The 61,305-nt window shown below is 33.2% G+C and overlaps 4 protein-coding genes, 1 long non-coding RNA gene and 1 other non-coding gene across 8 annotated transcripts in view; 3 read left to right on the forward strand and 3 right to left on the reverse strand.

The window, feature by feature from the left end:
* Positions 1–1,321, forward strand: part of LOC142623932 (uncharacterized) — a 4,601-nt gene extending 3,280 nt beyond the window's left edge. Inside the window, exons 1-3 of the mRNA XM_075797417.1 lie at positions 1–97; positions 309–701; positions 1,092–1,321. The exon at positions 1–97 is cut by the window's left edge and continues 3,280 nt beyond it. Of these exons, the coding sequence (XP_075653532.1) occupies positions 1–97; positions 309–685 (474 nt within the window). The 3' untranslated portion in view covers positions 686–701; positions 1,092–1,321. The remainder of the gene's footprint in view (positions 98–308; positions 702–1,091) is intronic.
* A 4,204-nt stretch (positions 1,322–5,525) lies between these two features.
* On the forward strand, positions 5,526–7,879 carry LOC142626130 (uncharacterized). The gene is made up of 3 exons (XR_012842458.1): positions 5,526–5,698; positions 6,623–6,690; positions 7,548–7,879. It is a non-coding gene; the product is annotated as an uncharacterized LOC142626130 (long non-coding RNA).
* A 12,284-nt stretch (positions 7,880–20,163) lies between these two features.
* Positions 20,164–21,042, forward strand: LOC142625489 (MDIS1-interacting receptor like kinase 2-like). The gene is made up of 2 exons (XM_075799134.1): positions 20,164–20,446; positions 20,666–21,042. Exons 1-2 carry the CDS (start codon positions 20,164–20,166, stop codon positions 21,040–21,042), a joined length of 660 nt encoding a protein of 219 aa, XP_075655249.1.
* An 18,049-nt stretch (positions 21,043–39,091) lies between these two features.
* LOC142626203 (uncharacterized) lies at positions 39,092–40,994 on the reverse strand. Its single transcript, XM_075799998.1, has one exon. It carries the CDS (start codon positions 40,817–40,819, stop codon positions 39,485–39,487), a length of 1,335 nt encoding a protein of 444 aa, XP_075656113.1. The 5' UTR covers positions 40,820–40,994; the 3' UTR covers positions 39,092–39,484.
* A 6,968-nt stretch (positions 40,995–47,962) lies between these two features.
* Positions 47,963–48,047, reverse strand: TRNAM-CAU (transfer RNA methionine (anticodon CAU)). Its single transcript is given in 2 exon segments — positions 47,963–47,998; positions 48,010–48,047. It is a non-coding gene; the product is annotated as a tRNA-Met (tRNA).
* A 5,302-nt stretch (positions 48,048–53,349) lies between these two features.
* On the reverse strand, positions 53,350–58,478 carry LOC142626493 (uncharacterized). Of its 3 annotated transcripts, none has more exons than XM_075800326.1 (3): positions 57,990–58,478; positions 55,675–56,423; positions 53,350–54,216 (listed from the first exon to the last, which is right to left on the reverse strand). In XM_075800326.1, the coding sequence occupies exons 1-3, from the start codon at positions 58,275–58,277 to the stop codon at positions 54,204–54,206; spliced, it is 1,050 nt and encodes a 349-aa protein (XP_075656441.1). In that variant the 5' UTR covers positions 58,278–58,478; the 3' UTR covers positions 53,350–54,203. The 3 variants fall into 3 exon arrangements, with proteins under 3 accessions (XP_075656441.1, XP_075656439.1, XP_075656440.1); XM_075800324.1 differs by having other exon boundaries at positions 53,413–54,230; XM_075800325.1 differs by having other exon boundaries at positions 53,814–55,599.
* Between the last annotated feature and the right edge of the window lie 2,827 nt (positions 58,479–61,305).

The following is a 61,305-nucleotide window of genomic DNA, read 5'->3' on the forward strand; positions in this document are numbered from 1 at the left end:
GAGGCTATTGTTGCAGATTTTGGCATCGCTAGACCCCTAAATCCTGATTCCTCCAATTTAACCACACTTGCTGGCACCTACGGATATATCGCCCCAGGTAAATATTTAGCTACTACATACACAAACACACTTTTTATGAAACATGAGATTAATGATTGATCATATGTTCACAGATGTATTAGAAAGATTAAATTGATGATATGTGCCAAAGTGGCTACATAATTGTCCTATTATAGGATGATATTTCTAACAGGTCTCTTTCTCTGAGTCTTTTAGTTGTGCTCACACTTTTTTGTGTTATGTTTTAGAACTTGCCTACACCATGGTTGTGAACGAAAAATGTGATGTCTATAGCTTTGGTGTAGTGGTGCTTGAAACTATAATTGGAAGGCATCCGGGAGAGCTTATATCCTCATTAGCATCGTCATCTGCTCGACATATCATGCTGAAAGATGTCTTAGATCCTCGCCTTTCACCTCATATTAACCAAACAATTGCTCAAAATGTGGTTTTAGTTGTGACACTAGCATTGGCCTGCCTACGTTCCAATCCTAAATCTCGCCCTACAATGAAACATGTGTCACAAGAAATCCTTGTTCGGAAGCCGCCACTACTCAAGCTGTTTTATGAAATTTCGATGTGGGAGTTGATGAATCAAGAAATATATTTGGTAGACAAAAATTAGAAAAAGTTTAGATAAGGTAAGTAATCTATTTTCTTTTGGATGCTATCTAAATATATTATAGCAAAATGGATCATGCCATCAATACTAATTACATGATTACATTGTTGTAGACACAAAGGAAGCTGTACCAACCATTAGGACTACTAGTAGGTTTTAAAAAAACTTCAAGACGCAACATGAAAGCATAATAAAGCCTATAAAAAAATTGTTGGTGCCGCTTCATGTGTCCAACCCAAACTTTAGGCATTGCTATTACCCTTCACATCTAAAGTTTAGAAATCATCTCATCAGGAAAAAAAAAAAAACGAACTTTAGAAATCATAATTGATTGCAAAGCTGTTATTGATTTTATAAATAATCTAGGCTCTTATAATAGCTTCCTTCCTGCTCTAATTTCTAATTGCAGGTCTTTGGTGACCCATCTTCAGTAGGTGCAGTAGACAAAGCCATCCATACCGGGAAGACAACACTAGCACTGAATAATTACCTAAAAGGGGTGGACTATTGAATAAAGATTTTGTTCTATATTTCTATATTTATACCTCATACTATTGTTGTCCTTACTACACCATCAGGATGCTGATAAGTTGTATTTTCCCAGGATTGCAAATGTGTGACTTTTTATTCCCACAATAATTCTTTAATAATGTCCTCTACGCCTAACTAAATTAATTAAATTGATATCACTGCTAGCTTCTTTACTTGAGGTACCTAACAGCTTCATCTACTGCAACAACAGTATTCATTTGATTGCCACCAGATACTATTCATTTCAGTGCCTTCAACAAGAAAGTTTCCACAAACATTAATGTCCCTAAGCCTAAGGCCTAATAGTTCCATGTTTCAATGCCAAACTCTCTAATGCAAATTTCAAAGCATTGTTTACAAGCTGCAGGCACATAGTTAATATATATTCCACATAGTTAATATATATTCCAGTAATACGTAAATTACATTTCATGACAAATATTTTCATAAAAAGAAACAGCAAATTACAGTTTAGAAGTAAAATTCACACTACAATTTAGAAAATTTAACAAGGTCCTCAAAATTGTGAACGTAGAGGCCACACCAAGCGTGGCAACAAAAGGCTAAGAAAAATGTACACTGAGCAAGTGAGAGTAGTTATCACTAGAATATTTTTTGACCCGGTCACGGTAACACCTATAGAAGGAAACAAAGCTTTACTGTTTTGCTCCTTCTTTCCCAATTCTATAGATTAAAGCACCAACTTTACGAATTCGTTTCAATTTAAGACTTTTTTTTTTCCTCTCCGTTATTCATTGTCAATATTCACGGCCATAATAGAGTAGACAAAAGTGAGAAGCAATTTATTAAAATTTGTGTTTCACTTGGGGCTTGTTCATAAATCAATTTGGGAGCCATTGAACAAAGAGGGTAAAGAGTAAAAGCAAAGAAAAAACTTGAGTGAGGAAGTGATTGCTAGAAAATCGAAATTGATCCAAGTGATTTTAGCTAAATCTCATAGAGATTTTAGGTCATTCTTGTTGTCCCTATATTTTTCTAGATAAGCTGCTCACGTTCATAGGGACAAGTGTGTGCTAGAACGTGATCGTAACTATTGAGATTTTAAGCACCTGGTTGTTTTTGAAGAAGTTTCTTATATGTTAGGATTTTAACTTTTAATTTAAAAGACTGTTTTGTGAAGAGTTATCTAAGATTTTCGTATATGTTTGAATCTTGTGAAGTTTAGATCATTTGGATATTTTTAAGATTAGATGAATAAATATGTGCTTTATTTTGAGATTGAATTTACTTAGTTCGGATATTTTTTATGTTGGATACGTGTGAGTGGAGTCCCACGTTGAATAATGATGAAAAGAGCGAGTGGTTTAACAAGTCACATTAAAAATAGTGACTTGTTGAGTCAACTTGTCTCTTTTCCTTTTCGTTTAAAGAGTTTCATCGGTAAAGCCATGTTGTCCTTTTAGAGGGGAGACTCGGAATGGAAAGTGGAAACTCTACTCTCTAAGAGCATTAGTATTGGTGGTGCTAAAAAACTAAATTGCTATTTTAGCACCACAATATACAAAAAGTGTGTTACATTGATGGTGGTATAGGTAAAACTTTTACTAAAATCAAATAATATTTTTTATTCTCCCTCTCATTAAAATAATATTTATTTATTTTTTCTCTTTCTTTTTTTCCTCCGTTCCAGTCATTCTCCACTCTCACCTCTCTTTTTTTCCTCCGTTCCGGTCACAATCTCACATCTCTTTATCACATCAGTAATTTATAAAAAAGTTTGTAGCTCTAGCATTTTCCTCATTTTAGTGAACATAAAAAAATTTATAGATCTAAAATCTAAAACAAAATATACAAGCTAAAAAAAAAGAAACTCAACAACAAAAATTACCAACGGTAAAACTAAAAAAAATTAAACTCAATTAACCAATTTTATCCAAAATAAACAATCTTGCCCTTTAAAAAATTCTACACAAAAATAACTTTATTCTTCCCCATACAAAAAAAATAAAAAAAAATCTCTGCAGCTAAGTAGTAGTAGAATTAAAGGTTGAAATTGTCGCACACAGCCAATAGTAAAACTGTCCCCCCTAACTCAAAGTTCTGGCTCCGTCCCTCTCTCTCTCTCTCTCTCTCTCTCTCTCTCTCTCTCTATATATATATATATATATATATATATATCAAAAAATAATGTAGTTAGCATAACTGAATCGTTTAATAATATTATGTACTTAATTGAAATGGTATTCTTCAGTATTGTTCCCAATTGAGAGAGAGGACTGGCCAATATAGATTTTTTTTTTTAGAGATAGTTTTAACTTATGACATTCGCTCCAATGGGTCTATATAGATTAGAATTAAAGTATAGCATGTAGTTCCATAATAGAGCCAATGACCACGTGTTAACCCTACCAACTAACGAGTAAATCTCATTGAGAAGAATAGAACTATAGCATCCAGAAGAAGCAAACATTTGGCATATCCAATTGTACATAAAGGTTTCATTTACATCTCTTTGTGGAATGCATATGTAGTTTGATTGGCAGATAGAGGAGCTGAAGACATATAACTTTAGTGCCAAAAAAATGAAATAGGAAATTTTTTATATTTTCTCAAAGAACCTTGGACTTTTGATCAATTTATATTGCAGATTTTGGGGCTGGAGTAGACTGGGAATTGAACAAAATAGGTAAGATATACCTAATGTATTTTTTCTTGGATAAGTGATTAAAAAAATTTAATAAACAAATTTGGAGTTGGCTGATATTTGTTACTGGGCCAATGGCCAGAGGGCTTTATGGGTTAAATGGAGCGGAATGAGGCTCATAAAGCAGTGAGCATTTAATTAGAGTTTGTTTTGCTAATTTGAGTAGGCGAAAATTCACTTTTGGTTCCTATATTTTGGACCAATTTTCATTATGGTCTCTAAATTAATTTTGCTATTAATGTAGTCCCTAGAAATTTAAAATCGATTCTATTTTGATCCCTACTGTCAACCCATTAACGGAAACCTCCTACGTGGCAAATGAAGTGTCTGCTTGTTGATGTGGCGCTGACGTGGCCATTAAAATATTATTAAAAAAATTATTTGACATTTTTTAAATGCCATGCTAGCATTTAAATTATAAAAATTTTAATTCCTCAATTTTAATTTTAATTTAATTAAAAAAATTTACTTTTTTTCAAACAAAAATTTTACTTTCTTTTAATTAAAATGTTTTTTTTATTCCAATATCTATGATTCATATTCTTAGCAAATTAATCATTATTTTCTTATAATTTTCTTTGTCTTTCTTGTACTTTCTTTATAACCAAACTCATCAAAACAAAAATAAATTAATTAAATGTATTTCTTGTCTTTTATTTTTATTGCTTTCATTATTTTTTCAGAAGAACATGTTCATGTTCTTCGTGTTCTTCCCTAGTGTTCTTCCCCATCATCAATCTCTAGCATAGAACCAAACCCCAAACCCATATCTCCAGCAAAGCAAACCTTAGCCTTCAAACCCATAAATTTTCTTGGCAAACAAACACAGAAAAACCCACAAAAAAAACAAATAAAAACCCCCAAATCATCACCACCAAATCAAAGAACAAGAACATCAAATCCAAGCAAAAGAATAAAAACCCAACAACTAGTAAAGCAACACCATCGAATAAAATCTTCCAAAATTTCCCAATAACCAACAAAGCCTTAACATCAAATCTACAAAAATCCTACACTAAGAACTTTCAAATCAACCTTAAAGAGAGGAAAAGAGAGACGGTGAGGTAGAAAGAGGTGTGAGAACCACTGGGCTTGGCTTCACAACCATTGATCTGGGCTCCAGTACTGAATCGATGACAGGGGTTTCGTACAACAAAGCCATAACTACGCAGAAACAAAAATACTAAATCGGCGACTATGGTGAGTTATTGTCAGATTTGACAATGGCGAAGACCTCATCTTTGAGGCGGACCTTCTCGATGGGTTGATGGGTTTTCTTTCTTTGACACCAGCAGCTGTAACACCCCAACCTAATTGCATAACTAAATTCATGAGTTTATATGTTTGTTATTACCTTAATTATTTTAAGTGCATTAAAACTTTGCTATTGTGATATTATAGAAGACATATGCTCTTTTAATGTTGTAGAAAAGAAATTTTATAAAGATAAGGATATAGATATATATATATATATACACACACACATATATGCAAAGTTATATTGTCATTGGGCCTTTCTTGAAATATAAGTTTATATGGAATGAAAAGTATAAATGCCAAAAGTGGAAAAGAGTGGGAAAAAGTGGTCTTTGATTTTTTCTCCTTTGCTATACACGTGCAAGCCCTCAAAGTCAATTCCTCGTCTTTTCTTTTGCTGTACCAGAAGCTTCTTGCTTCATTTCTTTTGCTTTTTCTTTTCTTTCTCTCTTTGCTTTCACATGGCAAGACCTCTCTCTCTCCCTCTCTCACCAAAACAACAAATCTCACTCTAAAGAAGGAATTAAGAGCCTAAAACTAAAGTTTCAGCTTCAAATTTGTGGGTAAGTAATTAAAACTTTATTTGATTTTAGAGTATTTTGATAGTTTAATTGTTTTCCCTTCTTTGTTCTCAAATCTGATTTTAGGGGCTGAACTTGTGATTCTGTTTTTGTAAGTTGAAAGTTTGATGGTTTTATGGTCTATTGGATGCTTAATAAGTTATTTTAATGTTTATTGTATTGGTATAAAAATACCCAAATGAATTGAAGATCATTTGCATTTAGTTGATGAATTTTGTATCAACTTGCACTGAAGCTGTCACTGGGACAGATTTGATGTTCACTACAAGAAAATTCTGTATTAAATCATTTTCTGTGAATTAGGATGTTAGGAGTAGTTTTTATGAATCCTAAGACACATATGGTTGTTATGGAATGGTCTCACTGCATTTGGATTAATACAAAAATAATGGTTTAATTTCTAATTTGCATAAATTTCTGTCAGGACAGATTTGAGCACGATGCCCTGTATGATTTTTAATAAATTATGATTTTATGCTTTGACTTTGAAATTTATACGGTATATATTAGACATACAGGGGAGTAGCTCTGTAAAATTTCATGACAATTGGATGTGTTTTGACAGCCCATTCGTATTTTAAAAATGGGGAAATTGCTACTGAAATGATCAGTAAACAGTGTAGGATAACTATGACTTTGTAGATTTAATTTTGAAGTTAGGGTAAATGTTTTGAGCTATAATTTAATGTGTTTATCTTTTGGTATGTTTAGATCCCATATGAATTTTTATGGCTTGGTTTCTCTGTATTTTGGTATGTTATGAGTTTGATGATTTTACCTTGTTTTAGGGGAAACTCTATGTGATGGGAATTAAGATTTTACTAAGTTGAGAGTTAGGTTGTGTTTGAGGTATAAGTTTATATTTTAGGAAGAGTTGTTAGTAATAAGTTTTGGTCTTTCATTTAGGTGACAAGAACGAGAACACGGACACTTGAGCTCCTCTGGTACAAATCTCTCGCGTCTTCTGTTTTCAAGTAAGGGATTTGTGACATGTGCGTTTGATAAGTATAAGAACTATTTAGAAAACTATAATGCATTAAAATCTTTTAATTAGAGATATTACATATAAGCATGATTCAAGTAAAGATTTATGTTCGTGACTTATTGAATCCTATATATATATATATGATAATTTTAGCATATTGATGCTATTACTCATATCACGAACATAATGTTTAAAGAAAGAATTGGATATGCTACTGTTATTAAATAGTTATATAAAAGTATAGTATCTGAAAAGTATAGTTTTTAGTTATTCCATTGTCATGATCTGAACTCAGCCAGTAGGGGTTATAGTACTGGTATTTCCATGGAGATTCTGTTTGGCCATTAAAAGTGGGACTGGCTCTGCTGTACCCGCCCTTGTTGGTAACCGCCAACTTGTGGAGGATGTTAACCTACCCCCATGGTTGAAAGTTTGTATTATGATATGATTCCGGAATTACCTAGCATTGTGGGGAATATTGGATGCCTGGTACTAAGTGCTGGAAGCCTCCAAAAGTTGTGACAGACTTACAATTGGACTAACTAATATGTATTATAAAAGAGCTATTAAGCTATTTGGAAGTTATAAGAAAAGTATGATGATAAGAAAAGTATGTTGAATTATGTTAAGTTCCTTATCATGTTCTTTTATTATTATATGAAAGGAAAATGAAGTATGTTCATTTGAAAGTTCATAAGTTAATTTAAGAACAATATGAATAGTATGAAGGCTATTTTATCAAAGCTGGCATATCCATAAAATAGTTGATTTACATGCATTCTTATCAAAGGCCCATGGAGCTTAAAAACCTTACTGGGCTTCGCAACTCGCCCTATTATATTTCAGTGCACAGGTTCTTCCTGGAAGCAGTGAGAGTATTAGAGGTGGCAAGATTCTGTGATTCTCTTTTGTTTAGATTGTATAGTTTTTTTTGTTGTATAGTAGTTTAGCTCTTTTGTTGTATAAGAAGAATCAAGATATACTTGATCCTTTGAGCACAGATGTAATTCTGAACTTTAGTTTGGTTTGAACCCCAATGGTATGTCTTTGGGATTGGGTTTGTAAATAAGAGTTTTTGCTAAATGTTTAGCTATATAATATTTGCACGAACACCTGAAGTTTTAGCCAAGTGGCAATCTTGCAAAGTTCAAATGAAATGAATTTTCAAGGTTTTCACATTTTTGTATATTATGGCTTTTATGCAAGAAAATAAGCAGGTATACAGGAAACAATTCTTGATAAGCATCTTTTGTTTAGGTTGGTTCGTGTTAGTATTGAGGTAAACTTGATATTAACATGCCGGTCATGCTCTAAATTCTGAAGTACAGGTTTGGGTCGTGACAATAGCGACCTCATCACTAAGTCTTGAATGAGTTCAACGGCGGTGGAGATGAGATTTTGAGATTAGAGAGAGTTTGGGTTTGAGAGAGATTCCGTCGAGGGTGAAGAGAGAGAGAGAGAGAGAGAGAGAGAGAGAGAATTAGAGATAAGGAAAGTTTAGAGATGTTTTAAAATCTGATGATTGATGAGATTAAAGAAAAAGAAAAAAGAATTAAAAAGATAATGATTTTTGTTTTTTTAAGAAATAATATTAATTAAATTAGATTTAAGGTTTTTTTTAATATATATTTTTTAATAAATTTTCTGATGTGGCTTTTAAAAAAAATTCAAATGCTAATGTGGAATTTAAAAATACCAAATAATTTTTTTAGTAAAATGTTAATGGCCTCGTAGTGCACTTCGTCTGCCATTTAGGAGGTTTCCGTTAGTGGATTGACGGCAGGAACCAAAATAGAATCAATTTTCCTTTTTTAGGGACTATATTAATAGCAAAATTAATTTAGGAACCAAAACGAGAATTGGCCTAAAATGTAAGGACCAAAAGTGTATTTTTTCCAATTTGAGTAATAGGTTGGGCGGTGGTGCATGGAGCAAGGCTCCCACAGAATGATAATAGATAATATGGAAATTAATAGAATAGATAATATATTTCCAAAAAAAAAAAAAAAAATCAAGTATCAAACTTGTACAAAAGTTAATTTCCATTTCCATATAAACAATCAAATTATTTACCAAAAAAAAAAAAATTGGAGATTCTTATGAAATTTTTTGGGACAAAAGTTAATTTCCATTTCTATATAAACAATTAAATTATTTACCAAAAAAACACTTGGTAATTCTTATGACATTTTTTGGGAATTGAAGTTTTCATAGTAGAATCAATAGGTATTTTTTATTTCTAAATTTCCAATATATTTTGTTTTAAAGAATATGGACGATGCATGAAAAATCCGTGAACCAATTGTTTAAATTGGAGCGTTGAAAAATCTGCAAGAATGAAATAGACTATCAGAAAGTACCAATATGGAGAATAGATATGGCAAAAGGTCAGAGAATACCGTGAGTACCGATGGCAAAAGGTTGACTAGGAAACATATTGGATGAGTTTATTGTGAAAAATGTCGTGCGGTTGGACAAAGGGAAGAAAATCTTATCCTATCAAATGCATCAATAGTTTTTAATTTGAATATGCTTAAACTAAATTAAGGATTCATAGTAAATCATCTCGATCCTTGTTAAAATTACGAACCTTTAAGAGGAAAATAGTTATTCTTTATAATGAAATGCAATCAAAGAATTCCTATTTTGATTCTAAAAATTAAAAAAAAAAAAAAAAAAAAAACTATTTAACGTGAATAAGTGAATAACCATTGCAATATATTATCTATTCGTGCATAGCAAATTTTGAAATATCAAAGTTAAACCAATTCTAAACGGCTGGCCCAGAACCAGAATAAGCTAGAAAATGCAGGCTAGATTAGCATGGCGTACGTTTTTGGGCCATATTTATAGGCCTATGGGTATCTCTAGATGACTGTAAGTCGATAACTTGGACCTGTTGATACGCTCCCCAAAGCACCTGAGTGCAGCCAATTTTCGGCCTGCAAGTCCAATAAGTGAGTTTAGAGCGAACTTGTGATTTAATTTGTATGCAAATCTCATTTTTATACCTAAATCACATGCAATGTATTTTATGGACTACATCTAATTTTTAAAAAGCTCATACATAAATAATGTTAGAAAATAAAACACTTTTATTAATTAAAAAAAATGTCATACCAATTGGATTTTAAGGCACTGTTTCTAACACCAAAAAAAAAAAAAAAGTTTTTAAACAAGCTCAAACTTGTTCGGTAAGAAAAATGAACTATGCTTGAATATGCAATATTGTTTGATAATAAGTTTGAGCTTGATTTGTGTTCTTAAAATTAAATTAACAAACATGAACTTTTAATACTTAACTTTGTTTGACTCATTTAAAGTCTTACCCGGAGTTGTTAATTAATAAAATTTATTTTTGTTAATGCATATTATATGTGGCAACGACAAAGTTGAAAAGTTAGGAAGTATAGACATTTCATTTAGAACATTGTACTCGTGTAATTTGTGTGTAGTACTCGTGTCGTACCATCCATTCTATGTTACAATTTTTTAAAAATGACTCATATCATTTTGTCGTAACTGTTCCTGTACCAATGTCCTTGATTGTGCATCCTAGTTGAAAAGCTAATTACCCGCTCAAAAACCTGAAAATCAGTTTCAAGTTTCAACTGGTAAAAGGTGCTCCTTGTTCCATCTTTCAAAGATCTGATTTGATTCGGACTCGTCTGCTTTTTCTTTTTTTGATAATCCGGATTGGTCAGCTTTTGTGCCCATTAGTTTGACGGTGGCATATGCTATGCATTTAATTCCAATAGAATAAAACTCATAAATGCAGCAAGAATTAAAAGCGAACCTATTTTTGAAAATTTAAACAAACGAATAAAACTACCATACGTCGACTTGGAAATGAGATGAATTCGGACAAAATTGAGAATTTACTTTACTCTCCATGCTGTTGGAGGTCTATGATTTTCTAAAAGGGTACTGACTTTGCCCTTCCAGTGAAACTACTTGCCTTGTGTACTTTAAAAACGCAAGTATAGAGTTTGGGTCCGACTCCTTTCAAGTCTTTCTTATCTTTTGTTTTTTTTTCGTTTTTGTTTAAAAAATAAAATAAAAACCACAAGCTTGTAGGGTAGTGTTCCAAAATGTTGTTTTTGAAATTGGGTCATGTCAACGGATACTTGTAGGGCAATTGTTAATAAACAATAATAGGAAAGTTTTTACAACACTTTCATGGATATATAAAAAGTTATCAACAACATTTATTATTTTATCATTTTCTCAAAAAAATATTTCTAAAAATAGTTTCTAAAAAATATTTATTGGTTAACATTTCCCTTTATTTTTGAAATTAGCAATTTGTCAAAAAACATCATATTAAACTCTCTATATCAATTTCTTTTAAGAAAGTATCTTCCGAGTCAGTCTCTTAAAATCAACGCATTCAAGATTTTTTCATTTCTTTTCCCAAATTAGGAATTAAGAGCATTCAGTATGTTTCAAAGAAAATATTGATGCTCACTACAAATAATGACGAAATTTGTTTTCTAATCAATCAAACTAAACAGAACTATCACACAACTAAATTAGGCCAAAGTTTATATGTACACAAGTGTATAAATCACAAAAAAAACAATGAATTCATTCTAAGTCACGCCTAATATATATATATATATATATATGCACATACACACACATTCATATGAAGGATTTTCTCTTTCTGTCTTTCAGCTAAAAAAGAAAAAAAAATACCGATTTTCACAAAGTCAGTTTGATAAGAAAGATGCCTATTTTTAGAACCCATAAGTCACATTTCTTCAATGACACTAGCTAGGGAAATGATGTTTATATGAATCTTGTGCATGAATCTTGTCTCCAATCATATATGTTTGGCATCCATAGCTAAGAACCACAAGCACAAACGACAACTCACTCGAGCTTGGTCTACAATTGAAGCTTCTGACATCTCTCTGGACTGAAGGCCATAGCATTGCTGACACTGAAGAAGGCTAAAAAGTAAAAAACAATTACTTTCATATTATTTTTGTCTTGTATATTGGCATTTTTTCCCCCATGTCCTTAATTTAGTCTGCTAATTAAGCTTTCTTTTTTGGGTTGTAAAGGATGGAGGTAATTGTTTACATTGCCTCCATTTAACTGTCTATACGTGTTTGTTAGGCTAGAGTTTTTTTTTTTTTTTTGAGAAGGTATGTGTAGCTTTTTAAACCTCAAATATTCTTACTTTTTCTCACACTAATATTATTTCTGTGCCGACTTGATAAAGATTCATATGTAAGTTAATTTTTTTTAAAAAAAATAATTAAAACAAAATTATTAAATAAATAGTAATAATAAATTATAAAATAAGTAAAAAATTTTAATTGAAAATTTTGTTTTAAATTCTAATTGTTTAGAGTTTGGACTTTATTTGAAAATTCTTATTGTGGTTTGTGTTAATTTCTGCAAATGGAGTAATATATGTGAACTGTGAAATAATATGTGTGAATTGTGTAGTAATAAGTTCCACTACCTTAATTATTTGGAAACCAGCTAACCAAATTTTCTCCGAACTAGCTAGTTTTGACGCTAAATTCCTCAAAACCTCTCAAACATGCCTGCAAAATCTAATCAACAATAGTCTTGAACTCAACTTGCCGGTGAGGATTAGAATCCCTAGTGCGAATAGTTGATAGTTGACTTGATTCCAAAATGATGAACTTAATGCACGTTGATGTTTCTCCACTTCTTAAGGTAATTGAAGGAGAATCGAGATAGGATGCGTACTGAATAATAAGGCGGCTACCAGGTAATTAGGAAAATGAGTCGGTGGGAATTGGACAAAGCAAAAGAAAAGGTTGGGTTTAGACTCATTGACTAAAATAGCCCTAGCGCTGCCTAATCAATTTAATTAAGAAATGGGGCTTTGATTATGGCAATTCTCACAACGTACATTGTGGTGGACCCTACCATGAATTTAATAAGCAGACTCCACCATGAATGTGAGAGGAGGGAGCACCATTCTCCGTGCTCCGGGAGTACTTAAGAATTACTCCTTGGAGGGCTAGCAAGAGAAGAAAACCCCAAGAATGGCGAGAGATTTTGGTGTTCTGGTCGGTGCCATGCATGTAGATGAGGTTGTTCTCTCGGGTGGCTTATTTTTGTTGGGCATGATTATCATGTCCCTCTTTATTTTATCAATGGTCATACTTGCTTGCTCTAAAGGACCAATGAAGAGGAGAGACATGAAGGGAATTTTCACGAATTCTTAAACTTGTGAGAAACAAAATATAAAGAAAAATACACGCTAAAGAAAAATAATCACACGCACAAGACAGTATTTACGTGATTCGACAATTTGCCTACGTCCAAGGAGTTGTAGAGATTTCACTATTATCAGGGAAAAAATACAAAGGTGCGGCTATAGTTTTCTTTCACACTCAAAACCGACTACACCAAAACCCTAATAAAAAAAACAACTTTTATACATCCTGCGCACATGATTCACAATGGGCTACAAACACTGTATACACCATTATAAACTGTAATTCATTTGTGAGAATCAAGGGAAATATAATATATATCATCCTCGGCTTACATCCGAGGGGAGATTCTATACATAAATAATTCTTTGCACGTGATTTGTGAATCTAGCCCATTATCTTTGTTCTTCAAACGTCCAAAAACCTAGGTTTGAGGCCCACATACTCTACAAATTTTATTGTCTTAGGCCTTTTGGGCCTTTCCCCTTCACACATTTGGGTCTAGGCGTGAATTGTGACCTTACAATTGGCGCTGTCTATGGGAAATCTTGTGTTTCAGGACGTTTAAAATTATGGTAGGCTCAGGTCCACACCATGCTGAATCCATGGTGTCCCAGCGTGAGGATCACTTCTTGCATCTTGAGCAGGAAAGGGATCGGGAAGAGAGCGTGCATATGGAGCACACCAGTAGGAGCCGTTCACGAGGTGGAAGCAGAGTTCCTCATGAGGAAAATGCTAAGGCCAATCAAAAGGAGATTGACCATCTAAAGAAGAAGCTGCGTTGCGAGAGACGAAGGAGAACTCCCTATTTTTCTGACCCTTCTTCTGGAGACTCCCAAGGTAGCAGCTATAGACCCAGGTTAAGAACCCCTCCTAGCGAGTCTTTCTCTTATGAGGAGGATTTTCTTCATGGTTGTGAGGACAAGAAGACTTCTTCCAAGGGCTTGGGAAGTGATGCCATGAGTAAGGAGCTGCACCAAATCTCCAAATCACCTTTCACATGTAGGGTGGAGAAGGGGAAGCTTCCACGACGGTTTACCCAACCAACGTTCACCATTTATAATGGTCGAACGGACCCTGTGGAACATGTGAGTCATTTCAATCAGAGGATAATGGTTCACTCTAAAAATGAAACTTTAATGTGCAAAGTCTTCCCTTCTAGCTTGGGACTTGTTGCGATGAGATGGTTTGATGGATTGAAGACGAGTTCTATTGATTCCTTCATGGAACTCACTAGGGCATTTGGGTCCCGATTTGTCACCTGCAGTAGAGTTCCTTAGTCTCTGGATTCATTGTTGTCCATGTCCATGAGAGAGGGGGAAACCTTAAGAACGTACTCTGACAGGTACTAGGAGATGTAGATTTGAGATGGCTGTATCAGAGGCACTGTCTCGGAGGCAGTTGAAGAGGGTGGAAGGTCTTCAATCACGCGGATATCTGGGGGAAACTATGTGTTCTCAGCTTTTCTCCATTCAGAAGTAGCAGGGACTCCTGCCACATTTAGGGTTTCTGCCCAAACTTGTTGGCAGTAATCTCTACATACTTCTACTAGCTCTTCAACTAGTCAGACCTCCATTGCCTCAACCCCTTCGTTATAAGAAGCCTTTGTTGCGGCCTCCATGGTCTCTTTGATGGTCCGAGCCGCTTCCTTGGCCTGAGCAAGTTCCTTTTTTAGCTCCAAAATTTCCTGCTGAGTAGTGGACAGATCTTGTTCTTTTTTACGCAGCAGTTTGCGTTGCCCCTCCACTTGAGCCTCAACAATTTTGAGTCCGGCCTCAGCACTCTTTCTCTCATTCTTCTCATCTGCCAATTGGGTGGCCAAATCGTTTTTCTCTTTCTCAGCATGGCCCAAGGCTTTCTCAGTCTCAACTTTGACATCGAATTCAGCCTTAGCTTTATTCTGGGCGTCTTCTACCCATTTCTCAGTTACAAAAACTTCTTGGATGGCCTGTACAACAGTGGTGAACAAGTGTATTATGGCAATAACAATATAAAAGATGAATATGATTAAAAAGGATATAAAGGAAGTTAATTATGATAATAAAATAATAGAAGTGGCAACTGACGTTGTTGGTAGTTGCACATACTAAGGCTAAATCCGTTTTTAGGGAGAGGAAGAGTTGTGGTTGGCTCATCTTTTCTAGGGCATCCATGTCCTTAGGCAAAAGGATGGGATGTTCCAGAGCATCAGTGAGATAGTGGGCATGTCCTCTTTGGAACTCCCTTATGCTGGAGTGGCAAGGGATGGGAACCCTATCCAATTCCAGTGCAGGAGACCAATGGGACTGCGTGTGGTGCACCTTGGCCAAACCGTGGCTTTCCTCACTCTCCACGGAGGAGGCGAGCGTTGCACCCTTTGCTACTTTTTGTTGTTGTTGTTTTTGCTTCTTCTGCTGTGCCTTTTCTACGTCCTCGCCCTCATTTTTCCTTTTCTTTTTGAGGTCGAGAACGGGAATAATAGGGCCGGGAGGAGGAGGAGGGGGTGGTAGCTTGGTGTGAGGTTGAGATCCTGTAGAGCCCTTCTTGGTTGCCTGCTTGCCCCTCCTGGTAAAGAGTTCCTTCAAGCTGGTCCCCGGTTCTTGAGACATTTCTTCTTCTCCCTCGGAGCTGTTATCTACACGTGTGATTATGAGGCCTTTGATACCAGAGCCCTCGGCAGATTTGTTTTCTTCGTCTGAGATGTTGACAACGTGGTCCTCCGAAGGTTTCTCTGCTTCCTCAAGGCGGAAGTGGTCTATTTCTTCCTCAAGAGACAGGTGCGAGGATGTGGATTTTTCTCGGACAGTTGTTGTCTCAAGTTGTGCCGAAGAAGGGACTGCTCTTATTGGGCGTATGTAGAGGATGACAGAAGGGTCGTCTGGTAAATCGAATGGAGCAAGGAAGTCCGGCTTCGAGACGTCTATCCTTCTACGACTCCGGTCCCCCGCTGTGATTGCATTGCCGATGTCTTGGAAGGTAGACGATAGCGGTTCGTATCACAAAATAAGATGGGTTGCCCTCACCTGCAGGTTTTCACTCACGAACACCTCGGATCTTAGAACTCTATTGAGGTCCACGACACTGATTAGAATTAAGCAGGGAGATACGTGCTGTTTATCTGAAAAATGTCCGAGGAACTAAATATGGTTAGATCGACAATAAGGAACCTAAATCCCAGGCTAAGGAACCTAAATCCTATGGAATCACACCTAGTTTTCCCTCTTTGACTGGACAGTAAGGACCGTTGTACCACCTTCTAGAAGCGATTAGATAGTCGTCCTTCGTGCCTTAGTTAGATTTGGGTAAACAAGATATAAGCCTAACAATGTTAGACCTAGACTTGAGATAATACCCTACGCCTTTAAGATTGTGGCATTCATACAAATGGGCAACGTCGTACCATGTGAGGTTCAAACCCATTTGCTCAGTAAGAGCGTCGACACAACCTAAGATTCTAAACATGTTAGGTGTACACTGGTCTGGGCATAACCTATAGTTACGTAGGTATTCACTAGTTACATTTTTCATGGGAAGTGTCATTCCGCCCTCTAAAAATGCGATTATTGGAATGAAAACTTCCCCTTCTTTCCTATTATCAGCTATGGCTTCTGGAGGGCAATATCTCAAACCCACTTCCAGGGGGATGTGGTATTTGGCTCTGAAACCCTCTATACCAGCGCCAATATCTACTAGACATTTGAACCTACCCATTTGGTTGGAGTAAAAATGGAAATTTAGAAGAGGAAAGGGTACAATTGATGGCTGAGGACTGTAGTCGAGGAGAAAAAGAATTTAAGAGAATGAAAACTTACGGGAAATGAGTAGACGATCCTTCGCGAGCTTCTTGAGAGAGGAGAAAAAGAGAGGCTTAGGATTTGATTGATTTTACGAGTAATGAGTTGAGTCGCGATTCCCTAGGCGTTTTGATATGTGGGGGGCGGCAGTTTATGGGAGTTGTCCCGCTCAAATTTTGAGGAAAAACCCGGACCGTTGGATATGCATCTCACCGTTAGACGTGTGCGACAGGGCGTTACTTGGAGCAATTAATGGGGGCGTTATGGATTTCGAGGTGTCAGGAGCAGTTTCAAAGGGAGTGAGATGATTTTCTCACGTGTAACAGTTTGGGAAACATGTGAAGGCTGTGGTGTTGAATCAAAATTTCATTTTTCTCCTTAGAAAAATGAATTTTTGAGGGGCTATTGTGGGGGCAGAAATGTCAGAATATGATTTTGGGCCTTGGGCTTGGTCCGAGGAGAGTTTAGTGGTAATAAGGATACTGAACTTAAAAGCCCACAAGCAAACCTAGTCTATAGCTACGTTTTTCATAGCCGCATTTTCAAACGAGGCCTATCTTGTGCGACAATAGCCCCCTGCGGGACCTAAAGCCACGTTTTTAAAAACGCGGCTTCAACTTACCCTATAGCTGCGTTTTTTAGTCCCTATAGCTGCGTTTTTTCACGTGCATAGATATGGGACCTATAGCTGCGTTTTGAAGAAAACGTGGCTATAGACCAGGGGTAAACTATTTACGGAACCCTTCAATAGGCCCCTAAGTCTGTACACTTTTTTTAACAATTATTCAATCAATAAAATTCAGACTTTTGTCTTTCTATTTTCGGGTGGATTCTAGACCCTTTCTCCTTGTGGATTCAAAGACTCTTGTGGACTCATGGAATCCTTGTGGATTCGAGGTTATTTTCAGAAGCAAACGTGTTTTGTTTCTTGTTTTCTAGAAGTAGACGTGTACTGCTTCTTGAAGCTTCCGCATCCCATATCAAAATATTATCCCTTAATTTGATGAAATATTTCCTAACAAATAATATAAAATTAATTTACTAATTAGTGAAAATAAAAAAAAAATTAAAAAATTAGATAAGAAAACCAAGAACTTTAATGAGTGTCCATTGGTTTGCTTCTTTATAGTAAACTTCTTCTGGCATAATATTTTGCACCCAAATTCAAAAGCAAAGAGCAATAAGTAAGATGAATTTATTAGACTAAAACACAAGCGTAAGTTGCATATTGAGAAAAAAACAAGTGAAAAAAGTACAACAACGTGAGGTGTATTGTGTGGGATTTAATTGATTAAGAGAGATTATATCAAAAAGATGGCTTAATATATATATGGGAAATTACACTTTGTTTGCCTGTGGTTTAAAAAATGGTACTTTACCTACCTAAGATAAGCTTCGTTTGTCTTCCATTACACACCTTTGTTAAAAATATGGGTAAATTTGTATTTTTGCTACCCTTCATGTCTCTCTCATCTCAAAACTTAAAAAACTAAAAAATCAAGAGAAAAGAAAATCTAAAAGTTAGGTTTTGTAAAAATTAAATTTATTTGATGATAAAACACTTTATTGATTTTTTTTTATAGCAAAAAACACTTTATTGATTGAGTTAATTAAAATCCATAATTCCATATTCTCTTATGTAATAATAAATTTTACTAATTAAATTAATTGGTGATCGACGTTGTGCTAGGAAAGAGAATTCCTAAATAATTTACACTTGGGGCATAAAACACGGTCCAATTACAGAGGAGCCAGAATATCTTAGTGGCTAGTGGGATAGTCGAGCTCCTTAGAAAGATAGTGTCCTATCTTTCTAAGGAGGGCCAAAATGGGCTTTTATCCATTTCTCACAAACTTTTCAACAAAATGCCCAATATCTGAAAGTAATTAGAGAAATGCCCCTGTTTTGAAACTCGATTTTCTACAAATCGAGTTTCAAATGTAAAACTCAATTTTTGGAACATTGAGTTATAGCGAACGAGAACTTAGAAATTTTTTTGGAGCTTGAGTTCCATGTAAAGTACTCGAGTTCATGGAACTCGAGTTCTACTTGAATTTTTTTCAATGAACTCGAGTTCCAGAAATTTTTTTTTAAAAAAATTTTTAGTTCGCTATAACTCGATTGTCCAAAAATTGAGTTTTAAATTGAAACTCGATTGTTAGAAAATCAAGTTTCAAAACAGGGACATTTCCCTAAATAGTTTCAGATATAGGGCATTTTGGTGAAATGTTTTGGTGAAAGGAGAAAATGCCAATTTTCTCCTTCTAAGGACCATTCCTCATTTTCTGCAAAGAAAGAACTGTCTAGAACAAGAAGTGCCATTCACTGTATGTAAAATCCCAATATTCTTTCTTTAATGCTTGACCTTTTTAAGGAACCCCTAGAGAATTGTTCCATATTAACATGCACTTGCACATTCACAAAGAAAATAAATAAATTGTGGGCTTCATTTTTATTGTGATAATCATAATAATAATAATAACATACAATTATATATATATAAAATTAAATCAAGTGGCTAAAAATTCTCCAATTATGATTGCGGCAACAGTATACTATCATTAACCTTTATTTTTCTGCTCTTGGTCTCAGTTTCCCACACGCCTGTCTTTTTCTTTTGTCTTAAGAGGCTTAAACAACCGTTTGAATTTCAGTGTCTTTATGGCCCAAAAACTTAGGATTTGTTTGGTAACGTTATTTGAACAATAGTTTTCGTTGTTTAAAAAATATAACACGTATTTTCACAACTTTTTTTTACCCACACATATTTTCATAACATTTAAACAACGTTACTAGAAAAAAAAACATTACCAAACAGACCCTTTTTTTTTAGAGAGAGTTTCAACCTATGGAATTTGCTATTAATGATAGCTCTTTATCATCAAACCAAGATACCAATTAGTTTTTGGTGTAGACAGGGATTAAACATTAGATCTCTTATTCAACCATTAGAGATTTACCAGTTGAGCTAGTTAGAACCCACTATTACCAAACGGACCCTTAAATTTAAAAAATACATCTCTAAACTTGTGGATGCATTATACTTATTAGTATAAGAAAGTCACAACCATTCTTCTCGTCTCCATTACACTTAGCCTCTTATTACTCTTGTTACTTGTAGTTGTGTTCCTCTATTGCCGACGCCGTAAGGTAACTAGGAACACTCAACATGAGTCTAAACCACCAAGGAATGGAGATTTATTCTCAATATGAAATTATGATGGAAATATTGCGTATGAAGACATCATTAATGCAATTGAGGATTTTGACATCAAATATTGCATTGGAATTGGGGGTTATGGCAGTGTTTACAAAGCAAATTTACCTAGCGAAAAAGTAGTTGCCCTAAAAAAACTTCATTGTTTAGAAGCTAAGGATCCAAGAATGAAGCCAAAGTCTTGTCTCAAATTCGTCATCGTAACATTGTGAACCTTTACAGGTTTTGTCTACACAAATGATGCATGTTTCTAGTTTATTAATACATGGAAAGAGGAAGCTTATTTATTGTCCTAAGCAATGATGTTGAAGCTAAGGAATTAGATTGGAAGAAGCGGGTGAACATCATTAAAGAAGTAGCACATACTTTTTCTTACTTGCATCATGATTGCATCCCAACAATTGTCCATCGTGATATGACTACCAACAACATTTTATTGAACTTGGAATTGCAAGCTTTTGTTGTAGATTTTGGCATAGCTAGAATCCAAAGTCCTAATTCCTCCAATTTAACCACACTCGTTGGCACCTGTGGATATATAGCACCTGGTGAATATTTTGTTTCTATATGCATAAACTCAAATTCTATTTAAAAAACAATAGATTAATCAATGATCATATGCTCAAATTTTTATTAGAAACATCAAATTGGTGAGACGCTCCTTAGTGGATGTCTAATTGTCATACTATAGTAGGATAATCCTAAGAGGTTACTTACAACTTTCAAGTAGTTTAGTTGTGCTCACACTTTTTTGTGTTATGTTTTAGAATTGGTCTACACCATGGTTGTGAACAAAAAATGCGATGTCTATAGCTTTGGTGTAGTGGTGCTAGAAACAATTATGGAAAGACATTTGGGAGAGCTTAATTCATCATTAGCATCATCATATGCTCGAGATATGATGCTGAAAGATGTCTTAGACCCACGCCTTTCACCTCAGATAAACCAAAATATTGCTAAGAGCGTGGTTGTAGTTGTAACACTAGCATTGGCATGCCTACATTCCAATCCTAAATCTTGCCCCACAATGAAACATGTTTCACAAGAATTTCTTGTTCGAAGGTTACCATTGTCGAAGCCCTTTTATGCAATTTCAATGCAGCAGTTGATGAATCAAGAAATATGTTTGGTAGACAAGAATTAGGAATGGTTTAGATATGTGATGCCAAGAAGGTGGGTAATCTATTTTCTTTTGAATCTTGCAGTGGCTATTTAATTATATTATTGCAAAATGGATTATGCCATCAATAGCAGCTAAATAATTGGATTTTAGTGGACATGAATGAATTTGTATCATGACTTCCTATATATACATATAAAAATTATAAATACCGAATATAAAAGCATAATAAAGGCTATAAAAAAAATATAATGGTTTAATTCTTAATGAAAAGGCAATGGATTTTTGAGTTTCAGTTAGTTGAACTAATAAAGTCTTTTATAGTTGAATCAAAAGTTTGGAATTGGATCTTTAGCGTACACAACAAACCAATTGGTATCTTGGTTTGATGATAAAAAACAATCATCATGAGCGGAGGTGCCATAGATTTGAAATACTATGACATCTATAAAAAAGGGGGTAATGGATTTGTGGTTTCTATAAAAATATTGGTGTTGTGTCATGTGTCCAATTGAACCTTTAGGCGTAGCAGATAGGGGCAGCTCCACATTGATGCTAGGATGGTCATAGGACCACCCTGACCTAGAAAAAAAAATCATTATATATAAATTTTTTAAATTTTATGATTTTTTTAATCTTTTAAAAAATTTGTGACTACCTTAAATTTTTTTAGGCCCAACATAATTAAATTGTAGAAAACATTTGGCAACAAACTTGGTTGTAGACTAAGGCTTAAACTTTACTTAATATATATATATATATATATATATATATATATATATATATATATATATACATATATATATATATATATTTTTTTTTATTGAATGTGAATTTTGACAAATCCACCGTTGGATTACTTTTTTATTTTTATATCCTCCATGCTTGCAAGATTTCAATGAGATCAAAGATCAATAGTGTGGGGAGTAAAAGGACCCAAGTGGGCATATGGGCCTTTGGACTGTAGCATGAAGGGCCGACCTGCTCCAGAATTAAACTCTACGAATTGGCCCATACGCCGAGGATCCGAGGATACAGCCAAGGGGGAGCTTCTCCTCGGACAGATTCAAGAGAACTTAAAACTTCATTATGAAGGTCAAGGCACAACTTTGGAAAGACTGATGGTTAAAGGGGGACACCCTGAACCTTCTAGATGCACCAGTGTTAAAGAAAATATCAAGAGTAAAGGCTGCCACCTCCGCATTAAAGGCTCTGCACCTACCTCCCTGGCCGCATTAATGGGAAAGTGACCCCTGAACAGTAGGGCTGAAACTTCTAGTCACTGTCCAAAAAGTATCAGGGAAGGAAGTATTTAAGGGGGGGGTCTGTAACTAAGAAAGAGATGAAGAATTGTAATCTTTAAGGATGAAGAATTGTAATCTTTAAGGAAGAAAGAGAAATAGTAAAGAAGTAGTCCTCGACTCAAGTCCGAGGAGACCCATTTGCAATTATCATTCGTTATTTACCAGTGTTTATTTATAAAAGCCTGTTATTAAGTTCTCAGTACCTTTAATCTATATTTCAAACCCACACTCTACAAATTTCATTGTTTAAGGCTCATTGGGCCTGAGCCCATAACCTTCTTTGGGTCCAGGTGCAATTGTGTACTTACAAATAGCTATGTCATTAATCAAATGTTTAAATTTCAAGTTTTTGTAGTTTAAAATTATATGTAAAAAATAAGTTTATGGATCAAATAGTAAATCACATCTGATTAGTATGAAATTTGACATATGTTTTAAAAACATAAAGAATATGTAATTTAACGATTAGATTTTCAAAATATGTAGTCATGTTAATTTGTTTAGTGAGAGTTATAGATTTGTAGCCAAACTTTATTCTTAAATTTTAGTCCCCTTAACAATATATTAGGCCCATACAAACAAAAAGGAAAATCCCAAGAAAAATTTTATTGAACTAAAATTTCGAAAGATATGTAGATTGCAGCATTGGTAATGAGATTATTAATAATTTCAAAATAAGAAAACTCATAGAAGGAAATTATAAGACTTTATGTATTTGTGTGTGTGTGTGTGCGCTTTGTTAATATATATTCTATTTTTATTAAATTTTGTATAATTTAAGTTTTATAATGATTGCCCTGAAAAAAAAAATTCTTGAAACCGCCACTAGTAGAAGAACGCGATTCCACTTGCTATTACCCTTCATATCTGTACTTTAGAAATCACAATTGATTTCAAGGTTGTTAATGATGTTGTAGCTAATAAAGGCTTTTATAATGGCTTCCTTTACTATTCTAATTTCTGATTGCAGGTCTTTGATGCCCCCATCTTTAGCAGGTGAGGTAAATAAAGCTATCCATTGAAGGAAAATAACACTAGCACGGACCAATCAGCTAAATGGGGCGGATCAATGAATAGTGGTTTTGTAACTTTGTTTTATTTTTTATACCCCATACACTGTTCCCCTCTACTACTACAACACCAGGATATCCTGATAAGTTGTATTTTTCCAGGAATGCTAATGTGTGACTTTTATTTTTGGTTTTTTTTGGAAGGCTAATAAATCCTTTAAGAGTGAGTAGATTACTCATCCAACTGCAGCTCTTCCCTTCATAAATTACAAGTAGCAGAGAGGTCATAGTACAAAATTTAAGAGGGGCCTTAAAATTGTGAACGTAGTTGCTAGGCCAAGAGTGGCTACAAAAGTTACAGGAAAATGCACATTGTGAGCAAGTGAGAGTAGACTCAGTCACTTGAATAGATAGAAACATAGCTTTACCATTTTTCTCCAATACCAATTCTATAAAGCCTATCATTAATGAAAGCAGCTTCAAAATCCAAATATAAGCATCATTATTATTGTTTTTGAAATAATATACATCGTTATTTTAAAGAATTAAGCTAAAACTGACTAAATTCATAGAGGTATCTCTAACATGACTACCGAACAATTTTCTCTCTGTCTCAATTTTTTAAATAGGATTCTCACCTACCCTTGCCTACAATTCAAATACTAATTTCAAAACCACAGCATATTAACGAGACTCAGGAAAAAAGTCATTTTCTAAATCAAATTGCATAACAATTGGTTGAAGAAAGAAACGGAGGTGCTGGATCTTCACTACCATATCATCCACATATACCTCAATGGTCTTTCTAAGTTGCGATTCAAACATTCTAGTCATCATCCTTTGGTAAGTAGCCCCGGCATTTTTCAACCCGAACGGCATTACTTTATAGTGATAATTCCCTATTGGAGTACTGAAAGCAGTCTTCTCCTGATCACCCAACGCCAATGGTATTTGATGATAACCCTGGAAAGCATCTAAAAAACTCATTTGGGGATGCCCGACCGTAGCATCCACAAGCTGATCGATGCGTGACATCGGGAACGAGTCATTTGGGCAGGCTTTGTTCAGGTCTATGAAGTTTACACATACTCTCCACTTTCCACTCTTCTTTTTCACAACAACTGTGTGTGCCAACCATTCCGGGTAGAAAACTTCTTTAATAGCACTAGCCCTTTTGAGCTTAAGCATCTCTTCTTTGACAGCCTCGGAGTGCTCTTTCAAAGAACGCCGAGGTGGTTGCCTCCTAGGAACAACGGCAGGGTTGACATTCAAATGATGGCAAATGAAGCTTGGGTCAACCCCCGAAGCCTCATAGGGATCCCAGGCAAAGACATCGATATTGTCTTTCAAAAACTTCACCAATTCCATCTTCTCTTGGTGTGGTAACCGTGTCCTAACTTGGAAGAACCTTTCGGGATCATCAGTTATAAGGAATCTCTCCATATCTTCACACATGACATCCTCTGCTGTCACCGCATTGGGCGCATCCAGAGTCATCAATTGCTATAAGTCTTCCACAGCCAAGGCCGAGGACTCTGATTTGGCTTGATGCAGTACTGCAGCTGATATGCATTGCCTTGCCACTGATTGGCTGCCAAGAATTTCTTCGATGAATCCCCCCAAAGGGAATTTTACTTTAACATGCAAAGTCGGGGAGACGGCACCCAAAGCATGCAGCCAAGGCCTAGCAAGGATGGCTGTGTATGGAGAATATGTGTCAACCACAATGAAATCCACATGGACCGTTTCCGAGTCAGACTGTACAGGCAATCGAATTTTTCCCTTTGGTATAACAGCCTTCCCTTCAAAACTTATTAATGGCGAGTCATAGGGAGTGAGATCCTCCAGTTTTAACTTAAGCCCCTTGAATAAGTCAGGGTACATAATATCTGCACCGCTGCCTTGATCGATCATCACCCTTTTGACGTCGTAATTCCCTATCCTCAACGTGACCACCAGGGTGTCATCATGGGGTTGAACAGTCCCAACCTTATCTTTATCAGAGAATCCTAAAATAGGCACACTCCCTCTGATCCTCTTCGGCTTCGAGCCTGACTCCTCAGCCTGGGAGTGTGACACTGCCATCACCCTGGTAGGACAGGATCCGGTCCTATCAGGTGCAGCGAAAATGACGTTAATCGTTCCCAAGAGCGGCCGAGATGAGTTGTTCTTCTGATTATTTGAACCTGACTGACTGCCTTTGGTCGATATAGGTGCTGCTTCAATTTTCTCTCGCTAATAAGCTACTCCGAATGGTTCCAGAGGGTCCGACAATCCTCGGTGGTATGACCCACATCCTGATGATATTGACAGAAAATGTTCTGATTCCGCTTCGCGGGGTCCCCGGCCATCTTATTGGGCCACTTGAAGTAGGGCTTCTTACAGACTTTCTCCAGCAGTTAGTGCACTGGTTCTCGGAATACAGTGTTAACTGCTTGAGGAGTGGTTGAGCCAGATTGCCCAGAGTAATCTCTCCTCGGTTTATTGTTATGGTACCTGTCCGACCTGAAATCCCTTCTCTCCTGCGGGATAACCTTTGCCTTACCCTTACCCTATTGTTGATCTTCCTCAACTATTTTGTACTCGTCGATGTGGTCCATGAGGCGACGTACACTTCGTACGGGCTCTTTGGTCAGGAATTTCCTTAAATCATGATCAGTGGGAAGACTCACTTTAAAAGTATTAATCGTCACTTCGTCAAAATCTCCATCGATCTCATTGAACATCTCCCAATACCTGTCGGAGTATGCTTTCAATGTCTCACCCTCCCTCATGGCCATAGATAATAGCGAGTCCAGCGGTCGAGGAACTCTACTGCATGTAATGAATCGAGACACGAATGCCCTAGTAAGTTCCATGAACGAATCGACAGACCCCGACTTTAGTCCATTAAACCATCTCATAGCAACAGGCCCCAAGCTAGAAGGAAAGACTTTGCACATCAAGGTTTCGTTCTAAGAATGTACCGCCATCCTCTGATTAAAGTGGCTCACATGTTCCACTGGGTCTGTCCTGCCATTATAAATGGTGAAAGTGGGCTAGGTGAACTATCTAGGGAGCCTTCCCTTCTTAATCCTGCGTGAGAAGGGCGATTTAGAGAGTTGGTATAACGCTCGGCTCATAGCATCGTTCCCTAAGCCCCTAGAGGGAAGCTTCCTATGCTTACGACCTGGTAGGTCATCCCCTTCGTAAGAGAAGGTTTCGCTAGGGGGAGTCCTGGACCTTGAACTGTAACTGCTTCCTTGGGACCTTCCTGAAGAAGGACTGGATGGGGGCGAAGCCCGCCTTCGTCTGACACGGCGTAGCTTTTTCTTGAGGTGGTCAATCTCCCTCTGCATGGCCTTGGCATCATCCTCAGGGGTGGCACTGCTTCCACCACGCGTATGACTCGCGCCAGGACATACAGTATGCACACTTCCCTCTCAATCCCTCCGACGCTCAAGACGCTAAAAAAGATCTTCGGGCTGGGATCCCTGAGATTTTGCATGATGCGAACCTAGGCCTGCCATGATGTTCCAATTCCTTCAACGCTAGATTTCCCACAGACGGTGCCAATTGTAAGTGCACAATTGTACCCGGACCCAAAAACAAGTGATGGGCTCAGGCCCAATGAGCCTTATACAATGAAATTTATAGAGTATAAGTTTGAAACCTAGGTTTGGGATGTTGGAAGTTGATTAACAGGCTAGAGTGCGGCAATCTATGCAAGTGATAAATAAATATGATAAAGAAACCTCCTCGGACGTAAGCCGAGGACAATTTGTATAATACTTCTCTTTCTATGCCAAAGATTACAATTCTTAGTTCGTTTCTTTTTTTAGCTCAGAAGACGGTCCCTCTTTCTTTCCTCTCTCGTCTTCTTATATACTTCTTCTTCTTCCCTGTTTCGTCCACCTGTCACACAAATCTTCCTTTTAGATACTTGTCCCCTTCACCACCTTCTTAAAGTCTTCAAATAATGGCAGGAAGGCTGAATTCTACTATTTAGAGGTCATTTTTCCATTAATGCGGCTAGGGAGGTAGATACAGGGCCTTTAATGTGGTGGTAGCAGCTTTTTCCTCAGATATTTCTCACATGTTCCTGCTTCTAAAGGGTGCTTGGATCAAACTTTTACCCATCAGTTCTTCCAGAATTCTGCCTCTAACCCATTTAGCAAGTCCCAGGGCCATTGCTGGTCCTGTCCGAGGAGATACTCCTCTTCAAACAACTCCTCAGGCCTCTATAGTGCGGACTGACTTATGGGCCTAGAGACCCTGATCAAAACAGACTGGTACCAACCAATCAGGCCCAAAGCCCAAACGTTTATTCAAGCGCTTTTACCCCCCACAATAATATATTTCATTTAAAATCTATTTTTCTTACCTTTTGAGATGCAAATTGATTAATTAAATTCTTGTATTCAAGTTCTTCTAACATCTCATTTTCAATCAATAATATGCAAAATTGAACATCATCATTATCTTGCAATTGTATCATTTCATTATCTTCTAACTCTTTTTTAACTCTTTTTGGTGAATTTCTTGCTCATTTGTGATATTTTCATCTAAATTTTGTGTTATATTTTGTTTATTACTAGTAACAAATTTATCCATTGATCCTTTTTGAGACTCAATTAATTTTTTTTTTTTTTTTTAAAGTTTTTTATACCCAGATGCATATTTTATAGTAGACATTTCTAATCAAACATTATATTTATAAAAACTAAAATGAAAAATAACTTTCAAGTGTAGAGCAAATGAGAAATAGAACCTGATTTATATAAAAAGTATTGTTGTAGTTTTACCGAACAATAACAAATTTTTAGCAATCTCAACCTGCATAAATAAAGACTTATTCAAAATATTATCACTAACTAATATATATATATATATATACACACACACACAAGATTAAAATTAAAAAAAAAAAATTAAGCACATAAGAAATCCTATTTATAACCCAAAAGAAAAAAAAATCCATAACACAAGGCTTGATCCACCCAAAAAAAACACAAAACAATTCCTATCTATAACCAAAAAAAAAAAAAAAAAAAAACCGGCAGGCTTTATTAAAAAAAAAAAAAAACTTGAAGGCCCAAAACTGAAAAACAAAACCAGGGCCCAATCACCTTTTCTTAACAAGAACCAATGAAGAGATTCACCAAGTCATTTTCACGGATTCACCCAAAAAAAAGAAGGCCAAGTCAAAGTCTCAAAGACTTTATACCTGAAGTTCTGAACGGCTGAAGAGCAGAGAGCAGAGAGCATGCCAGCGGGCAGCGGTCCAGGCGGAGGAAGCTTGCTGCGGTCTGCCTTGCTTGAGCTGTTGAGCAGTGCTGCAGATGAGAAGTGACTCAGTCACTCAAGTGAGAACAGTGGAGAAAAATGAATTAGAGAGAATGAGAGACAGAGAGAGGCATGAATCTTGTCTCCAATCATATATGTTTGGCATCCATAGCTAAGAACCACAAAGGACAACTCACTCGAGCTTGGTCTACAATTGAAGCTTCTGACATCTCTCTGGACTGAAGGCCAGCATTGCTGACACTGAAGAAGGCTAAAAAACAATTACTTTCATGTTATTCTTGTCTTGTATATTGGCATTTTTTTCCCATGTCATTAATTTAGTCTGCTAATTAAGCTCTCTTTTTTGGGTTGTAAAAGGTGGAGGTAATTGTTTACATCGCCTCCATTTCACTGTTTATATGTGTCTGTTAGGCTAGAGTTTATAAGTTTAGTTTTTAGTTTTTAGCTTTTATGCGTATCTTTTAAACCTCAAATTTTCTTACTTTTTCTCATACTAATATTATTCCTGTGCCATGCAATTAGATGAAGATTCATATGTAAACTATTTAAAAAAAAAAAAAAATTTAAAACAAAATTATTAAATAAACAGTAATAATAAATTACAAAATAAGTAAAAAATTTTAATTGAAAAAATTGCTCTAAATTCTAATTGTTTAGAGTTTGGACTTCACTTGAAATTCTGTATGTGCTCCAAAAATTTGCAGATCTGCAAATATTTGGAGTAATATATGTGAACTGTAAAGTAATATGTGTGAACTACATATGAAGTTCCACTAACTTATTTGCAAACCAGCTAACCAAATTTCCTCCGAACTAGCTAGTTTCGACGCTAAATTCCTCAAAACCTCTCAAATATGCTTGCAAAATCTAATTAACAATAGTCTTGAACTCAACTTGCCGGTGAAGATTAGAATCCCTGGTGCGAATAGTTGATAGTTGACTTGATTCCAAAATGGTGAACTTAATGCACGTTGATGTTTGTCCACTTATTAAGGTAATTGAAGGAGAATCGAGATAGGATGCGTGCTGAATAATTAGGCGGCTACCAGGTAATTAGGAAAATGAGTCGGTGGGAATTGGACAGCAAAAGAAAAGGTTGGGTTTAGACTCATTGACTAAAATAGCCCTAGCGCTGCACTAATCAATTTAATTAAGAAATGGGGCTTTGTTTATGGCAATTCTCACAACATACATTGTCAGACTTAGAGGGCTAGCAAGAGAGAAGGAAACCCCAAGAATGGCGAGAGATTTTGGTGTTCTGGTGGGTGCCATGCATGTAGATGAGGCTGCTCTCTCGGGTGGCTTATATTTGTTGGGCATGATTATCATGTCCCTCTCTATTTTATCGATGGTCATACTTGCTTGCTCTGAAGGACCTACGAAGAGGAGAGACAGATATGGCGGTGGAGGAGGTGGCGGAAGAGGAGGAGAAGGTGGTGATGATGGAGGTGGAGTCCAGGATGGAGGACACCATCATCAGCACCACCATGCCAGTCACCACCATGCCGGTACTGGTCACCACCACGCTGGTCACCACCATCACCATCACCATGCCGGTACCGGTCACCACCACACAGGTCACCACCATCACCATGCCGGTCACCATGTTGTTCCAGTGCATAGCCACCATCACCACTAATAAATATGAATATTGTATGAATGTACATTTGACAATTCATTTACGGTGTTTTAACTGTCCACACTACGTACCTTTTATTTATATATATATATATATATATATATATATATATATATATGCAAGTGGTTTAATTGTATGGATCAAGGATGTTTATCTGCAGCTTCATATTATGTACTTCTAATCAATTATAGTTGAGTTTTTTTTTTAAAATAAAAATAAAGCAGGTGGATTTTAAAAATAGTTTAAGTATATGAGTTTTTTTATCTATTATGTTAAAGTAATCACCCACTTATGTCAATAGTTATAGTCAAATTTGGTTCCCAAAAAACAAAAAAGCGCCGTTCATCATTTTTTGTTTTGTAGAATGTGATACAGGCCCTGATTCCAATTTAAGTTTTGCTTGCCCTCTTCCTCGAATTATTAAAGCTTCAAACTTCTACATAAACTTGCTTTTCATAACTAATGCATGATGGAAGGTGTGGGAATAATGGTAGAGAAATTCTTGAGATTCATGCAGTTGATTGGATAACATGAGTTAGTGGGCTAATATTTCATGCGGGAGTTTCCATATTTGACACCTTTGTCATTATGTGGTTGTCCACAGGGTTGGATGACTTTTGCACATTGTTGGCAGAAGGTCGACTAAGGAACATGTTAGATGAGTCCATAGGTGAAGCAAGGGGGGGCCAAGCCCCCTAGCTTTTTCAATTTTCCATTATATATAGTTTTCAAATTATAAAAATAGTACAAATTATAGAAAAATGTAGTTATTGGCCCCTCAAATTTTAGAATTTAGGCCTTCAACCCCTCAATCCTTTTGAATTAGTCTAGAGCACAAGTTTTATACATTGTGCAATTGTTTGGGTTTTGGATAGCTCCTAAATATTTTTTTTTATATCTAGCTTGGTCTCTCCTGAAAAAATTTCCAGGCTCCGCCACTACGTGAAAAATGTCAAGTGGTTGGACAAAAGGGAAGAAATCTTATGTTTATCAAAAATGGATCAATAGTTTTTAATTTGAATATACTTAAACCAAATTAAGGATTCATAGTCAATCATCTTGATTCTTGGTGACATTACCTTTCAGAGGAAAATAGTCATTCTTTATAATGAAATGCAATCAAAGAATAGCTATTTAACGTGAATAACCATTGCAATATATTATCTTTTCGTGCATAGCAAATTTTTGAATTATCAAAGTTAAACCAATTCCAAATAGCAGGCCCAGAACTAGAATAAGCTAGAAAATGCAGGCTAGATTAGCATAGCGTACGTCTTTGGGCCTTATTTATAGGTCTATGGGTATCTCTAGACGACTATAAGTCAATATAACTTGGGCCTATTGATACTCTCCCCAGAGCACCTGAGAGCAACCAATTTTCTGCCTGCAAGCCCAATAAGCGAATTTTTTTTTTTTTTTTTGTTGAGAAACAATAAGTTAGTTTATAAGGAACCTATAATTTAAATTTTTTGTATGTGAATCTCATTTTCAAACTTAAATCACATACAATACAATGTATCTCATGAATTACATCTAATTTCCAAAAAGATCATACATAAATAATATCAAAAAATAAAACCCTTTTATTAATTAGAAAACTTTCATACAAATTGGATTTTAAGGCACTACTCTTAACACTAAAAAAAAAAAAATTTTTAAAAAGCTTGTGAACAAGCTCAAACTTGTTTGACAAGAAAAATGAACCATGTGTGAATATGTAATATTGTTGGTGATAAGTTCAAGCTTGATTTGTGTTCATAAAATTAAATGAACAAACATGAACTTTTAATACTGAGCTATGCCTGACTCGCTTAAAGTCCTACCAAGAGTTGTTATTTAGTACAATTTATTTTTGTGGAAGCAAATTATATGTGGCAATGACAAAATTGAAAAGCTAATTACTCGCTCAAAAACCCGAAAATTAGTTTAAGTTTCAATGGGTAAAAGGTGCTCTTTGTTTCATTTTTCAAATGAGTCCAAATCTTCTATCTTACTTTTTCTACTCTACTCTATATTCCACCAATAAAAACTTGCCACATGTTCATCTAATTAGTTAAATAATAGTTAAAATAATGGCAGTATTTAATTAATTAGGTAAATATGTGGCAAATTTTTATTGGTAGAATATAAAATAAAGCAAGAAAAGTGGTACAGAAGATTTGGACTCTTTTTAAATAACTAATTTGGTCTGGAGTCTTTGGACTGTCTAGCTTTTGTGCATATTAATTTGACGGTGGCATATGCTATGCATTTAATTCCAATAGAATAAAACTCATAAATGCAGTAAGAAATAAAAGCTATAACCTACTTTTGAAAATGTTAACAATAAATGATATAACTAAAACTACCATTCTTCGACTTGGAAAAGAGACGAACTGTGACAAAATTGGGAATCTACTTTACTCGTCATGATGTTGGAGAATGTTTTTCTAAAAGGGTACTGACTTTGCTCTTTCTTGTCTTTTATTTTTGTTAAAAAAAAAAAAAAAAAAAAAAAACCACAAGCTTGTATGGTAGTGTTCAAAAATCTAGTTTTTAAAATTTGTTTTTGAAATTAGCATTTTGTAGGGAACATCGTATTAAACTCTCTACATCAATTTCTTTGATACAATATCTAAGATGGTAAACAAGCCGAGTTTTGTTGAGTAGTGCACATTCAAGCTTAGTTTGCCAGTAAAAGTTAAAGCTCAAGCTTCTCAAGTCAAGCTTTTGGGCTTGAGATTTAAGAAAATTGCATTATTAAATGCTTAAATCTCTAAAATCAATTAAAAAAAATAGTATACTCATCCCCTTCCCCTATATATGTGTGTGTGTGTGTTTCTCAAAAAAAAGATACTCAGTGTTGTTGAGTCGTCCCACATCGGTAAGTTGTGATATTGAGAAGGGGTTTATCACTTGCTCCGCCACACTAACTGCCGCATGTAGTTTTGGTGTTGGCGTGTGAGTGTATTCTCTTATCTCATCTCCCTTCCCCTATGTGTGTGTGTGTGTTTCTCAAAAAAAAAAAAAAGATTAACCACTATTCAAATTTAAATTTTACATAATTAAATCCATTCTTTCATCTTTCTGATCTACAGTTTCAACAATTGTTTAAAATACAATTTTTACATATACATTAGATGGTGAAGAATTAGAAAAATATTTGCTTGTACTATTATGAATGGGAAAAGACTAACATGTTTTATAACTTTACGTTAGATGGTTGATGGAAAAAAATCATACATGGCTCACTTAAATTTTTTTTAATGTAACTAAAGTCTCAAGTCTTGGTGCCTAGTTAGTTTAGAGGGAAGGAAAAAATCCAGGTAATGGGTCATGAATTTATTGGTCAAGTCATTATTAAAATATATGTAATGAATTTATTTAGCAAACACATATAAATTTAGATGAGTCTCTGCTTGAATTGTTTTGTATCAAGCCTTATAGCTCACTAGCTTGCTCATGAATAAATATTTTTGCTTGGGCTCGGCTTGTTTATTAAACAAGCTTAATTAAGGCTCAAGCTTGGTTTATTTATAAATAAATAAACATAAATAAGTTTTTTATAGAGCTGAGTCTGAGTTGTTCATGAACGGCTTAGTTCATTTACCGCCCTACTCCTAAGTCAGTCTCATGAGACCAAACCAATACAAGATTTTTTCATTTCATTTCTCTAATTAGGAGTTAAGAGCATTTAGTATGTTTCAAAAGCAAATATTGATGCTCACTAGTCGCTACAAGCAATGACGAAAATTGTTTTCTAATCAATCAAACTAAACAGAGCTATCACACAACTAAATTAGGCCAAAGTTTATATGTACACAAGTTAGTATAAATCACAAAAAAACAATGAATTCATTCTAAGTCATGCCTATAAGATGCAATATATGTACATACACACACATTCATATGAAGGATTTTCTCTCTGTCTTTCATCTAAAAAAAAAAAACCGATTTTCACAAATTCAGTTTGATAAGAAGAATGCCTATTTTTAGACACTGTCTAGGGAAATGATGTTTATATGAATGTTGTGCATGAATCTTGTCTCCAATCATATATATATTTGGCATCCATAGCTAAGAACCACAAAGGGCAACTCACTCGAGCTTGGTCTACAATTGAAGCTTCTGACATCTCTCTGGACTGAAGGCCAGCATTGCTGACACTGAAGAAGGCTAAAAAACAATTACTTTCATGTTATTTTTGTCTTGATTCTTGGCATTTTTCCCCCATGTCCTTAATTTAGTCTGCTAATTAAGCTTTCTTTTTTGGGTTGTAAAAGGTGGAGGTAATTGTTTACATTGCCTCCATTTTACATTTTCACTGTGTGTATGTATCTATTTGGTTAGAGTTTATAAGTTTAGTTTTTGGATTTTAGCTTTTATGTGTAGCTTTTTAAATCTCAAATTTTCCTACTTTTTCTCACACTAGTATTATTCCTATGAGATGCACGGCTTGATGAAGATTTATATGTAAGCTAATTTTTTTTAAAATAATTAAAACAAAATAATTAAATAAATAGTAATAATAAATTATAAAATAAGTAAATAATTTTAATTGAAAAAATTGCTTTAAGTTCTAATTGTTTAGAGTTTAGACTTTATTTGAAAAATCTCTTTGTGCTTTATGTTAATTTCTTAATATGAGATATGGAATGAGTTTGATCATTCCTATTTGGATTATGTTTAATATATGCTCTAGCTAGCACAAACAATAATAAACAAAATAGTTTCTCAATACAAAATTTTAATTTCCTAGTGATAGTCCAATTAAAAAAAAAAATCAACACACTCACAAATTAAATATAATAATCAAACCCAAAATCAAAACATACACAAAAGAGTTCAAAAATTGAGAATATAAAAAAAATTTAAAAAAATTACATAAGAGAACCAAGAATTTAAATGAGTGTCCATTGTTTTGTTTTTTTGTTTTTTTTAATTTTTAATTTATATAGTAAACTTCCTTTGTTATAATATCGTGCACGCAAATTCAGAAGCAAAAAACAATAAGTAAGATGAATTTATTAGATTGAAACATAAGCGTTAGTTGCATATTGGGGAAAAAAAAGTGAAACAAAAAAAAAATACAATAACGTGAGGTGTATTGCATGGGATTTAACTATAGGGATAACTCTATTGGTTAAGAGACATTATATCGAAAAGCCATGGCTTTATATATATATGAAAATTTTGATAATACTATGAGTTGGAGTAGAATTTAAATTTCTAAGACTTAGACGATTAATTTTATCTAAATTAAATTATTGTTAAATCTTATCCCTTAGTCAAGAGTCATGTACCTTAATATCCAAATAAAATATTAATTTAATAAAAACAAAAACAAAAATGTGAGTTGTGTAGGATTTAAGCTTAGAAAATTATGATGATAGGCTTTTAGTTTTATTTAAACTAGTTGCTAACGGAAAAACTATTGACTCTAAAAAAAATCCAACAATGAGTAAATAGACATTCTGGAAAAAAAATAATTAATTAAAATTAATCAAAAAAAATAATTAATCAACCAAAAATATAGCTTTTAATAAGAAAACAAAAAATCATATGAACCTAAATAAAAAGCATTTAAGATGAAGAATTAAGATCCACCTACTGAGATGCAAATACCAAAAACTCAAAGACTTAAAACTTCAAAATTTATAGAATCCTCAAATTCTACTTCAGAACCAAACCAAATTCAACAAATTTATATATAACATAACAAATAAAAATGAATCATTCCCTAAGCTGAAGACATAGGTTGCATCTTTGATTTTTCTCCAAAAAAATAGAAATGTTTTATTTGCCAAGTACAATATAAAAAAATAATTAATTGAAATTTCAACCCAAAAACCAAACTCACGATTATCAATGTGAGTCTAACATACCAAATAAAAATTAATCGTTCCTTAGGCTAAAAGACATAAGTTGCATCTTTGATTTTTCTCCACAAAAAAAAAAAAAAAAAAAATAGAGATATTTTATCTGTCATGTACAATATAAAAAAGTAATTAGTAGAAGTTTCAACCCAAAAACCAAACCCATGATTATCAACGTGAGTATCTTTTTTTTCAACGTTAATCTTTTTTGTTTTTAGTCCTATCATATTTTTTGTATTTATATAGTTTATCAACGTTTGAGTTTGAATTTAAGTTGGACTTGTTAGAGAAATAGAGTTTTACTCTTTGTTAAGTTTGATTAAATAAAAATAATTTTATTTAAAAAAAATGCTAATGATGAGTTTGAGTTTAAGTTGAACTTATTAAAGAGATAATAGAGTTTCACTTTTAGTTAAGTTTGAACTAAAAATAAAAATATTATTTAAATGTTGTGCTGACGTGGAAAATTATGAGAACTTTAGAGGCTTCGCTTATATATATGAGAAAGAGAGGTGCTACGTCCACAACATTTTTACAACATTTTCACAACAAATCATAGGTGGTTAGTTATTAATGGTTCAAATTTGAATCTAACACTAAGATGACTTTTTTGCCCCAACTATAAAGAAATGATATGTCCACAACATATTTACAACAAATCCTAAGTGGCAGGTTGTTACTGGTTGTTATAGTTGGGGCAAAAAAGTCATCTTAGTGTTAGATTCAAATTTGAACCATTAACAACTAATCACCTGTGATTTGTTGTGAAAATGTTGTAAAAATATTGTGGAAGTAACATCTCTCTCTCTATATATATAGATTAAACAATTGTTAAATGTTATCCCTTAATTTGAGGAAATATAGCATAAAAAATAATTAAAAAAATTAAGAGAGATGCAACGTCTACAATATTTTCACAACAAATCATACGTGGTTAGTTGTTATTGGTTCAAATTTGACCCTAACACTAAGATTACTTTTTTGCCCCAACAATAACAACCCGTAACAAAGTTGTGGACATATCATTTCTCAAAAATTAATTTACTAATTAGTTGTTCTTAAGATGTTGATAATAGACTTTTAGTTGGAGTAGAAGTCAAAAAGTTGTGTGTTTTTAGAAAGAAAACGTGGGTTGTTGTTTGGCATTTAAATTTTTTTTTTATTTTAATAATAGACTTTTAGTTTGAACAAATTTTAAATTCGTTGAAATTCAAATGTATAAATTAATCTACTATTTTTTTTATCAATAAATTAATGTACTAATTAGTTCTTCTTAAAATATTGATAATAGAATTTTAGTTAGTGTAGAAGTCAAAACATAGTTTTTTTTTTTTTTTTTTGAGAAAAAAAAACATGGGTTGTTGTTTGGGATTTAAATTTAGAGTTTTTTATTATAGCATTTTATTTTGAATATAATTTAAATTTATTGAAATTTAAATGATAAAGTTTTACCTAAATTAAACAATTGTTAAATATTATCCCTTAATTTGTGGAAATATATTCAAACAAATAATTTAAAATTAATTTACTAATTATTGGGACTAGTCACTTGGCACAACCTCGGCTTTTAAGTCCAATTTTTATTATATAGTACATGATATTAAAAAACGGAGCATTGTGTTTTAGGCTGGTTGATAAGAAAGTTCTTACTGTTTTAATAGCATATCTTATATTCAGATTAAAAAAGTTTATGTCACATTTATCTAATTGACACTTTAGAAAGTGGTCTCAACAACAATAATTTAGAAAATAATTTAGGTGGTCCAATCATATAATAAACGTTTCAGTCGAATTGAAAACTACTAGTGGTTCTAGTAGAATCCACAATCATAGTAGCAGACACCTTCGTTTTCAAGATAAAAAAGTCGTCGAATTCATGTAAGCATTTGTAATTAGTATTGTCGATTTGTACATACAAGGTTGTAATTCCATGACCCACCGACACAAAACATCAGAACCCGTCGGCATATGGATCAAAGACAAAACTCGGGAAAAAGTTACACTTGCTCTACCTTATCTTTAATTAAAATCAACTATAGGACTGCATTGATCAATGAAGGGTAAAATTAAATCTTAAGAAGGAAAATAACATGATTTGTATTACATTAGTCAATACATTCATATAATTAAATTAATTTAAAATTTTATATTACATTGATCAATATAATAATTATATGATTAAATTTAATTAATAGTTTAATGCAACATATAATAAATTGTAGCCTTAATCAAATTATTAAAATAAATTAAAAAATGTACACGAATTATACCATTTTCCCTATTTTTGATAGATAAAATTGAAGTTCATGTCATTTCATGATAATTGCTTTTTATTATTAGATTAAGATACTAATTAATTTTTATGTAATCAAAATTTGAACCTCATATCTATTTTTTAAGGAGAGTTTTAACTTTTAATATATGAAATTTGTTTCAAATTATTACTCTTTATCATCAGATTACGACACCAATTGATTTTTTATATAAGAAAAAAAATTCAAATTTCTTGTCTAAATATAAGAGATTTTATTAATTGAGATAATTGAAATCTTATATCTATTATTTGATAATAAAATGTTTTATTGATCGAGTTGATTAAAATCTATAATTCTATATTCTATTATGTACCAATAAATTTAACTAATTAAATTAATTGGTGAACCACGTTGTGCTAGAAGAGAATTCCTAAGTAATATAGACTTGGGGCATAAAACACGGCCCAATTACAGAGGAGCCAGAATATCTTAGTGGCAAGTGGGACTGGCGAGCTGTCTTTTGAAGTAATCTAGTCCTAGCCAGTGTCCTATCTTTGTAAAAGGAGCATTCCTCATTTTCTGCGAAGAAAGAACTGTCTAGAACTAGAAGTGCCATTCACTGAATGTAAAATCCCAATATTCTTTCTTTAATGCTTCACCTTTTTAAGGAACCCCTAGAGAATTGTGCCATATTAACATGCACTTGCACATTCACAAAAGAAAATAAATAAATTGTGGGCTTCATTTTTATTGTGATAATCATAATAATAATAATAATAATAATAACAACATACAATTATATATTAAAAAAAATTAAATCAAGTAGCTAAAAATTGTCCACTTTCTTGTACATAAAGTAATAATTAATAACACCATGGTTGCTTCTTGCTTGAGCTTGACCAATGGTATTATTTTGCACCACTTGAAATTTATGGTTGTGGAAAAACCTGTCTAGTAAAAACTAAACAGAATAAAAAATAAATAAAATACTAAATGAGAAAAAAGATTGGAATTGGCTTGTGTCGAGTTCTTTTTTGCATCTGAATCTGAACATGTGGACACATATCTGAATCACGCAAAATAGCACTAAACACAAGTTTTGCCCAAAAATTTATAGCTAGCTTTTCTTGCCCTCTTCGCCACCTTCTTCCAAGTAGGCTTTCTTTCTTCTCTCAGCGTTAGCAAACAGACAAATGACAAGGAAACACGTGGCATACATCCCGTGAACTATCCAATTGGTCTTGGGCGGTTGGTGCATCACCATTCTGTGAAACACCGCCATGTAATAATGCAGCCCAACGGCGAAGCCCACGAAGGTTTGGGCCAGGCCCAGAAACTTTGAGCTCAGCCCACATTCAGTTGAGAAGACAAGAATCAGGTACATCAAAAGCAGCAACAAGTATAACACGTATCCAAGTGTTTGTAGGACCTGTAAACAAACGTAGGTGGACATCGAAGTAGCGTAGAAAAACCTGAGTGGCTCGAGCCCCGTGACCAGCGAGGAGAGGCAAAGAATTGAGAAGTAGATGGAGAGGTATATTTGGATGAAAATCAAGAGCTTTTGGAGTGAGAAATAGGCTTTGATTTTAGTGAAAATGAGAGAGACTAGAAGCAATGGGATTAACATGAAAGCACAAGAAATTACGGTGGCAATGGTGGCTGCATATTTGTTTCCAACTATGGGTTTGAACCCTTTTGTGATTTCTTTGTTGGCTTTGAAAATGTATGCTTTTGAGGTGATTGAGAATTTCTCAAGGTCTGGAATCAGAGTTCGTTGGAACTTTGTGGGCAAACCTGTTAAGTCTCTGAACTCTGAAACCAAATCATCCTCTTCGTCTAACCAGCTGGGTTGTGTTGGTTTTTTGGTCTTTTGCTGGTTGGGCTTTTTATTTGGTTGCTGGTTTTTGATTGGTTTTTCAGGTTCAACATGAAGTTGTGAACTTTGTGTGTCTTTCTTGGTGGTGATTTTGGTTGTTTTGTTCTTGGGTGTGCTTAATTTGGCTAGATCTGAGGTTTTCTTCATGGAAAATGAATTGGGTTTGGTAAAGTTTGTGGCTTTGGATGTGGAATTGAGCTTCTTGATCTTTGAGGTGGAATTGAGCTTCTTGAATCCTAACTTGGATAAAATATTGGATGCTGGTTTGGTAGAATTAGTGGCTTTGGTGAGCTTGGTTTGGTTTTTGCTGGACAGACTAGACTTGATGAGTTTAGTTTGGTTTTTTGAGGATAAACTAGGCTTGCTAAGCTTGATCTGGTCCTTGGTGGATAGGCTATTGGTTTTCTTTTTGGGTGGTTCATCTGTTTCTAGTTCTAACAATTTTCTTCTACCAAAAAACTGTTTGTTGGGAAGCTGAGAATCTGAGCAGGCACAAAGGAGAACAGAAGTAAAGAGTAATAGAACAAGATAAAGTAATTGTACCTTTCTGAGATTGAAGTACACTAGTGGAGCCATTTTTGAAACCTAAGTAGGCGTTGCTTCTATTGAGAGGCTCTTCACAGATGAAACAGGCTTTGGATTGGATCCAGAGTGTTAATATGAGAGAGAGAGAGAGAGGGACAGAGAGAAGGAGCAAAAGAAGGATTTATAAGTAGCACATTTTTAAAGGAGGAAAAAGCAGAGGAGTGAGTGGGTAGGAAAGGACTTAAATGCAGAAGTAGAACTGTGTTTTGGAGATGAGATGGGTCACATGGTGCAAGTAGGCAGTGTAGAGTGTAGACTGTAGAGTCTCCAATCTACGCGGGTTTGCTGGCCCAGCTGTTGCTGCTCACTCATTGGCTCTCTCTAAGCAATAATGTAATAATACTGCTTAATACTTATTAATTAAGCTATCTAGATTTTGCTCAGTGGAAATGGATATTTTAGTCTAAAATTAATTCATTAATTTGGGTTTACTGTATAGTAGGAGAGACTATTAAAATTCATTTAAGACGATGGCTTAAGAGGTCAATAATTATAGTCAAATTGGTTCCCCAAAAACAAAAAGGGCCATTCATTATTTTTTGTTATGTAGAATGTGATATAGGCCTTGATTTCAATTTAAGTTTTGCTTGTCCTCTTCCTCGAATTATTAAAAGCTTCAAAAATTTTCATACTTTGGGGAACATCAATTAATAAGGAATTAATTAAATAGACTTATTTGTTAAGACTTAAGGATTTAAGTGGGAGTCGGCATGCTTATCGCTTATAAACACTTTCGATGGATTTTGGGATCAAAATCTGCATTCATCCAATCGATTGGAGCTTAGGGTGAAGGGCTATTTAGCAATTGATAAAGGAAGATGGATATTCATTTTTTTATATATAATAAAAAAGGGTGGGTGATTAATTTAACCGTGTCTCAATTGTCAAATCAATTAGGCCCATAAGCAAATGAAATTCAAACCAAATTAGAGAGAGTCAAACAAATAAGGAATGTATTTTGAAAAAAGAATGATGGAAACCAGCATTCATATTTGCAACTCACGGGTCGTTTTACAATTTAAAATGATACCGTTTGACTTTAATAACTTGGTTTATTCGCTAGTTTTCCAACCTATAGACATAATGTAATACTAAGTGCCAAATTGGTTTGATTAGTATAGACCAATTTGACTCAAAGAGTATGACTCACTGAAGTATTAGCATGTATTGGATTTCCACCTAAGTAATTGCCATCGGTTTCATAACCTATTGGCAAACATGTAATAGGGGAGAATAGATGAATAACAATGCTAAAATCACAAAAAGTTTACAATTTTTACCACAACTTGTAATATAATAAGTGTTGGTTTGGATACGGATGTAATCTTTTGCGTTTGCGTTTTTTGTTTTTTGCATTTTTTAATCCAGCGCCTTTTGCACTGTTTATTGTCTATGAAGTGCATTTAGGCTTATAAACAGTAAAATGTTTGTGAACAGTAATTTTTTTATGGTTTTCAATTTTTAACAAAATAAGTTGTATTCAAACTAACTTAAAATTGTGAATAGTAAAAATGTAGACCTACTAATTTACCTCAGAAATTAATATAAAAGAAAAAGTGGACTTTTTCGGAAACTTGGCAATTTTTTTTTTTTTTAATTTTTTATAGTTGAATTAGTTGACTTGGGTGCACCGATCCATTCGATTTCTCTCATCATCAGACGAAAAAATAATAGTAAAAGCTCTTAATTTTTCGTTGGGCCCAAGACACGTTACTTCATTCAGGTTCCACGTTGCACCCTTTGGAAGACTTGTGAGTTGTGAGGATCAACATGGAGTTCAACAATTCATTCACATCATAATGATTCATGACCGACCCGAAAAACCATAAGGAAATTCACATCATTCATAGGTTAGATCTGACCGACCCGAAAAACAAATTGAAATTCACATAATCACATCATAGATTAGTTCTGATTCTGATGGACTTTTTACAATAACATCCACAACCGTGAGTGCTGTATAATTCTAAGCTCTGAGAATGTGATATTCTAATTAGTTGTGGGCCAAAGATTGCGTGGTTGAAGGTTCCCATAACCCAAATGAAAGCAACTCGATCGCCAGTGCCACTAAACTGTCGGTAATTAGTATCTGAATGGAGGCCCCATGGCTTTTATGCAAACTTTCACCTAAAATTTTTGTCTCTTTTTGTCCTACGACTTTAATACCTCGTCTTGTAATTTTGGATCTCTTATGTCGGTTTGAGTGCACTGAAACTAAGTCGTGTATTTTCTATTTAATGGTATAAAACATTTTTCACCTAATATTTGTTTACTTTCATTGGAGAATGTTCTCACTATTTTTTATTTCATAGACGCGTGGTTTAATATAAATTTTTGATCAGGCTAACAAGTGCTCTTAGAGTAATGGTTAATAATTTATTTTAAAAAAGTTTTAATACTATTTTTATGAAAAATGAAAAAAATTATCAAAATATTAAATGATTTTTTTTCTTTTTCCATAAATTTTTTTAAAAATAGATTATTAATCATTACTTTAAGAGCATTGGTTAACATTTACCTAATTTTTTTCAGAAGATATACTTAAAAAAATTGTTTCTAAATTTATTATTGTTTTATTAGAATTCTTTAATGCACCAATTTGGAGTTCAACTGTGCAAAGATTAAAAAAACTGTGGCTGAAATTGTACCGCCTACCATTTTGGGTTGTAGACCTAAATCCAAGGCTATTACACCGTGCAATAGTAAATTATTAGTGAAGATTGAAATTAAAAAAAATACCCTAAATTTTATAATATTCTGTAAGTGTCTAACTAAAGTTGAAATATGCTACATTGCTCTAAAAAATGAATCTAATAATATTCTAATGGTGCATAGAAAAAATTACATTTATTATGAACTAATTCATCTTTCTCTCTTTCTTTCATTCACACGCGCATGTATTCATACACAAGCATATATCAATGATATACGCACGAAAAGTGAACTTGAAAAATATGGTTGGGTACAATTGAGAGTCTCATTTTACTTTACTTTTTTTTTACTCAAACGATCATTGTATGTTCATATGTTTTTCAATTTCTTACCACTGACACATTATTTTTTTTCCTCGGCATATATGTTTCTCTTATGTTTAATATTGCAGGACTTTCACAAAGATTGGTGAGCTGAGATCTCACATGTATGCCGTGAAACCAACTTCCATGCTTGTCTGTCTAACCCTGAGATCTCACATTTTGAGCATTCTAACTTTATGCATATTATTACTCTTTCCTAGGATATATCATGTGAGTCTAGTTCACACTTTTGAGTCTTTGACAGCAAATTTAAAAGCAATTATAAAAAGTAAAGGAAAAGGAAGAATCAATTTAGAGGATGTAGAAAATGGCAAATGGGCCAAATGGCTAAGCAATGCATTTCTAATTATTCTGATTTGTTGAGTGGTTAATATCATCAACAGTCAGGCTTATCTGATTGACTGAAAAATGATAGGAAACAACTACAAATACAAACCTTTATTAAAGAAAATAAAGAAAGAACAAGGTAGTCTGTGTTCCATTATAGTGTTGGATTTTATTTTATTTTGTGATCAAAATTCAAATACTGGTTGAGGACCAGCATGGTTCCAAAATCCATGTGCATTCCCAATTCTACGATTGCTACTGATTTTTAAAAGGAACAATCTCAATCACCAATCTTTTTCTCTTTCTTTTTTAATTTTGCATTTTGCATAGGACTTCTTAACATGCAGATATGGACTCACCTCACATTATGGACCAATATCACTGGCCACAATGTATTGGTATTTGGTCACATTTCTATGGTAACAACGAGTTTAATTCTTTTCTATTGCGCTTCCACTCATAAGTCCATCTTTGCAAGTGAAAGTATGAATATTTTGCTTTGCAATTGACCTGTCTGGAAAGCACATAAAGCAATGTAAAAAGGAGCTAAGGCCACAAAGGAAAAGATCACATTTGTTCATCTCTTTGTTTAAAGCAAATATCCTGTATCTTTGATAAGGACATGGCCCCATTTGCATGTGCTGAAATGGGTCATATTTATTTTGTGTATATATGGAGCAAGAGGTGAATAAATATGGAAAAAGAGATAAAATCTGTTTACCAAAAAAAGAGATGGAATCTTTTTTACTACTAATTATCTTATGCATTTAACGTCTGAATCTTATCTCTCACCACATGTAAACCCCATAAACTTGATCAAATTACATATATATATATATATATATATATATATATATATATATATGAGATGGCTTCAAGTTACACCCAGTGCCTTCTCAAAAAAAGTTACACCTGGTAACTTTACAAGTACTACACATTTTCTAGACTATTGATTACTATTAGATCTAAGGGTCAAAAAACACTCATAATAATGTCAATATTACTTCCTATAAATTAGTAATTTAGACATTAACTCTTCTAATTAAAGGGGGAAAAAAAACTACAGCATTAACTCTCCACTTTCCTCCATGACATCATCTTCTTCCTCTCATTTCCAAAACTACAATTTAACCATTTCCTTTTACAATGTATGCTTTTCCATATGATTCGGACCATGCTCCCAATATGTTTTGCGAAAATGTATTATATAAGATATTCTGAAAAAGCACTATTCAGCACCGTTATGATTTTATGAGAGGAAGAAGATGATGACATGGAGGAGAGTGGAAAGTTAATGCTGTAGTTTTTTTTCCCCTTTAATAAGAAGAGTTACACTCTTTTTGTTTCAGCATCAACATTTTCTGGAAAATGGTTCATTTTTCAAAGAGCATTTTGTAGAAAACTATATCATTTTCCAGTGATTGGTAACGACCTTGAAAATGAGCTTAAGAATTTTTTCTGGTGTTTGGTATGCAAATTTTTATTTTTATTTTTATTTTTTATATTTCTTGTGTAATTTAAGACATGTGTATTATGTAAACCAACTAATATAATCAATACAAATAATAATAAAAAAACCAAGAATGAATTTGGTTTTCATACTAAAATTTTGACAATAGATACAATCAAAATTAGTTGTAAAATTTTTATAATCTCTACACACACAGATCTTGCTCATATATATGGACAGAAATGTCTACACAGACATACATACATACATACATATATATATATATATAGGAGAATACATCTTTAATAAGTACAAATAACAATAACTTTTAATTGTCTACTCTTTTTGCTGGTACACTAATTGTCTACTATGGTCAACCACAAGTCTTTAATATTACTCAAAATTATGTATTCATATAATGTATCTACATAATATATCATCACTACATAGTATCTGCATAATATATCTGTCAACAAAAAAAATTATCCTATGTAAAAGCAATTTAGAACCATATAGGCATTATGTTTAAAATTTTCGTCTTTTACTTCATTTATTCATTCATTCTTCTTTTTTATTATTATTATTTTTATATTTTAGCACTTTAATGTGCAAAAAAAACTTCTACCTAGAATCCATCAAACCAAAAATTTCTTTGAAAAAAAATAAAATCAAGTTTGAAATTCAAAGTAAATAATTGGGATTTTGGTAGAGAGGAATGAAATAATTACTATTGTAAATATGTTCTCTTTTGCAAGTTGGTAGAGAAGAATGAAAAAATTACTGAGTAATGAGGGAAAAAAATCTACTCAGAGAACTGTGTTATAAAAGGGAAGAGAAATATGGAGAGCGAGTGAGGGAGAGAGATCTATGGAAGAAGAGAGACCAGAGTTAATGATAGTGAGGGTGTGGGGAAAGAAAAAGAAAAGGGAAGAGAGAAAGAGTGAGAGAGTGTACTATGAGAGAGAGATTGTTTTCCAAAATATTTTTTTGGAAAACAACCTATAAAAAACAAGCCTTGTTTTTATTAGGATTTTCTATTGATTAAAGATAATTTTCCATTGACCAGTTTTTTTGTGCTACCAAACACTGAAAAATGTAAAAAATTATTTTTACAGAAAATTTTTCAGCAAAACAAACAGAGCGTTAATGACATTACTATGAGTGTTTTTTTACCTTTAGATTTAATAGTAATCAATAGTTCAAAAAATGTGTAATTCTTGTGAAGACACCAGGTGTAACTTAAACCTCTCTCTCTCTCTCTCTCTCTCTCTCTCTCTCTCTCTCTCTCTCTCTCTCTCTCTCTCTCTCTCTCTCTCTCTCTCTCTATATATATATATATATATATATATATATATAGCTTTTTGAAGACGGTTGCTTCATTATTGTAAGTAATTTAATTTGGCCAAATAACTTTTTTTTTTTTTTTTTTTGAGGAAGATGAGATTTGAACATTGGATATCTTAGTTAAAAATTTCAAGTAGTGCTAATTGAACTACAAGGCTCTTGACAATTGTAACTAGATTGATGAATTTCTTTCTCCTTTTAGAAAGATTATGGGGTCACTCTTCACCCTCTCACATATTTCTTATATTTACTACTAGATCAACTAATTTTGGCCACGGGTTTGTAAATTTTAACAAGGTGCAGTTTCCATATACCGATAAACCAAATAATCCCCTACAATAAGAAATATAACAGTTGTCTAATTAATTTTTTTTTTTTTTGATACAAGACAGAATTTCTACTCTAGCATAATCTAAGTGTAAATGTGTGTGAAGCTCCCTCCTGGAGACTTGAACCCCGGCCCTTGCCCTCTACACTCCACAAGCATATATATCTGTGGAGTGACCATCGCACCATGTGCGGTGGTTAATTAAATTATTTTGAAACACACCATAGTTTTAATTTCTTAGAGGCATTTATTATTATTTTTTTTAAAATGTCCCTTAGAATAATAGAGGCAGAATTAGCACATATTTTAAGCAGAAACTATGCTTTTGATTCTCCCAAAGGTAGGAAGGAAGGTCATGAATAACATGAGCATCCAGAGCAGCACCGACCAGACTCCAGACTTCAAAGCAGGGTACATCAATGATAAATGAAGAAAGTACTTGTGAGACTAATATTAAATTGCTATCTGATCTCAAATGGAAAGAAAAATAATACTAAATTGATGGATGCTGATTTGCTCCTACTATTCAAATCTTCTGGACTTTTTTAAATACCGTTTTCCATGGAAGTTTGACCCTAGGACTTTTTCAGTCTATGCTAAAATAAAATGATTTCAGGGAAAAAAAAAAAAGACAGAAACAAAAGGGTTGTTGGGGTGAGAGAGGCTCGAACTCTCGACCTCAGGATAACTCAGAAGCTATGAGACCTACGCGCTAGCCAACTGCGCCACCACCCCGATGTTCACGTTGTTGCTCAAGTATTTATTTAATGGCTACATAGAGCTCCATAATAATAGGATAATTGCATCAATGGCATTTCCTTACAGCAAACTTGGGGCCAATTGATGACTAGACTTGCAGATTTACCAACGACCTGACAAACATAATATTTATTTTTTCCTAAGTGCAGGCTTCTGTGTGAAGCATTAAAACAACTTATGTTCCATAAAGAATATATATTTGTCAAAAGAGAGTATTGGTTTGCAAAGTTATGTCAGGATATAAGGTTGAGGAGATTAACAACGCGATTGGAATCAATTTGTGATGGAATTGATTTGGTTTTTTTGAGGAGAAATTGATTTGGAATTTAGTTAAGTTCACTGTGATAAAATGGATTAAAATTCAAGATCGAAATTCAATTCTCTAATGCAATGAATTTAATTGGATTTACAATTCAGTTCATTTATTTCGAATATACTATTTGAAATGGAATGTCTCAGTGTTTGACGTTTGTGAATAACATAGGTATGTTTTTGTTCATAAAAAAAAAAAAAGGGAATGATTTTAGGATTTGATTAAAAGGGTCTTTAGAAAATTGAAAAAAGAATAGATTATTAAGAGCTTATTTGATGTGCTGGTGTTCTTTGTTGGGAAAATAAATGCATTCTAATTTTATTTAAATTAAAAAATTAAAAAAAAAAAGAAGAAGAAGAAGAAGAAGCATTCTATTTCAATTTAATTTACAAATTAAGATTAGTTTGGATTCCGAACACATGAAGGCAAAGGCCTAAGGTGAATTTAAAGCTGTAAATTATACGTGTATGCCAAAGTAGAAATGAACAAGTTGAATTTACAACTGAAAACATCTTTGAAAATAAACACATTTTGAGTTTGGTGTACTAGTAATTGATAGAGTTTTTTCAGTAGATGATAGAGTAGGTAGTCAGTAATCGCTAGTAAATTTTGTGTTTGGCAATTTGACCACATAAGGATGGCGATATCATTTTACATAGGCAAATGTTAACTAGCACCGGGTGGTGCTTGTTAAGGTTAAAATAATGTAAGTTCCACTAAATAAAAAAAATGAATAGATGGGAGAAATTGTATAAAGTTGACCTTAAAGCCTATAAAGTTGACAAAATACTGACATAAAGCTAAGTAGTTGACAAAAATTCTAACATAAAATGGTAAATTCTGACGATACCTATTAACACAACCCTTTTCGTAAAACCATACCAGAGCTAAACCCTCACATCTTAAATTGCAGTCGGCTAAAATCTCTGTCAAACCTTGCAATTTCAATGTATTCATGAATATGAATAAAAATAATTTCCATGTTATCAATATATATATACACATATAAAAGTAGAGACCTCATGTGAGAATGCATGAAGTCCCCTCATATGGTGCTCTAAACTTACATTTAACTTTTTAAACCTTATTCATTAAGTTTTTAAACAATTACCTAATAATTTATAGTAACTTATTTTTACTATTAGTTATTGATATAGGTTAAGGATGACAATTAGACCAAACAAATGTAATTCTCTAAAAATAAATGACTACCTTCTCAAAATAGACAAAAAGCCAAAGCCTAGCGATTATGATTTATGACCCAAGTCTAAACTGTCCACCCATGTGTAGCTCAAAACTTACAAGGTCTGACTCACCACCACAGTTGTGTACATCAAAGGTTACTTAAACCTCTATGTCTACCGTTTATCCTCAAAAAAGGTTAAAACTCTATTTAGCTAAATTTTGTATTATTAAGTGGATTATAAATATTTAAGATAGTAATTAGTATTTTGAGTGTAGACTGTGGAATAATTTATCTTTTTTTTTTTCCTTTTTATATGGTACTTTACTTTCAAGAAATAAAATACTAGGTAATTTTTTTTCTTGTGTAAATTTTATATTATTAAGTAGATTATAAATATTTAAGATAGTAATTAGTATTTAGAGTGTAGACAGTGGAGTGATTTATCTTTTTTCTTTTTTCTTTTTGTATGGTACTTTAACTTCAAGAAATCAAGTACTGAGTAAATTTTTTTCCACTTTTTTTTTTCTTTTGTAAATTTTATATTATTAAGTGGATTATAAATATTTAAGATAGTAATTATTGTCCTATTTGTTAGTGTTATTTAAACCATAGTTTTCGTTGTTTAAACAACACAACATGTATTTCTACAACACTCTTTCACTCACACGTATTTCTACAACACTTAAACAACGTTACCAAATAAACCCTAGTATTTAGAGTATGGACTATGGAGTGATTTATCTTTATCTTTTATATATATATATATATATATATATATATATATATATATTTTTTTTTTTTTCTTTTGTAAGGTACTTTACTTTTAAGACTATGAAGTTATATATCTTTATCTTTTTTTTTTTTTCTTTTTGTATGATGCTTTAATTTGAAGAAATCAAGTATTGGGTACATTTTTTTTTTCACTTTTTTTTTTCTTTTATAAATTTTATATTATTAAGTGGATTATAAATATTTAAGATAGTAATTAGTATTTAGAGTTTGAACTGTGGAGTGATTTTTCTTTATTCTTTTTTTCTTCTTTTTGTATGGTATTTTACTTTCAAGAAATAAATTACTGGAAAATTTTTTTCTTTTGTAAATTTTATATTATTAAGTGGATTATAAATATTTAAGATAATTATTAGTATTTAGAGTGTGGATTGTGGAATAATTTATCTTTATTTTTTTCTTTTTGTATGGTACTTTACTTTCAAGAAATCAAGTACTAGGTAAACTTGTTTTTTCCACTTGTTTTTTTTTTTAAAATAAATTTTATATTATTAAGTGAATTATAAATATTTAAGACAGTTATTAATATTTAGAGCGTGAATTATGAAATGATTTATCTTTTTTTTTTTTTTTTTTTTTTTTTTTTTTTTTTTGTTTTGTATGGTACTTTACTTTTCAAGAAATCAAGTATTAGGTAAATTTCTTTTTTCACTTTTCTTTCCTAATGTAAATTTTATACTATTAAGTGGATTATAAATATTTAAGATAGTAATTAGTATTTAGAGTGTGGACCGTGGAGTGATTTATCTTTATCATTTTTTTTTTCTTTTTGTATGATACTTTAATTTCAAGAAATCAAGTATTAAGTTTTTTTTTTTTTACTTTTTTTTTTCTGTTGTAAATTTTATATTATTAAGTAAATTATAAATATTTAAGATAGTAATTAGTTTTTAAAGTGTGGACCGTGGAGTGATTTATTTTTTTCTTTTTGTATGGTACTTTACTTTCATGAAATCAAGTACTGGATACATTTTTTTCACTTTTTTTTTCTTTTGTAAATTTTTTTATTATTAAGTGGATTATAAATATTTAAGATAGTAATTATTTTTTAGAGTGTGGACCATGGAGTGATTTATCATTTTTTTTTGTATAGTACTTTACTTTCAAGAAATCAAGTATTAGGTAAACTTTTTTTATCAATTTTTTTTCTTTTGTAAATTTTATATGATTAAATGGATTATAAATATTTAAGATAGTAATTAGTATTTGGAGTGTGGACCGTGGAGTAATTTATCTTTATCTTTTTGTATGATATTTTACTTTCAAGAAATTAAGTATATGGTAAATTATTATTTTTCACTTTATTTTTATTTTGTAAATTTTATACTATTAAGTGAATTATGAATATTTAAGATAGTAATTAGTATTTAGAGTGTGGATTGTGGAGTGGTTTATCTTTATCTTTATCTTTTTGTATGGTACTTTACTTTCAAGAAATAAAGTACTAGGTAAAAAAAATTTCTTTTATAAATTTTATATTATTAAGTTGATAATAAATATTGAAGATAGTTATTAGTATTTAGAATTTAGATTGTGGAGTGATTTATCTTTATCTTTTTTTTTTTTTTTTTTCATTTTTGTATGGTACTTTATTTTTAAGAAATCAAGTACTGGGTAATTTTTTTTTTGCACTTTTTTTCTTTTGTAAATTGTATATTATTAAATGGATTATAAATATTTAAGATAGTAATTAGTATTTAGAATATGGATTGTGTAGTGATTTATCTTTATCTTTTTTTTTGTATGCTACTTTACTTTCAAGAAATCAAGTATTGAGTAAAAAATTTCACCTTTTTTTTTGTAAATTTTATATTATTAAGTGAATTATAAATATTTATGTAACAATTATTATTTAGAGTGTGGATCGATTGTGGAGTAATTTATCTTTATCTTTATCTTATTTTTTTTCTTCTTTTTGCATGGTATTTTACTTTCAAGAATTCAAAATCCTATAAAAAAAGTACTATGATATTATATTAAAAAAGATGACGATATTGTGAGATTTACATAAATCATACTCTCTTTATATTCTTCTTCTTATTTGAAGGGAGAGAAAAGATGACGAGCCTTCCCGAGAGCAATTTTAGTATTTGCAGGGGCGATTCTAACACGATGTCGTTACAGATCGAAAACTTGGGGCCAATTGATGAAATAGACTTGCAGATCTACAACTTGTAAGCTTTATTATTATTATTATTTGCTAAATAAGTGTAAGCTTTATTTTGTGAAGCATTAAAATTTAAAACAACGACTATGATATATAAATCATGTCAAAAAAGAGCGTGTTGGCTGTGTGTCAGGATATAATGTAGAGGAGATTAACAATATGTTTGGAACCAATTAGTGATGAATTTGATTTGGAATTCAGTTTAGTTCACCGTGATGAAATAGAGTAAAGTCAAGTTCGAAATTCAATTCGATGCATTTAATTGGATTTACAATTCAGTTCATTTATTTCGAATATGCTGATTTGAAATGGGATGTGTTTGACGTTTGTGAATAGCATAGAGAAATATCTCTATACCCGTGAATGACAATAGAAGGGACATAAGAGCTTATTTGATGTGGTGGTGTTCTTTGTTGGGAAATTCAAATGCATTCTAATTTTATGTAAAAAAACAAGGAAAAAATATATAGAGGCATTCTATTTCAATTTAATTTACATAGATTAGTTTGGATTCCGAACCCATGAAGGCTAAGGCCAAAGGTGAATAAGCTGTAAATTTTACGTGCATGCCAAAGAAGAAATGAACAAGTTAAATTTACAACAGAAAACATCTTGGAAATAAACACCTTTTGAGTTTGGTGTAACAGTAATTGATAGAGTAAGTAGTCAGTAATCACTAGTTAATTTCGTGTTTTGGCCATTTGACCGCATAAAGATGACGATATCATTTTACATAAAGCCATACTGGAGCTAAAACCTTCACATCTTATATCACAGTTGGCTAAAATCTCTGTCAAACCTTGCAATTCAATGTATTGATGAATATGAATAAAAATAATTTCCATGTTATTACTTCTAATAACATGGATAATTATTATAATACCTGTTAATCAAAAGATTAAGATCATAAAAGATTTAACAAGTGTTTTCTAACAAGAATTGACATTTTTAATTTTTTTCTCATATCGTGGAACAAACCAACCAGTTGATTTCTAAAACAAGACTGTAATTCTGAGTGACTTGGAATGCAAACACCTGTTGGTTATGAACTTGAAGGGATCTCATAAGGTGCTAACCGTTCTGGACAAAGTGTATTGATGAAGCATTTTCATCATTTTGAGTTGATTATGAAACTAGACAGGGCCTCATAATTTACCTTCTGCTTGGCAGGTTCATTATTGTCCTGGATTTAAGAACATTTGCTGATGGGAAAGCAATGACTTCTCATCGTTGTCGTCCATATCAAGATTCTCCTCCCCTCCAAAATTAATGCTGACTTTATTTCTTTCCTTGCCATTCAGCTCTTTTGTTTCTGAAACATGAACTTCAGCGTACTCTTCTCTTGAAGGAGAATTATCTTCCTCTAGCTGTTGCATTTCTGATTCTATTAATTCCTGCATTCTTGCTCGCTCCCTGTCTCTAGGATATGTGCAATAGAGGAAGGAGTAGATGAAGCAACAAATTGCCATCGGAAGGCCAATTGCTGTATAGAGTGCCTTCGCCAATGATGCAGCATTCTCTCTATCAGTTTCTATCTCTACAGCATCTGATGACCCCTTTGGAACAGGTTTATAACCATAAATGTGCTGAGCCAAAATTCCAACTACAGGGGGAGCAAATGACGATAGTATAGACTCAAAAGATCGATCCAATGCATAGATGCTCGTGCGAGACTTCTCAGGGACTATCTCTGCAAATATGGGACTGTGCACACTGTTTACATATCAAAGAATACTAGAAATCTAGGTTTAAGCATATTTAATTTCATCAGCTCATTTTAAAACTTCAATAGTTTTGGCCTGTCACTCTAATATGACATTGTGCATTTTAACATAGTAGCAGCACATATATGGAGAAATGAATCTCTTATCTCTATTCAGGTCTTTCCTAGAGAGGTCAAAGTTCATCCAGGATGACGCCAACCATAACTTGGGGACTTCTTTGCCATGCAAAGAAGTGCAGTGAAGAGTAAGTTTTAGCTTGACACATCATGCCTACAATTTTTTCATCTATACAAGAGTGACTGCTTTGGTAAAACAATGTCTGTCTAGGAAAAAGAAGTAGAGCAATAGAGTTGAGGATTGGAATGGTTGCTATAATTCATGACTAACATGAACTCCATCCCCACCCCCCACTCTTCACAAAATGAGTACAATACAATAAAAATATAGATGCATATATGAATAATTTAGCAAATAAGTTCACTTTTTTGCACATTGCACAGATCTTGAACCTCTGCATGACTTGTTTTTAAGAAATAAAAATCTGTGATAATAACTCCCACTGCAACTGCCTTTTCTACTGTATGTACTGCTAAACTCAATGGTTTAATTATACTACTACCACCAAAAGACTAACACTGATGCATTGCACCGCCCTAAATATTTTGAGATCTAACATGCTACCTAGTATGGCTAGGAATCCAGAAGTGGAAACACCAATCAGGTTTTCCTAAAGTCGCCTCCTTAAGTTAGCATGCTTCTGCATATCATTCTTTGACCCCTCGTGTATATTACACTTTCCTACAACAATTTTCATTATTAGACAAAACTAACTCTTCACCATCAAATATTCTCAATTAAAATACAGGTTTGGCAGTTGACAGTCTGCCAACATACCCAAAGAGTTGAGAAAATTTTAAAATGTATAATGAGATTTTTAAAAATCAATATCAACGAGTGGAGGCTGCAATTTTTGTTTCAACATCAGGGCCTTCCTAACCTACATGTCGGAAACATTCCTATTTCCCACATATCCATATGAACAAGACTGATATGTGCTATTCCAGACTGATAACATCACACTCTTAAAGGGTCACTCTGAGGCTGCAGTACAGCAACCACCTGCACTAACAAGTCCAATCAAGCAACCTCATCCATTCTCAAGTCAATTATACCAACTATCCATCTTAATGGATATTTAGACCCATAGTATTTATGTTAGTTTAAAAAAATTTCTAGGGTGGTTTTATTAAATTGTGGATGCACACAATGCATGTGTTGTGCACTATAGTGCTGTGATAACTGACGAAGCAACGGTTTTCTTGCTCTTCCATTTCTTCCCCACCCAAACCCTAAAACAGAAAAGCCAATACCCTGTTAGTTCTCGAACACATGGAAAGAGGATCTAATGGATAAAGAATACATACTTGTTAGTTGCTGGAGAATTCCAGGATATGCTCAATCCCATTATAAACAAAATCAGCCCATGCATGAATCCTGTGGATGGATCATCAGGCAGTACCAGCAGTAAAATCGCGGCTAAAGGAATGGCAGAACCTGAGCTTATCTGTGAAAGGATTATTCTCCCAGAATTGGGTAAGCGTTTTGCAAGCAAATCCCCCATTTTCCCTCCAAACAGACCCCCAAGTGAAGCAGCAATTATAAAGAGCGTCCAAAGTAATGCTGTTGTTTTATGGGAGAACCCAATAAGTTCTAACCACATAGTGGTGAATGACAATGCCGACCAGGGGAATGATCCAGAGACACCCTGTGCCACAATTATCTGGAAAGATGGGATTCTCATAACAGCCTTTGCTTCTATAATTAGGTCTTTAACTTCCAACCAAAAAGGCTTATGGTGAATTCTATCTTTAGCTCTATCGGTCTCAGAAAAGTTTGGATCGTTTGCAAATAGGTAAACCAAAGTTCCTACGATGACACTTACTAGTCCAACCAAAACAAAGGCAATTCTCCAACCGGGGATGCCCATGAATGATGTTGAGGCTATTAATACAGAAGAAAGCCCACCAATTATAGAACCAAGGTTTCCTGCTAGTTGTAGCCATCCAAAAGCCATACCACGGTTGCTATCATCAGTTGAGTCAGCTACGAGGGACAGAATGGCGGGTGTCACTATTGCAAGTCCAATCCCGTTTAAACCTCTTGAAACTGCCACCTGTTTTATCAAACCAGGAAACTAAATGTTCATATTTATCATGCAAGTAAAAGGAAACCGGGGTTCCAGTGTCAACATATTCTTTTTGGGAACAGAATTAACAGAAAATGCATCAAACAGAATAAACAGGAAGACTTTCATTTCCTCCACCGAGGTTTAGTTTGGAGCTCATTCATTAAAGAATCAAATTCCTTGACTCTGTGTGTGTGTGTGTGTGTGTGTATACTAACTATATGTCATAGTTTTTCTTTTGTCTTGTCCTAAATTCTAACTGTTCATTCTGCAATATGGTTTAGCTCTTATGCCATGTACACATTTTTTCTTTCACACACCATTTAATTCAAAACTATAACCAACTACAAGGCTTTATCTGAAAATATTGAAAAGCACTTGGAATGACTATTATTTCATTCATAGTTAAATGTGTATTTGTTTGGTGAGAGCAATGTCTAATACAGATCGGATATTGTTATGGCCAGACCAAATTCATATGAGGAGAATTTCATTGCTGTTGGAATACTAACTTTTAGCCCTGGAAAGAAAAATAGCCTTTTCTGAACACGTAATGCTATATTTAAGGACTTATCATAAACGTCTTTGCATTATTGTTACCATTTGGGAGATTTTGGTGCACAGAAATAACTTTACACTAAGGCTTTTGCACCCAAGAGTCAAAAAAAGAAAAGAAAAGGATTTGCACCCAAATACTATAAAAACAACATCAAATAATCTCATTCTTTGTCAGGTTTTTTTGGTAGTCATTATTAGCTACTATACAAGCTATACTATCAATCTTTCATCCGTCAAATTTTAATCTTTAAAGTCATTGCGAAATAACATTTTAGCAGTCATGAATTAAACCTCTTACGTACTTTAATCTAAATCCTTCAAAAGTTTGAAGAACGGGTCAAAGGAAAACACAGAAAAGTGACCAGAAATCACATTGACTGGTAAATACCTAGAGCATGTATAGAAGTACAATGAAAAATATCAATACACCCATACTAGAATTCATAGCACCAAAATATTTCTTTCATTCTTTCCTTTTGGCTGAGCTGAAACATAGGAATTACATGTTTTGAGTAACAACCCATTTTCATATTGCCCATTCTAGAAAATTCTACACTAGAAATAAAAGAAAAATAAAAAATAAAGACCCTATTTCACAAAGCAAAATGAAAACACTAAATTCCCCATACAACAACAACCAAAACCAAGCCTTAGCCCCCAAAAGCTTGAGGTCGGCTATGGATCTTCAACAGACTCATCCAATATATTCTTCCATTCTATTCTATTCAAAGTAATAATATCTGTCACCTTCTTAATTAATATGTATTATTTTACTACTAAAAATGTTAATCTTTTTTCTTTGCCTCAACTTGAATCAACTCACTCTTTTAACGTGTTACTACTGACTATATAGATCTGTACATATTAACACGAACACAACACAAAATTTATGACCTTAAACATACACAAATGTCACCCAATTTTAACCATATCATTCAATTTTAACAGAGAGAGAGAGAGAGAGAGAGAGAGAGAGAGAGAGAGAGAGAGAGAGACCTGGAAGAAGGTGGAAGAGATGGCAACGAGAAAGGTGGCAGCGGCCCAGAGAAAAGCGCCGAGGGCAATGACATGGGCACGGTTGTGACGCACAGCCAAGTATGCGGCAAGTGGGTAACAAGAAGACTGAACTATGGATCGGAACAGAGTGAGTGAGCCCAACCCAGTTGGGTCTGTGTGTAGAGCTTCTCCTACCTCCTTGTACACCCCTGGCAACAATGACTCGTCTGCCCTCTCCATTATGCTAGCCAGATTCACCAGCACCAACGTCAATGTCTCTGATTTCATTTTTTTTTTATTCTTCTCTTCCTCTGTTTCAAAACAGAGAGTCTCTGTTTCTGTCTGAATGAGAAACAGAGGAGACCAATCAGAAATCCATAAGATGTGGATTGTCTCTGTTTTTGGACAGAGAACTCAGAAAGAAGTGGGGGGGAGGGGTTTATGGTTGGTTGACTTACTAAGACATACACAAAATTGTGAGTAGTTTGAGTAAGAACTGAGAAAAGGCCTTGAGATAGGTACAAAATGTTGTGATGTCTACGTCTAGCTAAAAATTTGGAGAAATTGCCACGTGTAGGGCTGGGATGCATGGAACTTAGTAGAGGGGTTGTAGGAGATAAATTAGGGACAGGATCTGAGTTACTGTTTCAAGTGGCTTAATTGTTTGTCTTTATTAACGAATACTTTTAAGAAAGTTTTGATAGTAACATTTTCATGTAAAACAAGATTATAAAGCATTGTCAAAATAAATCAACTGTATTTTTTTAATTTTAAAAATACTTTTTGAACCAATACTAACATACGTTAAAGAAGCAAGATGGTCGTAAGCTCGTAAAAACTAAGAAGTCAAGCATGTGATCAGGATTTTAGTATCTTGAAACGAATATTTCCTTTTAAAGAATAGGAGGAAAGAATTTTTAATTCCATAGATCCCGTAAAAATGTACCTCCCTATTTGGACTATCCGAGTTTATGTTTACATTCACTAGGACTTTTTTTTTTTCTTTATTTATTTATAGTTTTATTAAAGGAATATACAGTTTCTTTAAGGTATTAATTTTTTTTTTCAGGATGTATTTAATTTATACGATAAATAATAGAAATTCATGAAAAAAAGATCATCCAAATCCAGAAAAACAATTACTCGGTACATTTATGTGGAAATAGAAATAATTATTAATAGGAATAGAGGAATATGTAAAGAAATAACAATTACTACCGATTTGTTTAGTGATACCATATGAATAGAATAGCTTACCACTTACAATAATAGTAGTAAATTATTTAGTAGATAGTGGTAAATTGTTACTACTCAGATCAAGATGCCTCTTTACTCTTTAGTAGATAGGGTTTAAAAAAATTATCATATTTAAATTAATAGAACAATTTGAGGAGTATGTTAAATTTGCAAAGCCTAGCACATATGATAATAGCAGTAAATTTGTGTGCCTTTGGATTAGCCTTTTCCTGACAATTGATTTATTTATTTTCTAAAAGTTAATGAAAATATAATTATGCCTAAAAAAATAACCTTTAAAAAGTCTTACATAAATAATTAAACTAAAAAAATTAATCCAAACTCACGCTACTGCCTATAGATCAAGTATGCAATAAACAACATTTTTTGCTTTGGTGTATCAGGTTATAAGCTGTTGGAACATTTTAATATTAATTAACTAAAATGAATAAATATTACAACGTAAATATAAATATGTGGGAGTGAATATGGAAGATAAAAAGTTAGTGAAAATGTTTAATCCCACATTGAAAAAGAGAAAAACTATTTTATTTTTTTTAATTGTAGTGATTAATGAGCTAATATGAATTGACTCAGATATTGAGCTAGATACTTGCGCAAAGGAGAGGTAATGGAAATGTGCCATCCTCTTGTATCTTCCTACCTGACTGCCCATTCAAAATAAAAACCATATTCGTTGGTGAGTAAATGGCTCGACTTAATACGCCCATCAGATTAATATTCAACAATTAATCTTGTAATACCCACTACATCAAGATAATGGATCTAATTAATCAAATGTGTTTGGATAGTAATTTCGTGAGACCCATTGAGCCTATAAATAGACTCATTCAGACCCAATCTAAAATATTGTAATATACCAAAAAAAAAAAAAAAGAGGTTTAGCTTTGGGATTGAATACTTTGTGCAGAGGTTGTTCTAGCCATACGATACTTGTTGGGCTATTATATCTTGGGGCAGACTTCTCATTGTGTTATTTCCATTATTATTGTATTTGCACCAATATAAGCATCTTCACCCCTCATGAGACAACACCATTGCTTTGGTTTATCAGGTTATTGGCATCTTTACCTGTCGTGAAGCAACAATAGATTAATGGTGTAAAATTCTAGTTGCAAAACGAGTGGCATCTTCACCCGTCATGAAGCAACAAGATCCCACTAATGGCGTTTCTTTGAAAAAGAAACAATCAAGAACTTCAAATTAATGGTGTTTCTTTGCAACCATCCTAGCCATTCTAAGTTTAGGTTCGACTATTAAACGAACCAAGCTTAAACATAATAATGTGTTTGTAAAAGAACTTGTGAACATGAGGCTTGATTTAAGTGTTAATAGTTGGTTTTTCTTTTTCTTTCAAGCTAATATATTGACTTTAAAAAATATATATAATCTAATATATTAATTCAACAACAACAACAACAACAATAATAATAATAATAATAATAATAATAATAATAATAATGTTGAATAAAATAATATGAGAAGAAAAAAAGTAAAAATAAAAGATATAACAATAAACACCAAATTAATTATCTCTAAATAAATACCAAATTATTTAAGTCATATTATGTAATATATTACATTCTTATATACTATCTTTAATTCTTTTCAATGCAATATGATAAAATTTAACAACCAAAGTGAAAAAACAAAAAACAAAAAAAAAAAACTTAAAACACAATTAAATCGCATCAACCTAAAGTAGAGTTCTAAAAAACACAGAAATTTCTCAACCTAAAGCAGAGATGCAAATATATATATATATATATATATATATATATGTGTGTGTGTGTGTGTGTGTGTGTGTATCACCAAAAATTGAGAGAGAAAGAGAGAGAAATAAATTTTTTTGTGAAGAAAAATTATGCATATAATAAAAAAGAGAATGCCAAATTTATACTAAAAGGATAACAATAAGAAGAAACAAAATAAAGGGAAGGATGAAGAGTGATATTAAGAGAGAGAGTAGTAGGGAAATGAAAATGTAAAGGGAAAGAGAAAGGTTGGAGAAAGTGTAAATGTTAAAAAGTTTAATTTATTTAAATTTAAATAAAATATT

Source organism: Castanea sativa, chromosome 2 (assembly GCF_040712315.1).
Source record: "Castanea sativa cultivar Marrone di Chiusa Pesio chromosome 2, ASM4071231v1".
Taxonomy (NCBI): domain Eukaryota; kingdom Viridiplantae; phylum Streptophyta; class Magnoliopsida; order Fagales; family Fagaceae; genus Castanea; species Castanea sativa.

Bases quoted from the DNA above. Each gene is read 5' to 3' on its own strand.
- LOC142625489 (XM_075799134.1), top strand. From the start codon at position 20,164: ATGGAAAGAGGAAGCTTATTTATTGTCCTAAGCAATGATGTTGAAGCT. The intron at 20,447-20,665 runs GTGAATATTTTG...GTTATGTTTTAG, and splicing joins CTGTGGATATATAGCACCTG to AATTGGTCTACACCATGGTT.
- LOC142626203 (XM_075799998.1), bottom strand. From the start codon at position 40,819: ATGGCTCCACTAGTGTACTTCAATCTCAGAAAGGTACAATTACTTTAT.
- LOC142626493 (XM_075800324.1), bottom strand. From the start codon at position 58,277: ATGAAATCAGAGACATTGACGTTGGTGCTGGTGAATCTGGCTAGCATA. The intron at 56,424-57,989 runs GTCTCTCTCTCT...TTGATAAAACAG, and splicing joins TCTCTTCCACCTTCTTCCAG to GTGGCAGTTTCAAGAGGTTT. The intron at 54,231-55,674 runs GTATGTATTCTT...CAGTGTGCACAG, and splicing joins AATTCTCCAGCAACTAACAA to TCCCATATTTGCAGAGATAG.